The 58113-nt window shown below is 34.6% G+C and overlaps 2 protein-coding genes across 2 annotated transcripts; one reads left to right on the forward strand and one right to left on the reverse strand.

The window, feature by feature from the left end:
• Nucleotides 1-33683: 33683 nt before the first annotated feature.
• Nucleotides 33684-39454, forward strand: LOC133303757 (subtilisin-like protease Glyma18g48580). The gene is made up of 11 exons (XM_061503728.1): nt 33684-33767; nt 33922-34031; nt 34119-34216; nt 34332-34487; nt 36254-36377; nt 37186-37732; nt 37832-37926; nt 38006-38263; nt 38376-38508; nt 38600-38816; nt 38913-39454. The coding sequence occupies exons 1-11, from the start codon at nt 33684-33686 to the stop codon at nt 39452-39454; spliced, it is 2364 nt and encodes a 787-aa protein (XP_061359712.1).
• A 5665-nt stretch (nt 39455-45119) lies between these two features.
• LOC133303750 (MDIS1-interacting receptor like kinase 2-like) lies at nt 45120-48568 on the reverse strand. The gene is made up of 2 exons (XM_061503718.1): nt 45679-48568; nt 45120-45475 (listed from the first exon to the last, which is right to left on the reverse strand). Exons 1-2 carry the CDS (start codon nt 48566-48568, stop codon nt 45120-45122), a joined length of 3246 nt encoding a protein of 1081 aa, XP_061359702.1.
• Between the last annotated feature and the right edge of the window lie 9545 nt (nt 48569-58113).

Genomic DNA, 58113 nt, shown 5'->3' on the forward strand with positions numbered 1-58113 from the left:
CCTCCAACGACAAAGGAAGTGGAGCTGGAATCATACTCGAAAATCCAGAAGGTGTGACAATAGAACACTCTTTGAACTTGGGTTTCCCAACTTCGAACAATCAAGTTGGGTTTCCCAACTTCAAACAATCAAGCAGAGTATGAAGCTTTGATAGTCGGATTGGTGCAGGCTAAAGAACACGGAGCTAAGAAGGTAAAAATCTTCAGTGACTCACAATTGGTGACTTCGCAGATAGAAGGAATGTATCAGGCCAAAGGTCCTCTATTGGTGAAATACCTGATAAAGGTTCAAGAGATGATGGCCGACTTCAACGAAGTGCAAGTTACACATATTCCTCGAGGGGGAAACTGTCGAGCTGATATCTTGTCTAAGTTGGCAAGTACCAAAAATCCAGGTAATCACAGAACCGTGGTACAACAAAGCATAACTATGCCGAGTTGCGTGATGATCATCACCTCGACAAATGACTGGAGGCAACCCATAGTGGTATACCTTGAGAAAGGAACATTGCCAGAGGATCGATTGGAATCCAGGAAGCTGGTCTGAGATGCGGCACAATACACAATTGTGAATGATCATCTGTTTAGAAAGGGGTTGCATATCCCCATACTGAAATGTTTGAACTAGGAAGAAGCAGAATATGTTCTGGCCGAGATACATGAAGGAATCAATGGTCATCACATGGGAGGCAAAGCTTTGGCTAGAAAGGCCCTCCGAGCTGGTTATTATTGGCAGATTATAGAGGCAGACTCTAAAGATCATGTCAAGAGATGCGACAGTTTCCAGAAGCATGCTAAGCTAATTCTTTCACCACTTGAAGAACTGAAATATATCTCAGCAACATGGCCCTTTTTCAAATGGGGAATGGATTTGCTGGGACCGTTCAAAGCTGCTGAAGGACAATTAAAGTGGTTGATTGTAGCTGATGATTACTTCACAAAGTGGATAAAAGCAGAACTAGTCACCACAATCATGTCGGCTAGAGTACAAAGGTTCTTTGAACGGAATATTGTATCCAGATTTAGAATACCAGTCGAGGTGGTAACGGATAATGGAACACAGTTTGCTGATAAAAGGTTTCAACCATTGATGAAAGACTTACAAGTCAAACATCGCTTTGCATCTGTGGAGCACCCACAATCGACTGGGCAAGCTGAAGCAGCAAACAAGGTAATTGTGGACGGTCTCAAAAAATGGTTGTTCGATGCCGAAGAAAGCTGGGTTCAGCAGCTATACTTTGTCCATTGGGGATACAGAACAAGTACCCAAACTACAACAGGGGAAACCCTTTTCCGACTGACATATGGTTGCGAAGCCATGATCCCGGTGGAAATTGGAGAACCCTCTTGGAGGAGGCTGAATAGTGTCAAACAAGGCGAGCAACAAAATAGCAAACTGTTCAATGTTGAGTTAGATCTTGCTGACGAAGCCAGAGTTACAGCTCACTACCGGGATATGATGGCCAAACAACAATTAGATATAACAAAAAAGTGAGGCCAAAAGTTTTTGAAAAAAAACGACTTGGTACTCAGGAAGACAGACATTGGCAATAAAAACGTCAGGGACGGAAAGTTAGCTGCAAACTGGGAAGGCCCATACCGAGTTAAAGAGAAGCTCGGAAAAGGAGCTTACATCCTAGAGATAGTAGAAGGCAAATGAATTAAGAGAACCTAGAATGCGGATAAGGTGAAGATATATTACAGCTAAATCCGGGATCCATCTTCTGAGTTTTGCAATATTTCAATTCAGTTGAAGTCTTATTAGATGAGGTATTTTCCTTTTTTAGGAATTTAACTAAAGCCGAATATGCCGGCAAATTCATGTAGTTAACAATTTGATATCAATAAATGATGAATTTTTCTTTTTAAGATTTATCCTTGTCTATTTTTGATGCATCAATACTAAATTCGAGGTACAAATGCAATTGTCATGGTGACTCTGATCAAGTCGAAATGCTCCTTATTTTGGTCTAAGCACCAAGGGGGACAGGTGATAGTATTGTCTTTACCTTAGACAAAATTGGATTAAAAATTCAAGTTATAACACACGGTTAAGTCAGTAAAGACAAGACCATTATTAATACAGACTGACCAAAACGGTTAAGTCAAAATAAACATGTGTCATGGAAAATGGCAGAAAGCGGAATCCGTACAATGCTTTGACCTTGTCCAGGTCAAGAACATAAATCTCGTAAGATGCACAGGTTTAGAAAATAAAATTTATCTGAGTTGTAAAAATTGCCATTGACAATTGGATAGAACTCGGATAAAACTTTACGTGGAACCCGTAAAAGGCACGGGTTAAGAAAGTAAAATCTACCTAAGTTGTACAACTCGGACAAGGTTTGAAATACGTACAAAATGCCTAAGTTATGAACTTAGATGACAAAGGCACAAGCTCTTTTGTCAAAAACAAAGATGTACTAAATCTTTAAAAGAAATCAATGTATGCTGCAGGTGAACACGGCAGTTCATGAAAATCAAATACCTAGATAAATGCATCTATGGTAAATTCGAAAAGTATGAAATGCAAGACGTAAAATCATAAAACGGAAGGGGAGAATGCGAAAAAAGCTCAAAGAGCAAATTAAAACCGGAGTAAAACCGGCAATATTCATTACAAATCAAAAAGGGACTTCAAAAGCCCCAGATAGAAGTGAAAATTACAAAGGTAATCGGCATTCCGGACCTTCATTGAGTTTTGTCAGCAGGACATTCTTTGGACACCGCGATCACCTTAACAGGTTGGTTACCTGCCTCATCCCCATCTTCAACAGCAGCACCCACTCTCTCAGATTGAGTAACCGAGTCACCAGCGGGAGAGGCAGCAAGAGGTGGAATGATTTGGCCGTTGCTGACATATGCACGAGCATTTAAACCAATTATATTTAGAGGCACATCCGGATTAAGTACTTGGAGTTGGTTAAGGGCATTATAGAAGGAGCTGGTGACCGACTTCTCAAGTTCATCCCGGTAAAGTTAGGCGTTACCCTCGGCTTCCTTCAATCTCTCCTCCATTCTCTCATACATAATTCGGAAGTCCTTCATCCTCACGGCTTCGGCAACTTGCTCGTCTCAAAACTTTCCCAGATTTTCCTTGGCCTTGACCAGCTCGGCAGCGGTTTGGTCATACTTCTCCTTCAGAGAGGACAAATCGTCCTTCACCTTCAGAAGCTCAGCATAGGTCTTGGCCCTCTCCTCCCGGGATGCGGATGCCTCATTCAAAGAGCGAAGGTACTTTTTCTTGAGAGTCAGCAAATGCCTCGCCAGCCCAGCCATCTTCGTACAACAAAGTTCTAACTCTTCCACCTCCCTAATCTGAGTAGCGGTAAGAGCAGAGGAGTTGTAGAAGGACTTAGGAGCACAGATCGCATCTCGGAGGACGTTGTTCATTCTGCCCTGCCACACCACGTGTTTCACAAGCTCGGGTGGTGGAGGAGGAGCTTTCATTGCTTGCTGAGCAGAAGCAGAAGCACTGGCATCAGCAGCGCCCACCTTATCTTTGGCACTACCCGCAGTAGCAGTACCTTTAACAGCCGACATGCCTTTTGGTTTGCCAGGGTCATCATTCGAAAGCTCAGAAACTTTCCTTTTCTTTGGCAACCCGGCAGAGGTAGCCTTGGATTGATTCAAAACCAACAACCAGCTAGGGGGCTCATTTTGTTGGTTCTCCATGCTGGGTACTAAAAGAAGAAACAGTAAAATATAATCATCAAAGGCAATATAACAAATATGCATGTATGAGTTGGGAAAAAATGATCCTTACTTAGTTCAGCATCAAGATCCTCTTGGGTCTTGAAAAGAAGGGATGCGACACTAGCATGCTTATCCGATTAAAGGTATGTACCAATGGCAATGGCACTGTCGACATCAGAAGGGATCAACTGGGTCTCTTTGAAGCGGTAGCTCGAAGGGGGAAGTTAATAATGGTCAAATGACCAATACAAGGGAAATTTTTCCTCTACATCCTCGGCATTACAGTTATCAACAAACCATACACTCTTACCGGGATGTGCAAAAACTTTAAAGAACTTGTCTTTAAAGTTCTTGAAAGAATCAGTGTAAACTCGAAAAAGTTTACGACTAGGGATACCTCTAATGGTAACCCAACCTTTTTGTGTTGCCGGTTCACGACCGGTTCGAGGAGTAAGCACTTAAAAAAAAACACAAACAGAAGCTGGAAGAGTAAGGTATGCGCAAAAACCTCAAAAGCCTTAATAAAACCCCAACCATTGGGATAAAGTTGGGTAGGGGCTATCTGAAAGTGGTTCAAAAGATCAATTTGAAACTCGGTCAAAGGAAACCGGATACCCAGCTGAGTTACGACATCTCGGTAAAAGAAAAAGAAAGGGGGCTCTCCTGAGCTCCCACTAGAGCAAACCAATTCGTCTTCCCGCGGGGGGACTATATCGTAATTCTCTAACTTCCCAAAAGGAAGACCCGCCACGTCGTCCCGACCCATCTCGGAAGCAGTGTTTAAAATCTCATAAGTCACCCAGGAAAACTGGGACACTAAAGAGGTGGGAGGACGTGGGGGTATGATTCAGTAGAACTCGACTCTTCTACTACCTCTGGAGGAGGAGATGTTATAATACCTAAAACAAAGAAAAGAACTCGATCAGAAGAAGAGAACGGGCATACATGAATCATCAATGCTATCAGAAGATGAATCCTAGAAGATAAGGAAGTCGGCATATCGAAAATCATGATTGGGTCATCTGCCCCACCAGATGCAGAGGTAGATCCCGAAATATCTCCATGTCGGCAACTAGCCAGAGTAGACTCGGCACGAGAGTCACGTCCTTGCTCGATAAGCTTGGAACTCAGGTAGACACAAGAATAACAAGGAACACTCTTCTGGAGAGGGGAAGAATGACGGAAGCCACAGACGATGGACAAAGAACCAAGTGGAATCATAGGTCTGTGAGAAGACTCAGATCCGAGTTGGAGAAATTGATGGGAAGCATGTATGTTCAAAGTAAGACGACCCCTACCCTGGCTTGATGAACCTCTGCCTCGGGGAGGCCCTAACTCTCTATTAGACAACCCGGGCCTCCTCCGAGATCTACCACCACGGCAACCGCGAAGCATGACTTCACGTTCTTCCTCTTCGGTCCTTGGGATCCCCCAAAACCAGAAGCGGGCACCAGGGGGAATCTTTTTAAAAAAATCAGAATCTTCCTTCTTCTCCCCCTTACAACACAAAGCCGAAGAAGGAGGGTTTCCCCCCTCATTTGGTTAAAAAATTAAATGACACTAAGATTTGAAATAACAAAGAAGGACGATGAAGGCAAGGTGATGAACACCAAAATGCCAGAAAAGGAAACAATACGCGACCCCCTAAAAGTGCAGATTGTGGGTTTAACGAGAAAACAAAGGAAATCAACACAATGGCAGATACTGGGCAAAGAATTCAAGCTTGAAAAGGCATGCTCAAGGACAGATGATCGTACGCAAGCATCTCAAAACAGAAACAACAAAAAACAAAGGATGAGTGAAGTACCTGTTGAAAGGGATGAACTTGCAAGAATGTGGAGAAATGCGTTTGAGACGCTGACTCTCAAAGGAACTCAATTTCTGCACAATGCTTAGAAGGAAAACTAAAGCATGTAATATTAGACAGAGGCTTATATAGGCATGAGTAGTGACCATTGGGGTTACAAAGGGCAAAGGTCAGGGCTACTAAAGTCACGACACTCGTAAGTGATAACCGCAACAATCATAGGTGGTAACCGCAGTCGTCATGAATGGTAACCGCAGTAATCATGGGTGGTAACCGCAGCAGTCGGGAATGGCAAAGGTCAGGGTCAGCAGTGCCATTTCACTTCAAATAGCAATGATTAGACAACTGAAACGATGTTGCTAATAAATGCGGACGAAACGCGAAAACGGCTGCAGCACGCTAAAGCACGCGGCCAGTAGCACGTGTCAGAATGGAATGAGTACCACCCATAAACCAACAGATAAGAAAAAATACGTACATATACAACTCTCAACTAGGTTAAACGCCTGATGCTTGGGGAAAACTCGCCAGTTGGATCCCAACTACTCAAGCACATCCATTACCCGGTTGCTTATGCGAAAGTATCTCGCCGGGTTCATGCACAACCCGACCACAACTCCTAGGGAAGTCACCCCTGGTTTCAAAAGAAGGCGACAAATCCACAGCATGGGTTAGGAATAGTGCTTGGGGGCAACTCGCCAGTCGGATCCTAATAACTCAAGCACATTCCGAACCCGCCGGTGGGCATACGTGAAACGTCTTCCCAGGGTTAAGCTCAACCCGCCGAGATAGGGGAAATAAGGACCCCGGTGGAAAAATCTCGAATCAAGGAATACGCATACAAAGAATTACAAAAATGCAAACACAGCCTAGCAAAAAACTAGAAGAGATGCACATGCAAATTCACCCCGGCAACCCGGATGCCCAGATAGCCGGGCTGAGGGGAAACCGTTATGGACCCATATAAGAGGCCCATTAAGTGGCAGACCCAATAAAGGGCTACCTGAGATATAAATATAATATAATCATGGATAGATATCAATCAAGGATACTAATCCTAATACGACAGCATAGCGAGCAGGCCTGGGACCCTATCTGAGGCACCAAAGGCCCATCCACACTACCCACAGGTAACCTCTATGAATACAAGGTAAACTCTAAAGGTACGTTACGCTCTCTCTCTCTTACTGTTATGCTGTCACTGTGCACACACACACCCCCCATTGGCTAACGCCGTAATAGTATTCTGTGCACAGTGATCTGCTTGACTCAAGGGTATCTCTTCCATAGATATCTTGAAGAGGACACTAGATCCAAGAGTAACATACCAATCTATTAGGCTGGACATCTCTGTTACAAGGACAAACAATTGTCAAAGTATTAATTTGATAGATGTAACATTGGATAATTTGCAAAATGCTAGTCATATATCTAACCTTGGTAGAGTCTAAACTAAGTCAAAGTCGAATATTGTACATCAGATAAAAATTGATAGCAAGGTAAATCCAAAAACCAAATAACCAATCAGACTAATGATATCAAGGTACTATAACTTTTTGCATCCACTGCTAAACTAAAGCGTTGAATGTAACTAATAAATTAATAATTATTGTCAAAATATTAATTTGATAGTTGTAACATTGAATAATTTGTAAAATACTAGTCATATTGAAGGATATCTTAGATTTATGCGGAAGCGGTTTAGGACCTAGTACATTGGTATGCTTACCGAATCATCCTTGTTTCACAATTACCTCTCGGTGTGCAGGTCTCGTGTAGAATCTTCCCTTGTAGGATTCCTCTTCACGAACAGCTCACCTCAGCGCCGCAGCACGAACAACCTCCTTGAAGCTGGACTGTGGCAGATCTTCCAAACTATCTCTCGAGGAGGAAGGGGAAGTGTGTGGGCACTGATCAGATTCTAAGCTTGCCTCTTTCTCACAAAAAGGACCTAGGAGGCTGATGACTTAAGAGGTACTATTTATATGGGTTCCAAGAAACCCTAGCTCATTGGGCTCTAGGTTCCTTGGGCTCTTCTCATACTAATAACCCATTTGGGCTTTAGTAAAAGAGCAAACCCAACAATCTCCCACTTGCTCTTTTGGATACAAACTTGAGTCGTAAAATCCAAGATCATGTAACCCATAAGTCATCATCTATCCGAAAAATACCCCATCCCTTGTCTCAAGCTAGCTTGGGGATCTACCATCTGTTATTAATCAAGGCTCCTGATAATCAACGAATGATTATCTAATTCGGTGCTACTCCACTAAAAGCCCGAACTTGAACTCCAAGATTAAAACCACTTATAACATGAATATGCATCGCCCCTTTGTAAAATGTCTATAATTGATTGACAAGTTTTCTGTAACTCAATCAATTATTTATTCCCTTGACTATAATAGTTTCTCTGATGGATTACATGCACTGGCCAGTGTCTTTAATATCCAAGTACCGAAACATATCAAGGGGACATATCCTACAAATTCCATGTTGTTTATCTCATAAATACCGATAATCAAATAAACTCACTCCCAAAATACCGAGTTATTGGCCGTCAATAGATCGAACCTCACCCGTTGGTAAATCAAAGAATGAAAACTATTTGATTACCTATTTATAATAAACTCAGGATTAAGAGCAATCACATAACTATAGTTAACTGGAGATTTGATACCTTATGACAGAAAAACAACCTTAATCAAATCTCTCCTTGATCCTTTCAATGTGAATGTTAATTCACACCAATATTTTACAATGATTCGGACAAAATCATTTCATAAAATATTGCAGCCTGAATAAAGTGCCCAACTTTATTTAACGGCTGTGACTTCATTCATCAATTGTGAGAACCTATGATCATGTCCTCCATGAACGTATCCATATGATCATATACTTCACAATTTGATCCGGACCTTTATGTCTGTAAATAGTGCGCAAAATAAATAAATAAAACCTTATTTATGAAATTCAGAAAATTATTTTATTGTTTCATCGTCTTACTCCAAGAGCGCAATGAAACCAATAACTCCCACTTGCTTAATGCAAGTCTGGGATCCTCCTAAGACCCAAAGAAGTAACATGCCTCTCGAACACAAGTTCAGGCAAACTCTTAGTAACTGGGTCTGCAAGATCTACCTCTAATGCTATCTGAGTTTAGTGAAAAACTCATAGCTCGAGGTTGATTTTCTTGAGTCAATATCCACTTGAAATAACTGAATTTTTGAAAACTCAGCTTTTCAAGACTCCCACTAGAATATACCAGCATATAATCTCTCGTTCTCCAAAGATACTTGAGTACATGCTTAACAATAATCTAGTATTCCTCTAGGTTCAAAATGGTACTATCTCACTACTCCCACTACGTGACAGATGTCTGGTTTAACGCCCAACATGATATGCGTGAGTCTACCTTTGCCAAAGCATAAGATATCTTACTCATGCATTCTTCCTTCTTAGAAGTCTTTGGTCACTCCTTAGGAAGATGAATTCCACATCTGAGAATTATAATTCTTCTCTTAGAATTCTCATGTTGAATTTTGGCAAGAGTTTTGTCAATGTAAGTAGCCTGAGGTGATGCCAACAACTTATTCTTCCGGTCTCATAAGAGTTTTATACCAAGAATATAATTGGCTTCCCCAGTACTTTCATACCAAAACACTAACTTAGCCAACTCTATGTGCTTGATAGTACCTCCATATTGTTTCTAATAAGGAGCATATCATCTACATAAAGTACCAGAAAAGCTACTGTCTTCCATTGTATCCTTTACATACAAATACACATCATTCATCAAGGTTCTCTCAAAATCAAAATTTTGATAACCTGATCAAAATTGATGTTTCAAGACCTGGATGCTTGCTTAAGTCTATGTAATAGACTTTCACAACTTGCATACCGTGTGTTCCTACCCATTTGCTATAAACCCTTTTGGGTTGTAGTATGCAGATATCCTGACATCCAACTCCCAAAATTAAATCTCATAATTGAGACTTATAGCAACCAAGAGAATCTGGATAGACTCAAGCATGGCGTCTGGCAAAAAATGCCTCCAAGCTACCTTTGAAGGTTTTCACCTTTCTGTCCATCCTCTCTTTGCCTTTTATGTCCACATGCACCTTGTGGATTTTACCCATCTTGGTGTCTTTACTAGGACCAAACAGAGTTGAAATACAAGTATTTCATCTCATTGTTCATAGCCTGCCAACACTTGATCAACAACATCTTCTAGTGCATTATCGTAACTAGTAGGATCAATATCACTCAACAAGAGACAACTTGAGAGTTAACCAGGTTTTCTCCCACTACGAATGTACTGCACTAGACCTTGTGTATTTATAGGTAAAACAAAGAGTTGGTCAAATGATGGATCTTCAATTTCTTGAGGATCCGCTTATCCATGATATTGTTCCTTTACATGTGATACTAATATTTCTACTAGTTTCACTTATATATTATCATGTTGAATTTCCAATCATGGTTATCTTGTTTGTTCACTTAGAGATATATATATCCCCTCTTGAACAATCAAGGGAACAGTAGATGAAGCTTCTAGAGATTCTGGAAATTCTTGATCTGAGATAAATCTCATCAAGAATAACCTAACTTAAGAGCTTATAATTTCTCATCTAGTCTTCCTTTAAGAAAATCATGTGAGTGCTCACTTAGATTATCTTGTCCTTAAGACTAAATAAGAAATCATCCCTAGTTCTATTAGGGTAGCCAAAAGATATGCACTCTTCCATACAAGATTCCATCTCATTTGACTGCTGTTGTAGGACGTGTGCTGTAGCACCCTAAATCCGAATATGGTTTGATCTGGGCTTGCACCCTTTCCATAATTCTTTAGGTGTCTTTACAACAAACTTTGATGGAACCAAGTTAAGAAGATAGATTTTCTTCTCTTAGGCATCTCCCTTGAACAACATTGGCAAAGATGAATAACTGAACATGATCTTCACCAAGTCTAGAAATGTTTGAGTTTTGCATACTGCAACTTCATTCAACTAATGCGTTCTTAGAGTTGACAGTTACAAAAACTATCCCCTCTTAAATCAGTAAGACCTGAAATTACCAGACAGGTAGCCAAACACTTTAGTAGACCAAAGTGTTTTGATTTGAACACCTACATGCTTTTCTGCCTCAGACTAAACCTCTTGAAAATTTCCAAAAGCTTTAGACTTATGGCGCACTTGGTTCATCTGTCCAAATCCAAAGTAAACATTCATATAATGAAGTACTCATCACCTCTTCTGGTCTGAACGCTAATTGGTCCACATACTTTAGTATGTACCAGTTCCAGTTGAATAGTTGCGCAAACCTTTTTGGCCCTTGTAGGATTGCTTGGCCACTTTACCTTCCAAATAGGACTAACATGTAGCTGTTAGTTAAAAGATTCTTGAACTTTCAGTCTATCTTTTAACTAAAACATATTCTCTACTTGAGATAAGGTGACTCAATCACAAAGGCCAAAGTTATGTTTCATTTGAAACTTTTATTTCTTTGGTGAAAGTTCTTGTTCATCATCCTTTCCATTCAACATAACAAATTTAAAAAGGGTATAGGACATAGGTAATAAAGACTATTTAAACAATGTACCAGAACAAAACAAGACGAAGATGAACTTCGAAATGTAACTGAGGAATCAATTGCATTGTCAAACCATGTTTTAACCAAAACAACTAACAAAAATTGAATTCCTCTTGAAATCCGGAACAAATAAACAGTCACTCAAAACCATAGTCGTATAAATAACTTGTCATACTGCAAATGCAGACACAAGTTTCCATTTTCAAGCTTAAGATATCTATGTCCATTGCTGACAGGTATGCCATGTTTGAACTACTACAAAGAGTAACAAACATAATCAGTGATTCCTGAATCAATAATTCATTCACTGATCAGGCCTTGATATGCCCATGTCTGGTTCTTTTCATCACCTCTGGGCAATTTTTCTTTCAGTATCCCTTCAGTCTGCACTTGAAGAACTTGTCTTGCGGCTTCTTCATAGCAACTGGTTTGACAACTGATAACCAAGTCATTTTGTTCTTGTTACCACCCTTGGGTTTTCCTTTGGATTTAACAAGACTCTTAGCAAAATCTGCATCGACTGCATTCTGTCTAGCAGAACTGCTAGACTCAGCAAACATGTCATTAAGAGTCTGAAGCATTTCTACTCCACTCTTAATCATGTACACTTGCTTCTGCAAGTATTTGGAAAGACTGACAATAATATAGCAGCGAACTACCATATCTGCCCTTTCCTAATCTGAGAAATGCATCTTAGTTTCCTTAGACGCATTCTCTGCAGGTTGCTATGGCCCTCGCATTGTCAGGACAAATTTTAGCTTCCATGTTTTAGAACAATATCAAAAAATTTGCTTTTCACTTATTCATAGTTGGTACCATCTAGAGGTTTTCGACTCAAAATCATTTCTAAGATATTTTCTGAAAAACATATAAAGCACACAATTACAAACAAATAATGCAATAAACAAACGAAGTGCGAGTAGATCCTCATAACTACTCTTGTTTATTGTTACAAGGCTTACGATGGGCAAGTCACTTGTAAAAACCAAAATTGTTATTTGGGCCTTCAGTGCCATTGCCAGAGCCTCGATGGGAGGGTTAACAATTTTACCAAAGTTGAATGTAATTAACCATTGTTTAATTTCAAAATTATCCTTAGTGTCTAAGCATTGCCGACGATGGGCCGTACAATACTTTACTAAAATTTTGAAATTATTAAGATTTAATCTAGTGAAATCTGATTATCCTTATCCGATGGGGCTTCAGCGATAACCATTTCACTAATAAACCCACAAATGGAGCCCACAGGTTTTAAAATTAATTAATTTTTAAAACCTTCACCCATTCAACATTTTTGTTTGAGAATTTTCATAAGCCCTGTCGAATTCATTGTTTAATTTCAAAATTATCTTTAATAACTTAGTATTATTGACGATGGGCCGTACAATACTTTATTAAAATTTTGAAATTATTAGGCCCAATAAAATCCAATCATGCTAATCCGTTGGGGCCTCACATGATTACTTTATTGATAGGCCCACAATGCGCCTGGTGGTTAAATTAATTTCTTAATTTAAATCTCCTCCCATAGATATTTAATTCCAATCATGCTTATTCGATGGGACTTCACATGATTATTTTATTAATGGTCCTATAATGCGCTTGAAGGTTAAATTAATCTCTTAATTTAAATCTCCTTCCATTCAACATAAGCAACATTTTCTAATTTTCAAGAATTATTTAATTGAGAGTATCCTTTGTTTGATTTCAAAAACTATATAAGTAAGAGCGCCGATAAACGTGCACTAAGCTTAACATAATTTTGAAAGCATTAAGGTCCTGAAATCTGGTCACTTTACGTCAGCGTGTGCTCCAAACAATCATGATACATGAAGGTTGGATGCAGCGTGTGTTATTCCATGACCATTTCAGAAAACCCACAAATTACTCGCAAAATAAAAGAATTCTCTCAGGAAATTTTCTCTAATTATTTTTCTAGATTTAAATCATCCAAATAGCTGACTTAATTATTAATCTAGATTGCAACAATCATAATAATTATCATTTATGAGGATAATTTGAAATCAAAATAATTTCATAACGATTATTTGTCTTGATGTTAATTATCCAAAATTAATTAATTCAATTATTAATCTAGATTTTTAATAAAAATCATAATAATTATTAATTAATTTCTTAGGATGATTTAAAATCAAAATAATCCCGTAATAACTATCATACTAGTCGCTGAAGACATAATAGCTATTATGCTCATGCAATCATACAAGTTATGCAACAATATGGCACCACCTATTCTATATGGCATGTCATCGCAATAAAGCATGTTATCAATCATATAATTTATACCAATCAATAAAAGCATTAAATAATAAATCATAATTACTTTAATCCATGGCCTTCCTATTTTAAAGAAAATAAAATAAAATAAAATTAAATAATACAACTTTGGAATTCGACTTTCGCCTAGCCCATAGTATCTGTCTCAAGCCCCTTTAGGGTTTCATGGGCCCAAAAGCCCAAAGACCCAATCCTTTGGCGAGAAACCCTAGGACGCGAAAGAGGAACCCTAGCCGTCAGGTCTGCCACGCCGTCACCCGAAGTCAAATCAGGCTGAAACTCCAGGAGAAGGACCGCCACGTAGAGACGAGTGCACCGCCGCCGGAACCACCCGAAAAAGTGGCCGGACGCTCCCTCACTCTCCCATTCTTTGCCGGAGAGTGGCGACCACTCTCATCCGCTTGTGGAGGCGCGTGGGCGAGCGTGAAGGATCCTATGGCGGCGATCCACCCACCGTTGCGTTCGTATTTCCGTCCTCTTTCCAACCATATATAGATAGCCCCATTCCGAGACCGGTAAGTCCTCGAAAAGTCTCCGACAGTGCTGACTGCGCATCTTCCTCGCGATTTCTCGATCTTGAACTTTTACAAAATATTGAAAAAATACACAGAAATTCCAAAAATAAACAAAAACAGCAAGGAGGAAACCTAATCATATGGGATTAGCCTCCTTGTTACAAATCGAGAAATACACGAGAGATCCTAACCATGGATTAAAGCATTTTTACCGATTAAAATTTAAACTTTTATGAAAATGAATTATAAAATACACATGCTAGATTCATACCATAATCCTAGAACCCTAGGTGCCACATTTCAAGAAGCAAAACTAATTACATGAATAGTGAAACTAGATTCACATACCAATGTACAGCCAAGGCTCTGATACCAATTGATGGATATCTTAGATTTATGCGGAAGCGGTTTAGGACCTAGTACATTGGTATGCTTACCGAATCATCCTTGTTTCACAATTACCTCTCGGTGTGCAGGTCTCGTGTAGAATCTTCCCTTGTAGGATTCCTCTTCACGAACAGCTCACCTCAGCGCCGCAGCACGAACAACCTCCTTGAAGCTGGACTGTGGCAGATCTTCCAAACTATCTCTCGAGGAGGAAGGGGAAGTGTGTGGGCACTGATCAGATTCTAAGCTTGCCTCTTTCTCACAAAAAGGACCTAGGAGGCTGATGACTTAAGAGGTACTATTTATATGGGTTCCAAGAAACCCTAGCTCATTGGGCTCTAGGTTCCTTGGGCTCTTCTCATACTAATAACCCATTTGGGCTTTAGTAAAAGAGCAAACCCAACACATATATCTGACCTTGGTAGAGTCTGAACCGATAGTAATTAAAATCGGTCCGGTCGAAGTACTGGGTCACTGGTTCAACCAGTGGGTTACTGGTTCAACCACATGACCCGGTAATTATATGCAATTTTATAATTTATATTAAAAAATTATAAACATACTTAAACATCTAAAAAAATAAAAAAATTCAAATATTTTAATATAAAATTTAATAAATTACATATTATTATCCAATAAAAGATCAAACAAAAATATAATGATCGTGATGCGGGGCTTTAAGTTCAGAAAACGACATCTCTAACTATAAATTAATTTAAAATTTTCTGCATAGTACATAATTGAGATAATATTAGTGTTGTAGGTACATAACTTATGTAAGTCAATAAGCAAAAAAGTATTCAAATATGTCTATTATGATTTTTTTTGAAATAAAAAAATTTGGAATTTTTTTTTGGGCCGAGCCAGGTCACCGGTTAACTGACCGGGTCATCGGTTTTTATGAAAACCAGCCGGGTCGTACCATTTCTGATGCATAGCCGATCCATTGCTTCAACCGAACCGATTATATAACTGATTTACCGGTTTCTGGGTCTACCCGACCGGATCGGTCTGATTTTAATAACACTATTATCAACTTGTCAAAATTTTGACAGAAAGGATTCCCTGGATAATTTCAACGGAATGTAGTTTCTTTAAAAAAATTTGACAACAATGATTTCTCCAAAAAAATTTACGGAATATTCATCACTTTTTTTCTGTTAATTAAATATGTATTACTGTGTAGGAAAGGAAAAATAAAAAATATTGTTAATGGACTGAACTTTCATGTGAAATGAAAGGGACGTTTTTTTACCTTTGGTTGGCTAAACAGTAAGCGACCAATAAAAAATGAAGAACCAACTGCAAATATAGAAAATACAAAAAAAAGGGGGAAATCATTTTATGACCGATTGATCTAACTACTATTGTTTCTTTATTGATTTTATGGTTTTGATTTCCTCATGATTTAATTAATGGTGGGCTCCATATCTATAAAAAAAATTACATACAAATTGAAGATCACAACATAAGAAAACACTTATATGAGAAATGTTTTTCCCTTGATGTTATTCTTGTTTGTTCCTCGTATTTGACTCAAAGCCATAACAACCACTTATTAATTTAATAGACAAGCCAAATAATAATAATATTTTATTATTAAAGATATTTGCCATTTGGTTATAAAAAAATCTTTTACATTTTTAATGATATGGTTAGTTTGTTCAAAATTGACGCGCAGTAGTTAGCTTGGTATTTTAGTTTTATTTTATTTTTTAAGAGATAATTTGGCGAGTTTCTGCTTGTCTTCTTGCCGATTCCTTTACGATCCCTCTAATATTATTAGCATATTTACTGCTAGTCTTTAAATAGTATATATCTATTTCCACTGGTTAAATTATTATTATTTTGACTTCAAGCGAATGAAAGTTTATTTATATATTATATAAAAAGCAAGTCTACTGACGAAGTCATAAAAATATATGTTATCATGCCACAAGTTCAAATGGTAGTATTTACGAGTTTTTATTGAATAATGCGAATGTAGTATGAAAATAAATTTTACGCTTAAGCTATTAGGATTGATCTAGTGATATTGGCAGACCTATTTGGTTACCGATATGTATAAATGTACACATAAATTTGGTCATATATTTTTTAATAAAAAAGAGATATTTTTTAATTAATTAAGAATGTCACTTAAGGAGCAATTTTAGTTGCTGCATTACAAGCACATGTACTAAGAAAAAAAACACATCTTGTTTACTATTTATGTTTTAGTGGATTTATATTATTAAGTTAATTACTATTTTTTTTATATTAAGTTGAAGTTTTCTTTTCTTTTGTTGTTTGAGGACTATATCCTCATATTATATGAATGAAATTTTTTGTCATGTTAAGAAAAAGACAAGTTATATATTATTAAAGAAAGTGAGATGACACATTATTCAATGAATTGATCTTGTCTTTTTCTTAACATAACAAAAAATTTGATTCGTGTAACATGAAGGATATAAATCTCTTTTTGTTTATACTCTTTTATTTTTTAATGCATTTAAGAACTTTGTTTAAAAAAAAAAATTCTGAGACACTGCCCCCAAACCCCCTCCACTAAATATTTAGACTAAATATGCACATATAAATAAAATTTTCTGATTCGTCACTATCTAGTGATAAGGGATTTTATTACGTTCCATTATGTTGTGTGTTCCATTCTCATTTATATATATATAAAAAATTACGCTTAGTTAATTACGAAATAATTAATATGAATAGAATCAACCTGTTAGCAGTTAGCACATCTTTTATATAATATAAAAAAATCTAGTTATGAAATCTCAAGAAAAATGTACTATCATACAAGAAGCTCAAATGACAATATTTGTAAGTTTTTAACTGTTAATGAAAAGATATTTTTGGTTTTTATTACAAATTTTGTTCCTGTCACATTTATATAAGTCAGCGTTATTGTAAGCAGAAGAGAAAAAAATCTACCAGATTGACATTTGGATCAAATACTAAAGAGACGTTTGGTGGAGGAGAAATTTTTTTTACCAGGTAAATACAATTATCGGGGAAATGATGGAAAAGTAAGTTTGATGGTAAAGTTGAAAAAAAGTTGTTTGGTAGGGCGAAATATTACCAGGAAAATTGTTTAAAGTTTTCTAAGTCTATGTTTGGATGAAGGTAAAATATTGATGGAAAAATGGGTTAAAATTACAAAAATAACCACTTTACTTTTTGAATCTCCATAGAAGAAAGAGACTGAGCAAACGTACTCGACTAGTCAAACGTACTCGACTAGTCACTCAACAGAGTACATGAGGTCGGTAAATAAAAAGCCAGTGAAAATAAAAAGCTATGAACAACAGTGATAAGGGTCAATTTCGTCTCAAATTCAACCTCCTTTTTTTCTTTTCCCAGTAAACCTCAAAATACCATCTCTCATGTGGGTTTTTGGAATAGTATTTTTCATGAAATTTTACAAACAAATCAAAATGGCTGGGAAAAGGATTTTCCTAGTTAAATTTTTTTGAGTCTTATATCAAACATGGTCAAGCTGAAATACCAATGGAAGTTGCATGGATATCTACAACAAAAACCCCTACCAAACACCCTAAGTATAAGAATTGAATGACAAAATTAGATTCTGAATATAGATGTTGCTTCCTGTCAAAACAATTGTGCCATATTATGAATATTTCTGTGTGTTTATTCTTCCTCTACTGGGGTAATTATATACATAAATGAGGACTCTAGGTCCATTACAAATTAGATGTCAATCAGCTATGAATACGGAAATGAAATAACCTGTTACGAGGATACGAGCATGGATTTAGAGTGCAGCAGCTCCCAGAGTGCAGCTAAGTGATTCACTTTGTGTTATCACTGTGCTCACCTCCCAGAGTGCAGCAGCTCGTGAGAGTCAGTTGATTTATCGGATACGAGCATGGATTCAGAAAGATTGGTCGGTTAGTTTCAATCACACGTTCAGGGAAGGAAATGCTTGTGAGGATTGGATGGCAAATTTTATCTTAGTGCGTGATGAGGCTGTGCAATATCTTTTTTGTGAAGAACCACCACTTGGCATTCACGTTATTTATCTGGCTGATCTTACTGGAGTGAGAAGACCGCGAGCTCTGGTAATCCAGTAGCTTCTGTTTCTATTTTGGTGTTCTGTCTTTATTTTGTTTGTTTTTGTTTTTGGAGCTCTGACCCTGTTGGCTATAAAAAAAAAGATTAAAATCATATCATATGTCTCTATTTTCTGATTTTCTTGTGATTTTTTTATTTGAATTTTACCAATTCTATAATAAATTACACTGTAATTTATTATGAAAATTGATAATGACTAACCTTCTTAAAAGTAAAACTAGTCTTATCCTAAGCCACTAGATTTAATCCAGTGGTGAAGGATGTTGGTAGTTTATATTAGGTTATGTGTTCAATTTTCACAATTAAATTAAAAAGAAAAGTCTTATACTATTTATTTTCTTTCCTCTGATCGATATCTTATCCCATGAAAGGACAAAAATGTCATGGCTGTCACAACTCGCAACCTGTAAAGCAACGAATTTTAAGGTATGACTATTAGAATTTTTATAATTATGCGCTTCAATCAATTGTAGTTTTTCTTATTTTTTATAAAAATGGGTTAAGTTATGATCCATATAGGGTACAGTATAAAGCCCATTTAATTAAGTGATCCTTTTGTTTGGGCTTGGATATTTGTAAACTGATTAGTGTGAGTAAAAGTGTAGGCCTAACTCGTAGGCCCATGATGGGAAGGGGACTAGGGTTAATAATTTTGGCTAGGTCCCTCTGCATTCACAATGTTAGAAAACCGTTACTCCACAACTTGCCCCATTGACGATTGTGATCAGGGTGTGGTGTGAATTGTAGAGGAAGATCTCGTCTTTCCATTGCAAGAGCCTAAGAGGAAACAAGAAGCCTTCAAGAAATCAAGAATCATGTATTCAACAAGTTAGCCTAAATCTTTTGTTGTTCTAATGTCCTATAATCCTATTTTATGAAATATCTTACATTTGGTATTAGAGCCTAAATTATATGATTTAGGACCCAATCATCTATTATTGGACGTGATTGCATATTTTGGGATTTTGCTACCCTCAATGGTTCTTGAATATATAACTTTTAAATTAATTTTTATTTTATTTTGAAGAAATTAAATTCATTAATTTTGGGGGATTTTACAATTTTTAAATCCCTAAGTTTTTGTACATTATAAAAATAGAATTTTGATATTTGTTGTCATGGTTGTGAGGTATTTGGAATGGAATGGATGATATTGGTTTCAGAGAAGTCCGAAACTTATTTTCATGGTATTGTGGTATTTGGTAATTTAGATAATGCTATTAAAAAAAATAAAAATTATTTAAAAATATCAAAACACAATTGATTTTTAAATGTGATCTTCCAAATCCTCACTTATTTGTGCACGATTTTCAACGTGTGACCTGCAATACAAAAAATGATGAGGAGATCCAATATAACCACGATAAAAATCGAGACCTTGGGAGCTTTTAGATTCAAGAAGAATTTTGGATGAGATATGTGGAAGAAAAATAAATAAATAATATTTTGATAAAATATTAATTTTATAAAAAAAATTGGAATATATTTCGATTTTTCATTTGTTGATGGTGGTGTTATATATGGTTGATATGATTTTACACAGTATTCCACATTGCTTATGCCACCACAATCGATTTGCAAAAAATAATATGCTCCATAACTTCAACATTTCTTATGTTTTGTTTGGGATATAAATGTTGATGTAACATGCTTCATACTTGATGGAGAAGAAGACTTATTTGAACCTAATATTGTGAAGTTTATTTACAGATTATGATGCACGAGGCGTTTGTGAACCTAATATTGACCTAACCTTTACTAAATATTATTTGTGTGGTGCTATAATTAAATGTGATTTTATGGTACATTATAATATTATATTTGTAGGCACCTTATTAATATAATATTATGTTGAATTATTTACAATTGCTCCCTTTTAATTATTATGATTCATTTGTATTTTCAATTGGTGTGTAAAAAATTAAAATTGAATAAGAAAGTATTTATCATATACCCTTTTATTTGTATTGGAAGCCTTATTAGTTAAGTAGATGTTTACATCAAAGGTCATTCATTAAAGGTTAGTTAAAAATTTGATGAATAATGTGTATGTTATTTATGTGTTTATATTTAGACATATTTCGTTATTATCATTTTTTTGATTTGAGATTTTGGTAGCAAGAGGAATGGTCAACTTTATGTTATATTTTATTATTTTTCTGAATATATTATAGCGAGAGGTATATGACTTCGATGTGGTTATGATGTAGTGTTGATTGCTTCGAGATTTTAATGCTTGCTCTAATATTTTTGAGTATTGAGGTTAATGCTTCCACTTGAAATGTTTAAGTTCAAGACTTGAATGGGATTGCTATTGTTTTGAATTCATGATCGGTAGGGGTGTTTTACCTTTTTATTGATTGTATTATGATTTTGGGCAAGAAAAAATTAATTTCGGTGCTAGAGTTTTCATGAATTACTATGGGTAATTGCCAATTTGCCACCAAAGTGGGATTACTTATATTGGTTTGTGATGAAAATTTCTTTGTAAAATTTAAGAAATAATTTTAGTTATTTCATGCAATTCCCTACTCAAAGGGGGTAATTGTGTGTTATAACTGTGAGCTTATTTGGGATGAAGTTAATGGAGGTGCATTGATCTAGGTGATTTGTCTGTCCAAAAGAGGACAAATCTCTGAAGTTGGTGTATGCTCATTGAGCAATTTTTCTTTGAGGTTGTAGATGAAGTTATTGGAGGCTTATTGGTCTAGGGATCTGTCTTCCCAAAGGGGATGAATTTTCGAACTCAATGTTGTGCTCATTGATTAACTCATCTGAGGTTCTGACCTTGGTTTAAACCTTGGTTTGTGTATTCTGTCCAAAGGAGAATCTACTATTATGTTGGCCTTGTTATAATAACTTCTTGTGCTCAATGATTAACTCATCATGAGCAACTTCTTCTTGAGATTGTAGATGAAGTTATTGGAGGCTCATTGGTTTAGGAATCTATCTGCCCAAAGGGGATAAATTTCTAAACCCAGTGTAGTGCTCATTGATTAACTCATATGAGGTTTTGACCTTGGTGACAACCTTGGTTAGTGCATTCTGCCTAAAGGGGAATGTATTATTATGTTGGCCTCATTATAATATCATAATCTAATTGAAGTTGTATCTTGTCCTATAGTTTCTTCAAATGCATTCTTTTTTGGCCTTTATATTGTATTTTTTTATTTGAATCCATTTGTAAGTATGTTTAAATGATTTCTTATTCAGTGTTCTTGAAATATTTATTTTTGTTTGTGACATATATAAATATTTATGTTCCTTTTTTGAATTTTAATTAATGAAAAAATTATTATAAATTAGGATGATTATAATGTTAATACTTACTCTTTAATTTAGTGTAGATTTTGTGTACTCTGCAATTTGTGTTTGATTAATGAGCTAAGATGTATAATTGTTGATATTGGAGATTAGAATTTGTATATAAGTTATAATTTATTTAATGCAATATAAATTTTGAAAACACATGTTATAAGGTTTTTTATATTATTTGGACACGATTATTCAGAACATTATTTGTGAATTGTTAGAGTTCTTTATTGACAAAAATTATTGTTTGCAATTATCTGCCCAATGGGGGTTATTGTAGCAGTAATTTGTGAAACATACATGGAGATTGAATTTTTAATCATGTAAAATAATTGTGATTATATACTCTGTCAAAAGGACTGTTTATAATATGTTAATTATTTTGTTAAAATTTCTTGATTACCCATAATTAATATAATTGCATTTAATGTAATAAATATACTTTTGATATGAATGATAACAATGTCATAATAGAATTGTTGATTGGATTAAATTATAATGAATAGATATGAGATCTAGATTTTTTATTATGAATTTTGATCTTGATAAGGTATTGTGTTAAAGTTAGCCTATAGTTAATGTGGAGAGTATACTTGATATTTTCTTTAGGGGAAGGGATATAATTGATTTTGGGTGATCTTGAAGTTACTATGGAGTCAGTGGAAGATATTTGCTTAGTTTTTTATATCAGGACATGAGTTTATTTTGAAATGAACTTTCTATAATGAAGAATTTTGTATCCTGTTTTGGATTTTACTGTATTTTTAAGTGATATAAAAATAATGTTGAATTCTCAGGTTATTAATTAGTTGTGGATCTTATTTATTTATTTTTGTTGATGACTTAATTATTAAGCATATGGTTCAACTCTTTAACTAAAGGACTTAGGCCCATGGTATTTAAAATGTAAGTGAAGAATATGGGCATAGTAAGTTCCTTTGATTTAGTTTATTAGTGGGAGTTTGAATTATTTATTATTTTCTTGTTGTGTTGAACCATTCATTTTTTTTTTTTGGTATAACCTGGAGGGTATCCCCATTCAACCTCCTCCGGTCACCTTGTCCTTGGAGTACGGTCCGAAGGCTAGCTCCTCATTGGAACAACGGGTGCATTGAGCTTCGCTACCGGAGGAAGGATGAGACTAATCCCCCCTTCGAGGACAGAGGCACGTCCTCTGGCCCCCAAAGATTTTCCAAGAATTTGCTTGAGACAGGTTTGAACCCCTGACCCAAGCAAATCCTTGGAAGCTCAGTTGCCAACTGAGCTACCCTTAGGGGTTTGAACCATTCATTTTGGATTCAATTAATGTTTGGTTGACAGAAAAATTTTATTTTGAACAAACTAATAAGGATTTGAGTTTTATTATTGCATATATTCAATTGTGAAAGATTTTGGAAGTCAGTATCGTTGGGACCGCCATGCCTATGGTTGACATTATATTGGAATTTGAGGCATAATTTTGGAACTTAGTGTCATTGGAATCATCATCATGTCTGTGGTTGACACTATATGAGAGTTTGAGACATAATGGCGTTGTTAGGACTACAGGGCCCGCAGTCGACATGATATTTGATTACATGATGGGTTTTTGATAGACCATGAATTGTCTCTGGCTTTAAGGGATTCAAGAGAAATTTGAGGAATGACAAAGAAAATAGCAGTTTGGCTATTTTTAGATCACATTGTCATGTTATTTTCTTGCTACACTCCACACTACTGACTAGTCGACGAAGTCAAATGATACTGTGACCATGGAAGGTCTTATATCAATAAAGGATGTAATCACCACCTGATTCATTGTTGTTTGACTTTAGTTGGATGAAGTCATATTCAAATATCGCACATTGGATCATGTTTTTTTTTTAAATGTGGCCATATTATAAAATTAGTCTTTAGCGTGAGAGTCATTTTCAAATAACTTGTTTTCTTTTTAAAATTAAAATTATACAATTGATTTTGCCCAAGTGGGAGAATGTTAGAATTTTTATAATTGTGGGCTTCAATCAATTGTAGTTTTTCTTATTTGTTTATAAAAATGAGCTAAGTCATGATCCATATGGGGTGCAGTATAAAATCCATTTAATTAAGTGATTTTTTTTGTTTGAGATTGGATATCTGTAAACTGATTTCTGTGGGTAAAAGTGTAGGCCTAATTAACCTATAGGTCCATGATAAAAAGGGAACTATGGCTAATAAGTTTGGCTAGGTCCCCTCTGCATTCAAAGTGTGTTAGAAAACTGTTACTCCACAACTTGCCCCATCGACGGTTGTGATCAGGGAGTGATGTGAATTGCAGAGGAAGATCCTGATCTTTCCATTGCAGGAATCTCAAGAAAAACAAGAAGCCTTCAAGAAATCAAAAATAATGTCTTCAAGAAGTAAACCTAAATTTTTTGTGTGTTCTAATCTCATACAATCCTATTTTATGAAATATCTTACAATGACTCGATACTAAACAAAGACTTGGTGCTGATCTAATTTAGTTGTCTTTCATTATTTTTATTTTTTATTTTTGGTATATAGTTGTCTTTCATTATTGATTAAAGCTTCTAATGGCCCTGGAGCATCCTATTTTTGAATTATGGTCTTCTACCATTATATTATTATAATGGTAAAGGACTCACAATGCGTCCAAAGTTGTAGACAATCAATCTGGTGAAGATCGAATCGGAAAGGTTCGGGCTCGGTTGAACCGATTTTTAAAATTCTATGTAAAATATCATTATACTTGTGAGGAGTCAAATTCTTAACCAAACATTAAAATTATATTAACTTTTATCATTAAGCCATCAAAGATAGTTAGACCATTCCATCAGTGACTCATTGATAATGATTCCATATCGCCAATTTGAGCTTAATAAAATTGATAATAGAAACTATTATTACAAGGATCGTCAAAGATGCGCAGTGGATCCTCTGGGCTCCTCTATTTTTATTTTGCTGAGATCAAGTTTATAGTTGTTATAACTAATATTATTTTTTAAAATCTTGATCCAATAATTTTTTAACTGTCCATATATTTTCATCAAATATGTTATTGTCATTTTATCAATTTTTCTCATGAAATAGTAGTTTGAATATGAGTTTTTTTATATAATTCTTTTTTTAAATATCTATATTTTTTTCATCATGTACATTATATATTGTCTTTTCATCAATTTCTCTCATGACATAGAAATTTGAATGCTTTTTTCTTTCTTTTTTAATTCATCGTTGCATATTATTCGGGACGGCCGTCACATGCCCAATACATTTGGGCAAACTCACGAAAGCCCATGAAAAGGTTATATTCTTGTCTCCCCATAGTAAACATATGGACCGCAAAACAGAGGAACATTCACCACGTATAGTTCAGTACATCTAAGTAATGGAGCACTCCTCACATACATAATGAGGTACAGGGCAAAATTGTTATGCCTCTCTTTCTCAAAATTAAAAAATATTTCCCACATATATATTATCTAGGAAAATATCTGAAATCACTTACTTGTATGAATTGTTATTCTACGAAAATATAAAATCATCGTACCCATTCACATTCTTCCTGTTTCAATCTTGCATGAGATAGCACTTACGATATCTCTTTTGAATTTTAGTTCATATCATTACTACTTTAAGAATTCTTACATTGATTTACTTCACCCATTGTGAGATATAGATATAGTTCTAACTCCGCTACAACTCACATATTAACTAAAGAAGTAAATTAGCTCAAGTGGTTTTCATTTTAGACATTGCCAATCCTTTAATAATAGGTTACTATTACCAATATTATAAATCTTCCATAAGACTTGGTATTTTTTACCTTGGATCGAAACAAATTTCCCTTCATTTCTCATAAAATAAGATTTATATTTGCGAAGGTTAAGATTTATTAAGTATGATGTTAAAACAAATATTTATTTCACTATTTTATATTGAATATATATATATATATATATATATATATATATATATATATATATATATATAGGGGCAAGATATTCTTACACCAGTGTAAGAGTTAGAAGTCTTACACTCAATCTTGATCATTGATTCACTTGTATCCAATGACTCACATTACTAAAAAATTAGAGCCCATAGATATAAGTGGGATCAATGGTCAAGATTGAGAGTGTAACTTACACTGGTGTAAAATGATCTTGACCCATATATATATATATATATATATATATATATATATATAGTAGTTTATAGAAAAATTTAAAAGCTTTTACAGTCAATTAAAGTAATTTTTTAAAGATGAGTATAATAACTATTTTCTATACTAAATAGTGTTTTAAGAGTGAAAAATTGTACACTTTCTTAAAAGTTAAAATTATATGTAAATTGTTATCAAAAAAAAAAAAAAATTATATGTAAATTAAAATTGTATTAGTCTTGTATATATTTGAGAAAAAATTTATTACGTTCTTTAATTTTTAACTTAAAATTTCATCATATTCACATAAGTTGATAACTACTTCATATCTTTAATCAATTGTACAATGCCAATACTAGACTCTGTGGTCATCTTGTTATTTGTCTTTGCATATTTTGCTTAAACTTTGTTATCTATTTGAATTTCTTTCTATTTATTTTGGACGAAAGAAAGTTAAAGATGGGTTTTACTATAAATAAATGTTAGGTGGCAGTCTATGACAGGAAAAAGAAATCCTTAAAATAACGAAGTCTTCCTTTTATTTTATTTAAATCTCTTTCGAGTTCCCCTCCACTTGTATAAATAAAGGGGAAAAAGTCGTTATTTAACATCATCTTATTCGTTTCTCCTTCCTTAATTCCTAAAATAAAAACCTCCCTTTGACTCATTCGTTACCTAACATCCACAAATTGCATATTAATAAAGGACTTCTCCACAATTTTGCCATCTGATTATAAAAAAAAATCTTTTACAATTTTAATGATATGGTTAGTTTTTTCAAAATTGACGCGCAGTAGTTAGCTGGGTATATGTTTTAGTTTTATTTTATTTTAAGATATCATTTGGCGAGTTTCTTCATGTCTTCTTGGTTTTTTTTACCATTGTGCTCCTTATTAATTAAAAAATAATCAATTTGTCTCTGGTCCAAACATTTTCACCCATCTATGACATATTCCACATCATTACAAATATTGTTACTAATGTAGTATATAACATCCTTACAAACTGTAGTCTCTATCCTGGCTATCAACCGATGAATGCATTGACTCTGCCTTGTAGCCCCAATTTTTGGTGGATTCTCCCCTTGAACTCGTTGTATGTAGTATCCCGTTTGATTTTCATTATTTTTGTTTCTCCTTCAAATTGGTCACCATTGAGACCTTCAAAATGCCTCCCATTTTGGTAGATAAGTGTAACATAGGTGTTTGAACTTAAGCTCATCTTTCGTACGAAATTTGGAGTAGGATTTGGTTTGGGTTCGGATTTTACCAAAAAAATTAGAATACGTAAGGATAATGACAATGATTTCACAAGATTAAAGCTTTGGAGATCGTTGACTGAAATAGCCTCTTGATGGGTTGAATAAGAAATAAGAAACGAGAGAGATTTTAGTGTAAAAAATATGTATAAGTGAAAGAGACCAAGATATTTGCATATAGGGTTTTTGGTTGTGATGTAATCAATTATATCACATGGTTAACGATCAAATTTTTGGTTTTGTAATCGACTACAACCCGTAACGTAATCGATTACATCACAAGGTCAACAGTCAAAGTTATTTTTGAACATATAATTGATTATGTACGTGTTGTAATCGATTAAAGAGGGACAGATCAGTAAAAAAGTTTGGACTAAGGGTAAATTAATTATTTTTAAATTAACAAGGAGCACAATGATAAAAAAAAACATGTCTTCTTGCCTATACCTTTACTGTCCCTCTAATATTATTAGCATATTTAATGTTAGTCTTTAAATAGTATATATTTACTTCCACTGCATGCATAGAATTTTGACTTCAAGCGAACGAAAGTATATTTATATAAGTGATTAATCTTTCTCAGAGATATCCTATACATATATAAACATAGGTTCCTCATTTCTGCTGTCACTGCTGATGAAAAAACTTACATAAGATACGGAGCCGAATCCTGAAGTTAAAAAAAAAAAAAATTCAAGATACGGAACCGGATCCTGATGAAAGTAAGTGTTGTTGCAAATTTTGTAATCTACAGCAACATGAGAGCTATTAAAGCCATAAACATATGTGGTGCTCATATGAAATCATGTTAAGAGAAGATAAAGAAAAATAAAATATAGTCTCACACTTTTATATATAAGTATGAGATAAAATTATCTCATAAAATATAAAAATCATTAATCATTTTATATTATATAAAAAGAAAGTCAACTGACGAAGTCTTAAAATATATTATCATGCCACGAGTTCAAATAGTAGTTATTACGAGTCTTTAATGAATAATGCGAATGTAGTCTGAAAATAAATTTTACGTTTAGTTAATTTCTAAATAATTAATATGAATAAAAGTAATTTTAAAAATTAGCCAATCAAATACTAAATATAAGAATTGAACGACAAATTTTATTTAAATTTCTTTGGAGTGCCCCTCCACTCGTATATATAAAGGAATGTAAAGAACTAATTTAACTCAATATGTTGGGTGAGGGTTTTGTAAATGATTTATATTATTTTCTAACACACCCCCTCACGCAAGAGTCATTTAGGTTTGAAACGTGGATATTGCATAGGCTCGAAAAAAATTTCTTTTGGTTTACCTTATGCTTATTTAATTCCGCAAATGGGGGACGATGAGGATCGAACTCGTGGACCTCGTGGTCAAGGAAGCTTTGATACCATGTAAAAAACAAATTCAACCCGAAACATTAAGATGTTGGGTGAGGATCATTTTAATGATTTATATTATTCTCTAACAAGGGAAAAAATCATTATTAATCTGCATGGGTTGCTCAGTTGGCAACTGAGTGTACAAGAGTTTACTTTGGTTTAGGGCTCAAACCTTTGCTAAAATAAATTTTGGAATTCTTTGGGGGTTAGAGAGAAACTGTCTCCCCTTTGAAGGGAGATTAGTCTCACTATTCCTCTTTTACGGTGATCAAACGCACCCTCTGTTTCAATGAGGAGCTAACCTTGGGGTTGTGCGTTCTATAGCAGCAGAGGAACAAGAAGAAGAAGCGAGCAACATAATTAATTCCAGAAGATTATGTCGTCATCGAAAAATGAATATGTCATATTATGACATGATGATTTACAAGGATTTACTTGATTTTGGCATGATGCATACTCGTTCACAAAGTCTGTGTATAATTAGATACATTAAATTATATTTCAAAATTTGCGATAGAAGTAAATTCCGTCACAAATTGTACTTGGAATTACCGTTGCAGAATCCATCGTAAACTGCGATAGGATGACTCTAACTTCCGTCGCAATTTTCCCTCCCCCTGATTTATGACCAATGTACCCGTCGTAAAAATATTCGTTGCACTAACCCGTAGCAAATTATCCATCTTTGCTACGGCCTTGCGAAAAAAATGAGACGACATTTATGACTGTTTTTTGGCGACGGGTATTTGGCCCCATTTTCATCACAAATTTTCATTCAGCCGCAAATTTTGTTGCAAATTGCTACGATTAATTTACCGTAGCAAAAGCTCGTCGTTGTTTATGCATTTTCTAGCAGTGAGTAGTCCAATACACCCTCTGTTTCAATGAGAAGCTAGCCTTATAGCCGTACTCCGAGGACAAAATGGCTGGAAAAAGTTGATTAGGGATACTTCAAGGTTATATATATATATGTGTGTGGGAAAAATGTTTGTCCTTTTAAATAACACAACTTGTGTCATTTTACTTTCACAAAGAGGTGGGGTCCACACCTTTATATTTTTTTCCACTTTTCTCTCTTCCTTTATCTATCTCTTTCTCTCACTTAAAATGACACAACTTTACATCCTTTAAAATAATACACATTTTCCCTCTATATATATCATCATTTAACATTAATCTTATTCGTTTCTCCTTCCCTAATTCCTAAAATAAAATCCTCCCTTTGACTCGTTCGTTCCCTTACATCCACAAATTGCATATTGATAAAGGACTTCTCTATAATGCTAGCTTGAAGAAGGAGTGATTCTTTCAATGAAGAAAAAAAATTCTGAAATTCCCTCCTGTGGTTAATTATTTGATGGAGTGGTTGTTTTACGAAAAAATAAAATAAATACACGCAAGGAACATGCATTAAAAAAAATAAAATCGAGAATAAAGAAAGACAGAAGGGTTGGAAATTTTTTTCAAAAGGAATTAAAAACTATTATTTACTCTTTGCCTAATAAAGTTTCATTAAACAAGAAAACGTTGAGCTGGATTAAAAAAAACTCATTTAAAGTGAATTTGTTTGTAAGGGGGTGTATTGGATTGAGATTTCAAAGGATTTTAATGGATTATTATTTTTGGAAAAAAAAAATCCGTTGGTATTCGATTAGGATTTTAATGGATTGAAAAAAAGTTATGTGGTATTCGATTAGGATTTTAAAGGATTATTTTAGAATCAGTTGGTATTCAATCAAGATTTTAAACAATGGAATCACAATCTCGTGGTATTCAAAAATCTGACGATTTTAATGGATTTTCTATTGGTGTGGATTTACTTTTTAGTGAAAAAATATAAATAGGATGCCTCTCACACAATCTCACCCCAACCCCTAGAATTTCTTGAGATTCTTCTATTGCAGTGTTTTCTTCTTCCTTTGGCAGGTTGACTGCTCGAAATTGGGTTCTGTCATGAGAGCTTCGTCAAAACTAAAAAGAAAGCATATTTTTTAGCGCTTTTCATCACAAAACAACCCAGTAACAACAAACCAACGAGATTTTAATATAATCTATCTCAAAAATAATATATTTTTGAGCCATTTTTTGAAAAATTTGGAAGTTTAAAGAGTGATTTTTCAAGCTAGGGGTCGCAATTTTTCTTGGCACAAAACGTGTGATTTTTGTATTAAAAACAACATAAGACGGTGAAAAAATAACAGGTGAACTAAAACCCTCAAACTAATTTTCGTTTTACATCAATGAAACAATATCAATTTAAAAAAAGATTGAAACTTTCATAATATGAACCTTATATTTCGTAACAATACATTCATGAACAAATTCCTTCACTATAGGAAACGATTTCAAACAATTTTTGTGTCAATAGATAACTAAAAGCTTATTTTTCAAAAGCCCCAAAGCAATTTAAGGTTTCAATGTATCGATTGAAAAAAATTGAGAAATTTTCTAAACTTTCATGTAATTAAACCCAAAATTTCAGATTCATATGGTTAGAAAATTCCAAAAATTTCAAGATTTCCAGATCGATTGCAAAAATTCCAAATGAAATTTTATCATGAACTTTAGGTTCTATATGCAATATTAGAATTATTTTTATAATTAAAAAATTGGGTCTTATAATCATATGTGCATAGCTTTGTTACCAAATGAAGAAAATAATTTTCAACCCATTAGATATGTAAAAAGCTATTGTTTAGAAATTTTGAATATTTGTTAAAAATTGTATTATGTTTTACTGATTGAGAAAAATATATTATGTTTTACTTTTTTTATTAATTTCATTGCATTTCTTTGTTATTTTTTATGGGAAAGATTACACTTACAATCTATTTTTGTTTACAATATTTTACAACTATATCTTAACCGTTGATTTCTGTCAATCAATGGTTATTATTTTCTCAAATCAAACTCATTAATTAATATTTAATTTGCAATGAATGATAATCGTTGATTGACGGAAATCAACGGTTAAGATATGATTGTAAAATGTTGTAAACAAAAATAGGTTGTAAGTATAACCTTTCTTTTTTGTATTGACTCTTGTAATTTTGAATGTTTGTTAAAAATTCATATGATTTTTTAAAATCTTATAAATCCATAATGTCCTTTCAAATTTTATAAATTCTATTAAAATCCTTTAAAATCCAATCTTATGAAATCTTGATTGTAAAAAAAGTCTTTTAAAAAAGTGTTTAAAGTCTCTTCAATTCTAAAATGTCTTTTAAAATCTGTAGAATTTTTATCTCAAAAAAGTCTTTTAAATTTCTAATCTAATACACCCCCTAAAATTTAATAAGTAACAATGTATTCCTTTTTAAATAATTATTTAGAGTATTGAAATTATGAGTAGGGATCTTTTGACTTGAATATATGATTAACAAGTTTTATTTCTCATATTAGTTATTGATTTCGTTCATTTATGGCTATAATATACTTGCAATTAATAATTAATTAATTGATATAATTTAATAAATTATAACTGTTATGACGAAAATCAAAATAATATTTATTAGTTGTACATCAGACTCAAAATATCCTTCCTCTGAAATCATAGTATATTTCAGATTAAATTAAAAAGTAGAAATGCTAGACTACCCAAAAAAAAAAAAGTAGAAATGCTTTTGTTTACTCACTTCATGATTAAGATCTCTAATGAAGACCTCCACTACAATTATGTGCCTTTATTTATCTTCTTTCCGGGGGGGGTGATTGGACCGAGGAAGAGGCTAGTATTAGGGGTGAAAGTGGGTTGGATTGGGTTTAGTTTTGCCTGAAAAGTCCAAGCCTATGCCAAAAAAATTTATTTAGGCCTAACCCGAGCCTAATACGAGTCTAACTATTAGCCTGACTTGGCTCGTTTATAAAAAAACAAATGGCCTGACTTGACCTGTTAGCCTGTTAATTTTTAACTTCTAAGCATAACCATAAATAAACTTCACAAAATACTCAAATTATGTTGCTAAAACAAAAATCACAATTTCAACGTCCAAACAGAACCATGAATCACAACAAAACTCATCACAATCTGCATTTAATTCACTTTCAGAAGTAAAATGTTGGAACTAAATAACATATATTTCATCATATCCTACAAACAAATCTATACTATGTAAATTAAAATAACTACATAAATCTAACAAACACATCATAATGCTTGTAGTAGCCAAAAACTTCTCTTCATTTTCTCTCCCCTATAAATACAATTCTAAGATTACATAAGTTGACAAACAATTTGTAAATGTAGAAAATAAAAATAAGAATAAAGAATAGAAACAAAAAAAAAGATTGAGAAACAAAAAATCTTTTAATAGATTTGTATAGGCAATTTCACATACAGAGATGTTGGTTCCTCCTATATAAAAAATATAACCAAATTTCTATTAAAATTTAATCGAATATAATTAAATTATAAAATATTTTCAAATGATTAAATTTATACCTTTTATTTTTTCTTCAAGCCATACATATTACGTAGCCAATCTCCGTCATATATTAACGCTTAGATAGTATCATCAACAAAGCTAGAACTATAGGCATCAATAATATTGATTTTTATGATATTGTAGAGATTGGTACATATCTTATGCGACTCTTAAAGATAGTATTGATGATGGAACGAACCTAGATCATTCCACCACCTACTTAGCTCACATGCACCAATTGAACTATCACCATTTAGTACTACTATGAATAATATTATTTAATTTAATTTAAAATAAATAATATGATATAGGCCGGCTTCTAGGCTTATAGGCCCGACATGTAAAAAAAAATATATCACCTACTTTCTAAATAGGCTTCTTTAAAAGCTCGAGTCTGTTCTGTTTGACTATATGTAATAAGCCAAGTCCGGTCCGATATAGGCTAGGTCGTAGGCCCCTGTAGACCGGCTCGACCCACTTGCACCCCTAGCTAGCATTAACGGTCACTCCTCCTTAAATTTTGATTTTTTGTGTGTAAAGTAATAATTTTTTAATAACAATAGACTATTGGTACTAATAATTAGTCCGTCCCTAAAAAATATTTATAATAGTTAATATCTTTATTAGTCTTAATAAAATTTATAATTTTAAAATTTTATTTTTTCCCCTGTTATAAAAAATCATGCTCCGCCACAGGTCCTTTCATTATATAAGAGAGGAATCAGCATAGAGCCCCTATGCTATGCCAAACAATTTCCCAAGTCTAATTGAAAAGAATGGGTCACTCCATTTTATACCTTCTTGTTTTATCTTTTCTTGTTTTCACTTTGTTGCTGAGTACTGGTCATGCCAGCAAACAGGTAGGCCAGTTTTTACTTGTTAGTTGCTCGTTTGCATATTGTTTTGAAGTTACTACTTTGAAATTGAGATGATTATGCAATTGGATGATGGTGATGGATTACATTATTTTGATTACACTTCACTAATTGCTGGTTTTTGATTCGCTGTTTACAGTGCTACATTGTTTACTTGGGAGCACATTCTCATGGTCCAACCCCTTCATCTGTTGACCTTGAAACTGCAACATATTCTCATTATGATTTACTGGGTTCAATCTTGGGAAGGTATAAAATGATAAAACCACATTAAATTCTACCTAAGCTCTGGTTTAGAAGAAAATGATTGATTAACTTTATATTCATCATTCATAGCCATGAGAAGGCCAAAGAAGCAATTATTTATTCATACAATAGACACATCAATGGCTTTGCAGCTGTTCTTGAAGAGGAAGAAGCAGCACATATTATAAGTGAGAAAATCAATACCATACTTCCACTGTCATAAACATCTTCATTATAAATTTATGATTCATTCTAAATTTAGTTTCAAATTAGCTTGTTGACACAATGTTTCCCCTGATGCAGAAAAGCCAAACGTTATATCTGTGTTCTTGAGCAAAGAGTATAAACTGCACACTACCCGTTCATATGAGTTTCTTGGACTGCAAAGAAATGGTATGAACTCAGCATGGCAAAAGGGAAGATTTGGTGAAAATACAATTATCGCTAACATTGATACAGGTAAACTTTATAATTTTACCACACTTGATGCTTCTTAATCCAATCAGAATCAGTTAGTTATCTACTAACAATTCTGAGAACAACATTGTGCGTACTAATGATGATCATTGCCAACATCAATTTAGTCTATATAGTTTGTGAGCTGTTTTGTTGGGAGTGAGATTAGATCTGATCATTTGATAGGGTGAAGTATCTCCATGTAATAGTGCTATTAGAGTTAATAGTATAAAGAATTAATTCATCCAAAAGTTTAAGACGGCGGGTGAGACTACATTAATAATTTTTATATATCTCTAATATGCCCCCTAATACGAGAGTCTACTGGACTTAAATGATGGACAATATACATGCACATACATGTATTAAGAAATTCCACACGAAAAAGTGGGAGACGGCGTGAATCCCTGCGCCACCAAAGCTCTGATGTCATGTAAAGAACCAACCCAAAAGCTTACACTAGTGGATGAGGCTATATTAATGATTTTTATATATCTCTAACGCATCACCCTTCTGTAAGAGCTCACTAGGCTTAAAGGGTGGGCAATGCACATACCCAACCTACTTGTGCTAAAAATTTCCACAATAGAAAGTGGGGGCTGAGGATTAAATCCAGAACACGAGGCTCTGATACCATGTATAAAACTATTTCAACCCAAAAGCTCAACCTAATGGGTAAGACTACATTAATAACTTTTATATATCTCTGACAAATAGTATCGATTATAGTTCTGTGAGTGAGTCATCGTGAGTATCTCTTGATGGAGACTAACAGAGGGAAAGATGTAAAAGGCACAATATTTCTATATTTTAGCAAAGTAACAACTCATAAATTATTAGATATTTATTTGTGAAAAATATTTTCTAATTATAAGATTTTGTTTTGCTCAGTGGCCCCCACTGTATGCTTTAGGGAGGCGTACCTTTTGAATGTGAGATCAATTGGTGCAGGGGATAAAAGACCCCTTATTATGAAAGTATAAAAATCTCACTGGAATCTCTTAAATGGGCGTTGCGGCCGAACCATTAGATTGAGCCTAGGTTGCCAATCCAAAACAATTTGGAAACTATCCGTTTATAAAAATTTATCAAATTTTTGTAAACTATACTATATACTTTCAAAATATATAATGTAACTTAATGTACTTCCAAAGTATATAATGTAATTTGTAAATAAAAAATTTATAAATATAACCCTCCTTATATAACTATTGCCTTATTTTATTTGGAATTGATAGAAGGTTGATGTTGCCATTATGTTGTTATATAACTAATCAGATGCTTTCTACTTTTTTAAATTTAATTAAACTACTTGGAGACAAGCAACACATGCTTTCTTGAGCTGGCAGGATGCTTTCTTGAGTTCATATATTAAAACCAAGAAAGTTTGGAAATTCATTAGTTAAGGTGTTATATTTGATGGGATAAGATATTATGTTTATCTTTTTTCATGTCTACTATATCTATTTTTCTCTAATACTATTATATCATAATCCCACGATAAATAGAATGGGTGAAGGTTAATTGAGTTTTGATCTAACAATGTTGAAATAGAGTAGGTATGAAAAAATATAAGCACAATATTTTATCCCATATTTTAATTGTGCATAGTGTAAGAATGTTTTATTTGAGATCTGAGTATGAAATAAAGAAATTATGTAAAAATCTAAAATGAAAGATCTGTTTCCTTTTTTAATTGCTTATATCTAGAACCAGAAATGTAACAAATTCTTTAAATAAATAATCTCCTGACTTCACCCCTTGCGTAGGAGTTTGGCCAGAATCCAAAAGTTTTAGGGACGATGGAATAGGCCCTGTCCCAGCAAAATGGCGTGGGGGTAATGTCTGTCAAATTGACAAACTCCGGGATTCAAAGAATGTTCCATGTAACAGGTTCTCTTTCTTACTTTTATTGCTTCTCTTATGAAATGAATTGAATTTTGCTAGTATCTTATGCATTGCATTTGCATGTGTTAATATTTTAAATTTAAATAAAATTTTAAAATATTTAAAATTATAAGGATTCATACATAATATTCAGATTAAATCTAATTAAAATGTATAAATTAATATCTTTTCTTGAAATTATAAAAACAATATATGTATAATTAATCACAAAAAATTTGTTTTAAGATAAGAGAAATTAAAAATGACTTTTGATATTCTATATGAAAGAGTAAACTTAATTTAGAATGTACTCAGATTAAAAGTAATGGTATGTACGTAAATGAATCAACTTAATTGCAATTTTTTTATTTACTACTCAAATAATTAAGCAACAATAACTAAACCAAAGTGAAAAATTGAAAACATCATGACATCTCAATCATTATGACCCAGTACATCTACCCTTAACCTTTTGCAAAATATAAAAACTTATGAAACTGACTGATACAATGATCCATCCACCATTTTGGTAGTTTGAATAGACTTACTCTCATACCATGTCTGCTGACAATATTTTACAATAGCTTCTGTCAATCATGCAACCACTACTTAAGGGATTTTATGAAAAGTCCACTAAGCTGATAACATATATATTTATTCACAATTTGCTAAGCAAACTTTGAATTAGAAGAGCGATATAAACACAGTAACTTAAGAAACATGATGGAAATATAAATTACCTTGTTTATATATATGCCTATATAAACTTCAACAATGTTCTTTTATTCATCTATTTGTGCTCTATAATAAACAGGAAGCTAATTGGAGCAAGATTCTTCAGCAAAGCTTATGAGGCATTTAACGGCAAACTTCCCACATCACAACAAACAGCACGTGACTTTGTAGGACATGGTACACATACTCTATCAACCGCAGGTGGCAATTTTGTTCCTGGTGCAAGTGTCTTTGGTAATGCTAATGGCACTGCAAAGGGTGGATCCCCAAGAGCAAGAGTTGCAACCTACAAAGTGTGTTGGTCTCTAACCGATGCTGCAAGCTGCTATGGTGCGGATGTGTTAGCGGCTATTGACCAAGCCATAAGTGATGGTGTTGATTTGATATCCATTTCTGCTGGAGGCCGAACAAGTCTTAGTCCCGAAGATATATTTACAGATGAAATTTCCATAGGGGGATTCCATGCACTTGCTAGAAATATATTATTAGTTGCATCTGCAGGGAATGATGGACCAACACCTGGAACTGTTTTGAATGTTGCTCCATGGCTATTCACAGTTGCTGCTAGCACAATAGATAGGGACATCAGCAGTACTTTAACTTTTGGTAACAATCAACAAATCACGGTATCACCCTTCTTCTTCTTATTATTATTATTATTAGTCCTTTTTATTATAAATATTATTAGTGTTGAAATATAATTGTTTTATTTTTTCTATTACCAGGGAGCCAGTCTTTTTGTAAACATACCACCTAACCAGTCCTTTACTCTGATCCTTGCTGCTGATGCTAAACTTGCCAATGCGACAAAACGTGATGCGTAAGTACAAATCTCTCACAAGCTTTGATTCAGAATACCCTGTTTATTAATTAAATGATTGTTCCTCATATTGTTGTAGTCAACTTTGTAAGGCTGGAACACTTGATCCTGCAAAAGTAAATGGCAAAATAGTGAGATGCCTTCGAGAAGGAAAAATAAAATCAGTTGCTGAGGGTCAGGAAGCTTTATCTGCAGGCGCAAAGGGAATGATTTTGGAAAATCAAAAGCAAAATGGGAATACACTTCTTTCTGAGCCTCATGTTTTATCTACTGTGGCCTATGCAGACAGTCGAGGTCGAATAACAAATCCTCCGAGAAGTTTTGACTTAACTGCCACGTAATTATATCCTTCTCTGTACACCACCTTCTAAAATTGTTACATTTTTGTAAATGACATTTTACAAATGAAGATGGAGCTCTATTTACACGCTATATTTATATTAATGCAGGGACTCTACAATAAGCTCGTTTACTACAATAAGGATGTCCCCAGCAAAAACTTTCAATAGAAGAAAGCCAGCTCCAGTTATGGCTTCATTCTCATCTAGAGGACCCAATACGATTCAGCCATCAATACTCAAGGTCTCTACACTTGGATTTTCTTATCTTCAACTATATATAACTTGTTATTTGTCTCTTTATTTTAAATGACTGCTTTTGTTTTCTGTTTTAGCCTGATATAACTGCACCAGGTGTGAACATACTTGCTGCCTATTCACCTGCCGCAAGTGCATCTGACCTACCATCAGACACTCGCCGAGGATTTCCGTTCAATGTACTCCAAGGAACTTCTATGTCTTGTCCTCATATTACTGGCATTGCTGGACTTCTCAAAACACTTCATCCTAGTTGGAGTCCTGCAGCTATTAAATCAGCAATCATGACCTCAGGTCCTTATATTTATATGTATATATATATATATTAGAAAATGTTTAACATTATGATATATAATATATGCATGTCTATATATATATATATGGTTGCAGCAACCACACTGGATAACACCAATAGACCAATTAGGGATGCATTTGAGAACACATCAGCAACTCCATTCGCTTATGGTTCAGGACATGTTCAACCTGACCTTGCTATAGATCCTGGACTTGTTTATGATCTAGGCCTTACTGATTACTTGAACTTCTTATGTGCTTCTGGATATGACCGGCAACTCATTTCCGCACTTAATTTCAATAGGGCCTTTGTTTGTTCAAGATCTCAGAGCATAACAAACTTGAACTACCCTTCAATCACATTGCCAAATCTTGGGTTAAATGCAGTAAATGTTACTCGTACGGTCACCAATGTTGGGACACCAAGTACATATTTTGCAAATGCCCAATTGCCTGGATATAACATTGTTGTTGTACCGAATACCTTGAGTTTCAAGAAAATTGGTGAAAAGAAGACATTCCAGGTGATTGTGCAAGCAAGGAGTGTGACTAAGAGGGGAACTTATCAATTTGGGGAACTAAGATGGACAAATGGAAAGCACATAGTCAGAAGTCCTATAACAATTCGGCGCATATGAAAAATATCCTTGGAGTTAGTAATGTGTGTTTTGTAATAATTGATGCGTATCATGCTTGTATGTTGTAACATTGTCTTTGTCTCTAGTGATTTCCAAGTATATATCAATAAAATGACGTCAAAATGCTTTTAAAAATGTAAATGTCTGATTTTAGATGACAAATGACAAGAAGTGTGTGTAAATTGTAAACGATAAGATTTGCAATTCACAATAATTTAAATTCGAAGATTAATTAACGGATGGGGAATGTAAATTGACAATAATATTATGAACTTGACTAAAAATGTGAATAAATTGATTAGTAATAATTTTGGTCTTGCACCAATATTATGAGGTGTGGTGCGATATCTGCAAAGAAATTCCAAAAATTTAAATCAGTCCAGAAGCCGAAAAGGTGCTAAGAGAATAGGGGGAGGCCCCCAGAGGTAAAGGCCACGAATGTCAAATTATGTTTCAGCGGATTCTTTCATTGTTAAAATTTTGTTGGTCTTCAACTTTGAATGTTTGCTATCCTTGTTGAATGTTTGCCATCTTTTTTGCTATGCCAGCTTGGTTGGTTCTGATATGTAAGCATTGCGGTAGAAAAATAATAGAAAAATCTTTAGGATTTTTGTTTACATATCTGATACACATTTGGATTAATAGACTTCGCTTAGGAATCTATGCGGGCTTTCAATTTTCTCATCTTTGCCTATGCTTACTTACAGACTAGCTCAAAGACTATATGGATTTATTAGCATTAATTTGCTTTTCTAGACCTTCTTAGCGACTCAGGTACTTGCTTTTGAACTAACCTGGGCAATTTAAATCTGCATTTCAAGTTGTTGTGAAAGTCTTCACACTATTAAAAAAGTATGAATTGGGATGGGTTTTAGAGACGGAAAATATTCCTGTTTGGGACGAAATTAACGACGAAATAAATTTTGTTTCTAATGGGACAAATTTTGAGATGGAAAAATATTTCGTCTCTATTAGGGATGAAAAATTTTCAATTTCTCTAATCCATCTCTAATTCTGCCCCTAATAGGATTGAAGTTGATGCTACAATTTCAAAAGTTCGGTTTCATCAGCTACCTTGTGAGTTTAATAACTCCGGCTATACTTAACCAAATGGTTATTGTAATATCTTTATGGAAAGTCTCATATATCTATTTAAACATAGTTAAAGATTATAATTTATGGTGAGGAAATACAGTCCCAGTTTAAGAAAACGTAGGGGCTGTTCAATGTCAGTAAAACTTAAAAGAGTGTAATACATCGTGTTAGCCTACGGAGGCTTCATGGCGAATGACGTAAAGTTTGAATTACGCCCTTGGGTTCGTGGTATTAACTAATAAGAGATTGTAAAAATAAATATTAGCGCTTTTGAGTCATATATTTGTTATAATTACTGTAATTGAATTAATTGTATTCGGATTTAATTATTGACAGTAAACGAAAAGGAAAAAAAGTATCCATGAATTGATTTAACTATTGTGATTGTAACTTGACTTAATACTATATGTGATGTTAACAAACCAATCACAAACGGGGTGTTACACGGGGTAAGATATACGAATACATCTCAGTAAACCAGGAGTCCTTGGAGCATCTCTCCACCCCAAAGTTCATTCATAGTATAATAGCAATAACAGTAAATAATGTAATAAATACATATCCATGCATTGTGTAAAACATCTCCAGGAGACATCCTTCGAGCTCTCATGCCGCCCTAAGGATACTCAAATGCAAATAGTTCTACTGGCCAGCTAAACATACAAAATATACGTATAAGAAAGTATTAAACTACTTTATTGCATTTACATACACTATCAATAATCACTACCCATTATGGGTTTGTTGGAACAATAAAGAGATAAATTCCCAAGGTTCAAAGGCTTACCTCAATGCGCTTCCAAGCTTAACCTTTATTCACCACAAATGAGCAATCAACCAAGCTTTGTATTCAATCTACACTCTTACAATATACACACATACATCAAGGTGTTAGGCAATCTATCAATGCAATCCAAAGAATACCAAGATCCTCATCAATCAAACAAAACATATTCACACCACCATAGGTATGAATTTACCAAGCTCAATGAGCTAATCAAGCTCCATTGCTTTCTCCAAAGGTTGGTCACCCAAGGATGGTCCACTTGGCTCAATCCTAGCATCATAAGGGACCCAATCAAACATCAACCAACCAATGGCTCAACAATGCAAGAAACTCAACATTTCAAGCATTAATTTTTTCAAAATATTAAACATAAATGAATATCTAAATCCATTTCTACCGATTATTTATCATTTATAACAACATTTATAAATGGATTTAACTTCAATCACCCTCTAACATACCCCCCTATTCATGTATTTTTCCTAAATCAAACCCGAACACATCCAATCTCATAAAACCATGGAAAAACTTATATTTTTGTGGAAACTCACCTAGAATCAAGCAAAGAAAGATTGCAAGCCTCACTTCTTGAAATGAGCCACTCCAAGTTCCTCCAAGCCAAGTGGATCGCCACTTTCAAAGGGAGATGTCTCACTCTACCATGGTTTCCACTCAAAACTAAGTTAAGATTAAGGATGAGGGAAAAATTTGAAGTGATTTAGGCTTTGGAATGGAAGGAGATTTGAGTAAGAAATAGAGAAGTTATGGTTAAGGGCTCAACAATGGCTTCTCCTCTCCTCTCTACGAGGAAGAAGAAGAAGAAAATTAGGTTCTTTTCTTTGTTTCTTCACTTAACATATGATAGGTTATTTTCACTGGATAAAAGTTTATCTATCTACTCACCTCCATTACTACCAAACTTTTTACCTAATGAACTAGAATGTTTTTTCAGTCATATTTTTAGCTTTAACTTTTGGGTAATTTTGCATACATATATTTTTATCCCAAAAATCTCAATGACTGTACTTTTTACCACAAATTGATTTAAATTTGTTAATTAAGTCTTTTACTTAATTAAATTCAATAATACATGATTAATTATCTAATCACATGAAATTTTCTAATTAAACAAGTTAAGGATATTATACTCATTTCCTTCTAGCTCCATAAAAAGTTTTGAACCTATAATACCCCTAACTTAAATAATTTAATTAATTACTTCAAATTAAGTAATTAAGCATGTATTAGTGAGTAAAATTAAGTATAGGGCCTAATTAAGTGAATTGGGGTCACTTTTGAGGTAAAAAGTGTACTCAGTGAAAATTAAGGGGTATAAATGGGTGCAGGCAAAAGTACCCAAAATATAAAAATAAAAGTGGATATATTTCTAGAAAAATATTCCAGACCTTTGGATAAAGTTTGGTGGTAAATGAAGTTGAATAGATAGATGAGCTAATACCCGCTTAAAGCCACTTAACAAATGTTAAGTGACCAAGCAACTAAAAAAAAAAAAGAACCCAAATCCCTCCCCCAACCCGTCGTGGACCAGAAAGGAAGAAAGAAAGAAAGGAAGAGAAGGAGAAGAAGAGAAGGAGAAGAGGGAAGAAGGGGGAAACCCTAGGTTATGCTATTCTTAACCAAATTCATTCATTCCAAAGCCTAAACCACTCCAAATCTTCCCCTCTTTCATAATTCAAGCTTGGTTTTGAGTGGGAGTCTTTGTGGAGTGGGATATCATCCTCCAAAAAATCCGACCCATAGGAGAAAGTGAGGGATTTGTTAGCTTTTACCTCCATGGGAGCTTGAGGAACAACCATTCCATTGTTAAGTGATCATTGGTGGTAAGTTTTCACTCTTTTTCACTTGATTCCTTGAGATTTTCATGAGTTTAGGTTTTGATGAATAGTGTTGTAGGGTTTTATGTTAATGTGAGTAGATTGGCTATGTTCAAGGAGGATTGAGACTTAGTGTATGTTATGAAAAATGCTAGGAATGACATTTAATCGGTAGAAATGAGTTTAAAGTGTTATTTTAGTATGCTTTGAGATTTGGAGAAATCTAGGCTTGGAACTATGGATTTCCTTGCATTGTTAGCATTGTTTGATTGTATTCCTTGTGTTGATAGGATTGAGGCAAGAGGACCAAGTGGTATCAGAGCAGGGCCTCTCATCCAGTACGGTGTGGTTCGAGGACGAACCAGGCGGAAGCTGGTGGGCATGTAACATCCCGAGCGCTGACGAGGGCGGGGAATGATCGCTGGTGCAAAGAGGCACGGACAAGGAGCGACTCCTGACAGGCTTCCAGCGGGGGTTACATGCATGAATGAATTGAATCGACACCCGAAAGAGAGAGATTCCAAAGGTTGTGCAGGTATAAGACTGCACAGTTTGGGATAGCTTATAAGAATTAATTGGTACTACCTATGCTAACAAGATGCATTTGCTTTTCGGTAGTCCGGATCGGAAGAACTATACAGTTAAGCGTGCTTGACTTGGAGCAATTCTGAGATAGGTGACCTCCTAGGAAGTTTTTCCGAGAAGTGTGCGAGTGAGAAAAAAACACACTGAAAAGTCTCATAATAATATGTGAAGATAGTCATTAATTCTTGAAGCGGTCGGACGTTACAGAACCATTTAATTTTGTATAAGCTAAAGTTACTGTGAATGTCTTTTTCTAGTTCTTCTAGATATCCTCGGGGCAGTCCCCTATAGTTGTATATCTGCCATCATAGTTGCGCATTACAATAGCATATACTTCGCGTTATATACTTCGCGTTAGTTCAAACCTAAAAATACTGTGGAATATTATTGTGACCAGTGACCGAATAATCAACTAAAAACATATACTCATTTTGTATTACAATAAGATTACAATTACAAAGAAATGAGAATACTTCCGCTTTTCCATCACTATTAGATTTATTTATGAAAGTGTCATTGATGAATACTCGTAATTATAAAATCGTCATCCTATAACCAAGAAAACCAAAAATTAATTTTTGGGAAAATCGCTAGACTGTTCTCCATTTTTTAGTTTTTTAAACTAAAAAGTAATTATTATTTTGAGAGTCACTTTTTTAAACCAATCCTTTCCAAATGATTTTATTATAAAAACTAATGGTTTGGCTTTTCTGGTGAAAAAAACAAACACACTTACGGACGGGGTGAGATGTGGGCTGTTTAACTGGGTTTTGTTTTTGCAACCAGTGCGTTTAAGTTCTTAATGCGATCCAAGTGGGTGTAAGTTTTATGCAATTGTTATCCTTTTAGTTCAATTATTTTTTTCTACATATTAAATTAGACTTTATTCTTTTAAAGAGTGATTGAATATCTTAGTCTGCTTTTCTTAAAAAATAACATCTTAACATGTCCTTTAAATTTTAAAATTTATTTTTTTCAAATTAATTATACATATCTTTTTTATAATTTTAAATATTTTTCTCTTCTAATTTGTACTTTTTAGATTTTGTTTAAATTAATTATGCATATTTCCTTCATAATTGTAAACATTTTTTATTCTAATTCAATTTTAATGTTTTACCTAAATTTAAAAATAAATGTGCAATTGAAGGAATACTTGTTACTTACTTCTAATTTTATCATTATTTTTTAAATTGTTATTCTCTCTTCATTTTTTTTTTTTTTTTGACTTGAACAAAATAGGATTTTCACCATATACGTGATACATATAACGAACAAAGCAAACCAGCTTGCTTACAATATATAAACGGGGTGGAACAGAGAAGAATAAAAAGGAAGCAAAATACAAGACTAGTTCAATGATTCAGTGAAGTAGTCCTAGTCTGATAATGGGAAACTGGTCATCTAAAGGTGATTTTCCAATTACAAGCGCCTTAGATACTTGCTCCATGGTTGGTCGAGAACTTGGGGTTTCACTCAAGCAAGCAAATGCCAACCTTGCAATCAACACCACCTCACCATCAATTGGTTTCGTAGGTTCAGTAGTTCTTTGATCTATAACATCAATCAATAACATATCATTAGCCATTGGTGTTGTAGATGGTGACAAAAATAAAGAGATGAGATCTCCCGGATGCTTTCCCATTATGATTTCCAAAGCAAGTACTCCAAAACTGAAAACATCACATTTCTCATTCACTTCCATTGTCTGAGCAACCTCTGCAAAAATAAGTATATATATTTTGAAAAGTTATATTATGCAAAAAAGAAATGTGGGTTTCAATATTACATATTCGAGTACAGTGGCTTGTATTTTTAAATGGATTCTGATATATGCACATAAATTGCTTATATTCAAAACTGGTGTAAATTAAAAAGATGTGATCATTTTCATTTTTTATAACGTGGGAAAGGGGACTAACCTGGAGCAGCATAACCAAAGGTGCCTGCAAATGTGGTCCAATTATGTGAATCAGGCTTTAGAAACTTAGCAGTACCAAAGTCAGAGACGTGAGCTTCATATTGAGGATCTAGGAGAACATTCTTGCTTGATATGTCACGATGAACTATAGGAGGTGTGCAGTCATGATGTAGATAGGATAAAGCATTGGCCACACCTTTAACAACATTCACCCTCTTTTCCCAATCAAATGCAATTGCTTGTGTGTCATTGTTCAGTATCTGATCCAAGCTACCACCTTCCAAGAACTTATAAACCAAAAATGAGAACCGTGAATGTGAGCAAAATCCATGAAGTTTTACAATGTTCCTGTGTTTGATTTCTGTCAAGGTTTGAATCTCACTAGTAAAAGCCTTTGAACTGTAATCAGACATATCCTCATCTATTACTGAATGGAGTTTCTTTACAGCAACAACAAGGCCTGCGGGCAACACAGCCTTGTAAACATATCCTTGACCTCCCACTCCAATTAGATATTTGTCATGAAAATTCTCTGTAGCTTCAATGATATTTTCAAACATCATTTTCCCATCATAACTCCATATGGAAAAGACTACTTCCCTTTGTGCTTCTTTGGACTGGCTTTCTTCCTTTCTCTTACTTCGACAGAGAATATACAATAAAAGCCCCATTACACAGAACACTAGAGTTCCCAAAATTGGGAATACTATAAGGATGACTTTGTTGTTCTTTCGTTTGTGGTTGGTTGGACAAAGAACCAAGCCTGTTATGTTACCACATAAGCCTTTGTTATTTTTCAATGATTCAATTGGAGCATTAAGAAAGGCTTGATTTTTTGGAAGCGGCCCATCTAACAGGTTGTATGATATGTTGACAGAAATCAAGCTTGACATTTGGTCAAAACTTGGAGGAATGGTGCCTGAAAGATTATTGTGTGAGAGATTCAACCATTTCAAGAGGATCAACTGTCCAAGCACGGGTGGTATTATTCCACTCAACAAATTCCCGCTAAGATCAAGAGATTCAAGAGACTGTGATTTGCCAAACTCAACAGGAATGCTTCCGTCTATTTTGTTGTTGCTCAAATTCAGTCCCATTAATTTGCGAAAACTTGCAACTTCCTTTGGTATTGTGCCACTCAACTCGTTTCCTGCTAGATCTAACTGTTGAAGATTCTGCAGTGATCCTACTTCTGTGGGAATGCTTCCTGAAAAATGATTGTTGCTGATGTTGAGTTCAACTAATTTTTTCAAATTTCCAAGTTCCTTTGGAATCTCTCCCACCAAGTGATTGGAAGAAAGGTGAAGACTGCCAAGGTTGGTTGCCTCAACAAGTTGTACAGGTATACCACCAGAAATATTGTTGTTGGATATCTTGAAGGTATTAAGATTAGGGCACTTCCCCCAGTTTGGCGAAATGTGGCCATAAAATTTATTGTCACTCAGATCAATATATTCCAAATTCGGATATACACCAAAATCTTGCTCTATATCTCCTTCCAGTTGGTTTCCATCAAGCCCGAGTCTTCGAATACTGGAGCATTTCTTCAAGCTTCTTGGTACTGGACCCGTTAAGCGATTGAATTGAGCACTGAAGAACGCCAATGACCCTCCAGAGCAAATTTGAGGTGGCAAGTGGCCAGTGAAATCATTATCAGATATTAACAAGGAATACCAGTTAGTAATGTTATTCATGACCTCTGGAATGCTACCACTAAGTTTGTTGAAGGACAATTCTAGGATGGTGAGCCTTACCAAATTTCCAATTGTTGAAGGAATAGATCCAGAGAGATTGTTTCCTTGGAGACTGAGGATTTCCAAATTGATCAGATTCCCTATAGAGGGAGGAATTGATCCAGAAAAATTATTAAAGCCCAAGTATAATGCACTGAGCTTTGTCAAGTTTCCAACTGTGTAAGGAATGGATCCAGAGAGGTGGTTGTCTGAAAGTTCAAGGTCTTCCAAATTGGCCAAATTTTCTATGGAATCAGGGATTGATCCAGAAAGACTATTGTTATAAAGTTGTAGAATGGTCAAATTAGACATGTTCCATAAGGAGGATGGGATTGGCCCGGACAACATAGTGTTGTTAGCAAGGAAAAGTCTATTTAAACTGCTCATGTTACCAATTGTTTTGGGGATGGTACCAGAGAAAGAGTTCGTTGACAAATCAATATACCGAAGCTTTGTCAACAATCCAATTTCTTGGGGAATGGAACCGAAAAGGTTACTATATGCAATACCTAGAAACTCCAAGTTGTTTAATTTTCCAATCTCCGGAGGAATGGAGCCAGAAATATTGTTGCTTCCTAAATCTAGAAATAATAGGTTGGACAAGTTTGCAATGGAATTAGGAATTGGTCCACTTAGTTGGCATACGGAAAGATCAAGCCTACGCAAACTCCTCAATGTCCATATTTCTTTAGGGATGGAACCATGGAAAGAATTTGTAGAAAAGTTCAAAACATTTACTTTAGACAAGTTAGCAATTTGTGGGGGAATGGTTCCATAAAAGGAGTTGTTGCAGATATTAAGGCTGAGGAGGTTTGGCAATGAGGAGAAGCTGAGAGTTTGGAGTGTACCTTTCAGTCCATAATTTGCAAGATTTATGCTGGAGACTGACTTGGATTTGTCACACTGAATTCCCTCCCATTTGCATGGAGTAGTAGTAGCTGCCCAAGTTGACAAGTGTGTTTGGCTGTGGTTGTCAAGGCTGTCTTTCCACTTCAACAGAGCATTTGCTTCCCTGTCTTCAGCATAAACATTAGCTTTGGTGGCTAAAGAAGCAATTTTGGAAAAACCAGCAACTTGGGGTAACCAGAGTGTTAGAAGGACACAAAGGATTATGAAGAGAATCTTGGTGGACATTCTCCTTTCAAACATGGGTACCATGGTTCAAGTATAACGGAATTCCTTGTTGGAGATGACAGAAGTTTGAACCGGGAGATACTTATAAAAGAAATAACCAAGTACCTTGTGTCAGAAATGATGTCCTTTCAAGTCTGCCTCGAAGGCAATAAACATTTATCGGTGGACCTTACCTAAGTGAACGTTCTCCTATGGTTGGATTTTTAAATTCCTTAATGTGGCAAGCGTGGCCAATGTTTCTCACTATTCATGTAACCTTGTTAAAAAAATATGCATCACTTTTTTTTTCGGGTAATTAAATATGTATTACTGTGGGAAAGGAAAAAAAAAAAAAATATATATATATATATATATATATATATATATATATTGTAAATGGACCGAGCTTGCATCTCAAATGAAAGGGACGTTTTTTTCTTTAGTTGGCAAACAAGTCAAAAAGAATAGACCAACAGAAAAGGAAGACTCAAATACAAATATAGAAAATATCAAAAAAAGAAAGAAAAATGACATATTGATCTAACTACTTTTCTTTCTTACTTTTTTATTCGTGTCTGTTCCCTCGTATTTGACTCATCCATAACAACTCCTTAATAATTCAATAGACATGCCAAATAATATAAAAAATTATCATTAATTAAATATATCTGCCATGTGATTATGAAAAAATCTTTCACCTTTTTAATGATATGGTTTGTTGTCCGAAATTGACGTGCAGTAGTAAGGTTGATTCGGATGAGCTTTTAAGAAAATAATTCTTTATGTATTATTTTATGGGATTTAATATTTTTATTTTACTGACAGATAATTTTTTCTGTCCTACTTACATAAGAGTGAATTGAGCCCACTAATTTTTTTTCTTTTTTTTTATAATGGATTTCATTTACTTTTATGTGAGTGTAAAAAAAAAATATGCATATATGTGGACATGTTAATTAATAGAATTTCCTCTTCAAAATATTCACAAGATATACACCAAATATTAACAATTTCATTAGATATTGATAAAATACATCTACACTTTCATGAGATATATTTTTATTAAAATATCTTTTTAACTGTAACAATGGTTTTTATGGACTCATACATAAGGCTCGTCTATTGATAAACCCAACAAGAGGCAATGCAAATATAAATCAGATATAGTTAAGGAAAGATATTCATCAAGGATATCAATCCTAGTACCACAGCATAATATATTGGCTTGGGCCGTCATCAGAAACACTGAAGGTCCAGAATCCAATACCCACAGGTAAACTCTATAAATAAGAGGTAAAACCTGCAGGTACATCACGCTCTCTCTCCCTCTCCCTCTTACTGTTATGTTGTCACTGCGCATACACATACCCCTTTGGCAAAATCATTTATTGTTCTTCTGTGCATAGTGATCTGCTTGACTCAATGGCATCTAACTCATATATACCTTAGAGAGGGCACCTATATCCAAAAGCAACAAACTAGTCCATTGGGCTAGACATCTCTGTCTCTAAGATAGAACAATGGCGCCGTCTGCGGGAAACGTTAAATTCGTTATTCCCACGATCACGATCAACAATGGTGGTTCATACAAGGAGTAGTGGTCAACAGCCACCACATCCAAATCTTCCATTGGATCCTGTGGTGGAAGAAGAAGACCAACCTCAGAATCAGTATCAACCTGAAAATGAGGTTGATTATGATGCTCTTCACGTAAGTGAAGACGTCTTGGACACAGCCTCAACACCATCTCCCCAAAATCGAGTTGCGGATCCTCCCCTAAATCCTGCAAATGCGACTTCCCACATTGCACTTGCTGCATATCTAGATACCCGCCTTGCCCAGAACGCATTTGCTGCGATAATAAGGCGGATGGAGGATATGGAGAATCGTAACAACCTCCAGTAACATGAGGATTTTAGGAGAATTCAAGATAAAAATATGAGAAGAGTGCAAAAGATGGAGGAACGTTTAATGCGGGCAAATATATTACCCTTTAATATGAGAAACCAGGAACTGTTAAAAAGTTCAAATTCCCGGAGGCTCCTTAAAGGGAAGTCCAAAGAATTTTACTTAACCTGGATGTATACACAAAGATCATGATAACCGGGATTGGTTTCCCAATAATCAGGAAAACCTTCAAAGGAACCCGGACAAATGCAAAACTTACAGAGACTCAGAATATTTTCACCCCGGCAGCTCGGACACCGAAACTGCCTGGCTGAGGGGCAACTGTTATGGACTCAAATACGAGGCCCATCTATTGATAAGCCCAATACGGGGCAATCCAAATATAACTCATATATAGTTAAGGAAGGATATCCATTAAGGATATCAATCCTAGTATGACAACATAATATAGGCTTGGGCCGTCATCAGAAGCACTGAAGGTCCAGAATCCAATACCCACAGGTAAACTCTATAAATAAGATGTAAAGCCTACAAGTACGTCACACACTCTCTCTCTCTCTTATTGTTATGTTGTCACTGTGCACACACACCCCTTTAGCAAAGTCGTTTATTGTTCTTATGTGCACAGTAATCTACTTGACTCAATGGCATCTAACTTATACATACCTTAGAGAGGGCACCTAGATCCAAAAGTAACAAACTAGTCCATTGGGTTAGACATATCTGTCCCTAAGATAGAACAATGGTATAGATGTACGAAGCACAATGGAAAGGCGAGCCATCTAATTAGTTTTCAAGATTCTAAAAGAAATTATTGTGCCCTTCGAAGTAAACAATAGTTATTAACTTATTATAATAAGCAATGATCAGTGGAAGAAAATTTTGGAAAACTAGCAACCATTTGGTTTGAGTTAGTGATATATATAGGAGTTTGTTCTCCTTGATTATAAGATCCGACAATTATTCGAATTGGATAAATGGAAAAATTATTTTAAAAAAATTATTGGAAATTCCTGGCAAAAAGATTAAAATATTGTAATTTAAATAAAAAATTAGAAATATATAGTTATTTTTATATTATTTACGGATTTATTGCTAGATATCACATCCGGATTGGGCGTGACCACTCACGCCTCAATTACACATGAATGCCACGTACTAGGCGTATTCTCTTTCCTAATAATTCCCAAAATGGGTATGACCTTATGCATTTCATCAGAGGGGTCTGATATTGAGAGGGATCTGAGTTCTTTCTCATTTAAGAACATGGGGATCTGGGTTCCTCAAGCACCTCCTCCTCTATATTCTTCACAAATGGATTGGAGAATTGGGCACAATAAGACAAAGGAGGCTACCAACATCAAAAGAAGCATATCAAGATTAAAGGATGATAATTTTACAGTTCCACAGATTAATCCTGATTCGAATTCGAAAAGACCCATATTTCTTTGTTAGAAAAAAGCCTGAAAATTCGAATCTTGTCAAGGATAAATCACAATAATTAAGGGTTTTTACCCTGCCTTTATCTGGCTTTAATCTCACTCTACCATTTGTTTTAAATTTGTTTCCTTTTTCAATTTTCTGAACTCATACTTGCTTCCCCAATGGGCTATGTTTTGATAAATTTGTGTATCTTTCTCTCTATGAGCGTAAATATAATAGAGTAAATACTCATTTTGGTCCTTTACAAAAAACACGGTACCCATTTCGGCTCCTAACAAAAATAAATTAGCTTGAAAGTCCCCAACAAAGACAAAGAGGTCTCACGTTAGTCCTTCTGTTACTCACAATCAGACAGCGTCACTCACCGAGCTGATGTGTAACGTTAGTAAGACTACTCACCTGCCACGTTGGAAGGCAAACATCGTCGTATGGAGGACAACCTCCACGTTGCTGCAGAAATAAATAGAAACACAAATGTGCCCTTCACCTAACCGTTGTTCACTTTACCATTTCCCACTCTTGAAAGTTCAACATCCATTGTTTAGAAGGAACTGTGAATGACGTTTTGGGTACTAAACTTAACACATTTTTCGTTTTGATTCTACAGCGCTTCAACACTCGCAGGGAATTCGTGCTTTGTGCACTTGGGTGTAGTACGAGGCTCATCGTTCTATTTAAGGTAAGTGTAATGTATTTTGTAGAGTTTTTTTTATTCTAGTTGTTATTTGTTGTCTGTGGTCCCCATGGAATTTTTGTTGTGTAATGTGTGTTTTATTGGTGCATGTTCCCTGGACAATGTGGTTCATGTTTCACTTTAGGGTTTAAAATAACCAAATGTGTACCATGTGTGGCCCCTGTGTGAGTAAAGTGATCGAAGGTTGACGGAAGCAATAGTAAAAACCACATGAAAGTGGGCAAAAATGCATGTTCCTTTGTCTATTTGTTTAGCATTTTTTATTATTCCTGAGGTATTGTTAATGATTTACATTACGATGTGTTGGGAGTTTTTGGAATTCATCGGATTAAAGAATGTTATGTTATTTTTTGTTTTGTACAGATTGCTGAATATATAGTCATTGTTTATCATCATGGTGGTGTTTTAGTTAGAGATGATGATAGAGTGCTTACTTATGTAAATGGTAGAGTTGACTCATTGCCTGAGATGGATATTGACTATGTTAATTTGCGTGACCTTGACACTCTGTTTAAGGAATTTGGGTATGAAAAATGTAAAAAGATGATGTGACTAAAGCCTGGTGAACCTAATTTAGAGCAAGGTATCAAACCTCTTTGTAAGGATTCCAATGTATGTGCCATGTGTGAGGCTGCCTTAGGTAATGGCAATGAGATACATATCTATTTCAAAGACTGCATATCAATTCCTCAATTTGGTTCACCTGAACATGACAGTGCAGAGGATGATGTGGTTAATTCTACCTATAATAACCATGCATAGGATAATGGGGTGTTTTCTTGTCAAAATGTGAGTGCATGTGATGATGGGGTGAATTTGGATCATGAGAGTTCAGATGATGATGTGGAGAATCCTGAGCATGAGAGTGCAGGGGATGGTGACCATTCTTCGGAACATGACAGTGCAGATGATGATATTGCTTCTTCGAATTCATATGAAAGTGCAGAGGATGAGGCATATAAGCCTCCCCCCAGGTGTTGAGGACCAATCAGATGATGAAACAGATCAGATTGCACCATGTGGGGAAAAAAAGGCCTGCAAAAAACCCCCAAAGAAGAAGGCATGTAAAAAGGATGGCAACAATGAAGACTCTGATTAAATTGTTGATGGAGAGGAAGAGCAAATGTCATTTGAAAAAGATGGATATACTTATCTTTCTGGGGAATTAAGGACTCCTCCTTCAAGTGATGACGATGAACATGTGAGACTTGTATTGCCAAAGTTTAATGAACATGCTGCCATGATTAGTACTTGTAATTAGTCCAGTTTTTTTGGAACACTTTGGTATTGGCCCTGTGGATATATGTCATTAGGCTTTTTTGTAAACCTTTGGTAATGGCCATGGTTAGTACTTGTAATTAGTGTAGGTTTTGGAACACTTTTGTATTGACCCTGTGGAAATATGTCATTATGCTATTTTGTAAACCTTTGGTAATGGCTATGGTTAGTACTTTTAATTAGTGCAAGTTTTGGAACACTTTTGTAGTGGTCCAGTGGAAATATGTCATTAGGCTTTTTTGTATAATTGAAGGATATTGGTCATGGTTAGTACTTGTAATTAGGCCCTATGGAAATGAATGAAAATTGTTTGTTTATCATTTCATCATCTTCCCTTCTGTCTGCAATGTGCATTTCTTGAATATTGATCCACACTATCAGTCATGCGCACTTCTTCTGATATATGCTTTGTGTCTGTCATCTATGGTATATATATTGTCTTTGTTGTGTCATATGTGTGGCATCAGGAGCATCATTGCAGTTCTTATCTCTCAGCAATGTATTTCCCTTATAAATCCTCTACAATTTGTGTTGGGGACCATTTAAGTCCCTGGTTATGCATACATAAATCCAGTTTGGTCCTTAACAAATTTATCAGGGTCCTTTTTAATCCCTACTTAGCTTTCCACACACCAGTGCCACCATAAGTTGTTAATACACCAGCAATCCCAGTACTCATTTAGATACTTAGTTAACTAATCAGTTAGATACTTAACTTCTGCATAATTCACACCATTAGCTTTCCACACACCAGTGCCACCATAAGTTGTTAATACACCAACAATCTCAGTACTCATTTAGATACTTAACTTCTGCATAATTCACACCATTAAATTTCCATATATTAGAACTATCCATCGCAGTCTCAGATTAATGTTGATACAATGTTTCCATTTGTCTTCCTTACTTCGAGTTTATAGTGAACTTTGTGCCAATAAACATAAGTTCAAGTACATCAGCCATGTTATATACATTTCATGAACAACATTTCATTACATTTCAACACTAGTCCTTCCATTATAAATCTTTACATTTCAAATTCAATACAACATGTAATGGTACATACACCAGCAGTCTCAACAGTACTATAATTTTTTTTCATTCTAGCCTACTTCTGCAGTTGTTGTACGTGCAGCAATTAAATACTTGCCATATATATACTTGAAAGCATTAAATGCGGGGAATCGTAACCATACAAAGGATGAAAGCATTAACCATACATCTTTCTTTGTTGTACATAAAGTAGCTGCAAAAATGATTTTACCTATATATATATATTACGAACACAACAATAACGGATCCAGCAAACACCCTGGCACACCTACCCACATGCTTAATTTATTTCTCCACCCCATCAAGCTCTGCAAGCATCTTATTGATAGTTCATTAATCTTAATGTGGTGCTCATTAATCTTCTTTTGCTGGTCATTCACCTCCAGCTGTAGTTCATCATTCAGCTTCATGTCCACATAGTTCGACTTGAATTCCATTTCAGCTACATTCTACTCCAGCTTATTAATTATCCAATATTCCAGCTCCATCGTATCATTTGTAGCATCATTCACCCATCTAAAAAAATTGCAATGTGGCTTCTTTTCCTAACACCAAATGAAACCAAACTCTTAATAACATTCAACTCAAACAAAGAACGCATGCACCTAACTCAAAACAACATTGTGTAAACAACACTCCTTCTTTGGCTTCTAATCCTGATTGAACTACAAGGGCTTGAGCTCCCCATCCCAAAAGAAACATTCATCCCCTAAACCCTAAGTTACAAAGAGCACACAAAATATTCAGTAATCCCTAAATCAGTAAACCCCAAATTGCAACGTTCAAACGTCGAATGAATCCCCACCTGATGTGTTTCTGTAAACCCTACACTATACCACGACGTTCATGTGGAGAAATTGAGAGGGAAGACATACTTCACATTCAATTGGTTTCTACTTGTTTCTGCACCAACGTGGAGGTTGTCCTCTATACGATGACATTTGCCTTCCAGCGTGGCAGGTGAGTAGCCTAACTAACGTTACACATCAACTCCGTTAGTGACGACGTCGATCTAATCATGAGCAACATAAGGACTAATGTGAGACCTCTTTGTCTTTGTTGGAACTTCCAGGCTAATTTAGTTTTGTTAAGGACTGAAAGGGTACCGTATTTTTTGTCAGGGACCCAAATGAGCATTTACTCAATATAATGTAAACCTTTCGAAGTTTTATAAATTCATATTGTTTTAGATACACTTTTCAAAGAGAAAGATAGTATTTTTATGCGAACAAAGTTGAGGGTTTTTTTATTTGAAATCAATCGTAAGTAAGCAAGAGAACTTCACCATTTGAAGCAGGAAAATTGATTTAACTCGCATTTGATCCTTTTGGTGAATAAGGGGCATGGGGAACATAGGATGGATTGTTGGGAGTGGGACAAAAAGAAATTAATGAGAGAAAAGGGCGATGAAGAGGATGATTGCACATATGAATATGATGATAGCGATGAGATTAGCCAAAAGATAGGGACAGAGATGAAGTGAGAAACACACAATTGGGCGTGACTAGGAGAGATAATACGTCTAAATTAGGTGTGAGTGGTCACTCCCAATTGATCGTCATGATCGACGTGGCACTCACTCCTAATTGGGGCGTGGGTGATCACACCCAATCCGGACGTAATATTATGCAATAGATCCGTAAATAATTAAATATAATTATATATTTGTAATCATTTATTTAAATTACAAATATTTTAATTTTTTTTACCGGAAACTCCTATTATCTTCCAAAGATCAAGAATATGAATAATATCATTTGTTTGAAAACATTAAATAATGAATTCTTGTTGGGTAAGAGATCAAATTTCATTGAAAACACCTCGTCCCCATGTCAAAAGCTAACGCCTAAACTTAAATGGTGCAAAGAATATTTCGTGGTTTCAACTCCTATATAAAATAAATATTTTTTTTTTGTCTCTGTCTATAAACTTTAGAAATACATATATAAATTTTAGTGTTTTTAAGTCATAAATAAAAAAAAATTACGATATTTATTAAAATTACATTAAATTATTAAATAAATATATATTTTATTCTCTTTCTTTGCTTTTTTTAATTAAAATACTATTATAATGAGATTTTGATTATAATTTATTTTGTACACAATATATACCTCTTTCTAAGCATTTACTGCCTTTTTTTTTTGTTCTTTTTGTCTTTGGCCTTCCCTATAAAGTTCGAGGAGAGGTATCGCATTAAAGGAAAAAAATCACATACAGTTTTCATTCACTTAGAAAATATTATTGATCTCAAGTTGAGTTCTAATATGTAACTTGTATTTGCTTTTATGACTTCTGTAAATACTTGTCATAATCAAAAATTGAGATTTAACCCAATTTAATACCATAGGTGTAACGAATGAAAGACATCCTTTTTTTTTTTTTTTTGGTAAGGAAAAGACATCCTTTTTAAATTATTTGGAACTGCATTACTTTTTTCTAATTATCAGCAAATTGCCATCATGGTTGTGGGATTCAAGGTTCCACCACTGATCTGAATTCTGAAGTGAACATAAATTTGATTTATTTATTGTTTTTGCTAAATGTTGCTCAATAAGTACTCAGTTCGAGGTTGATTAATCCCATGCTTTTTGTCCAACATGTAGCTCTCAAGATCATTAAATAGATTAAAATCCTATCACATGTCCCTATTTTCTGATTTCTTTGTGATTTTTTATTTAAGTTTTACCAACTCTATAGTAAATTACACTATCATTTATTATAAAAATCGTTAACGTCTAACGTTCTTAAAAACCAGTCTTATCCTATTTTTTTTCTTTCCTCTGATCGATATCCCATCCCAAGAGGATAAAAATGGCGTGGCTGTCACAACCTGTAAAGCAACGAATTTTAAGGTATGGCTCGATAGTCCATACTAAAAAAAGACTTGGTGCTGATCTAATTTAGTTGTCTTTCATTATTGATTAAGCTTTTAATGGCCCTGGAGCATACTATTTTTGAATTATGGTCTTCTACCATTATATAGGGGTGTTCATCAACCGATTCAAACTGCGGTGACCGAACCGAAAAACCGATAACCGAATAAATCGAAAATCGAAAAATCGAAAACCGATTAAAAACCACAAATTTTAATTGGATTGGATCGGTTTTTAGATGGGTTGATGAAAACCGATCCAATCCAAATCGATCCAATATATTAATTTCTCTCTACCTACTTGGTTATTTCCCTAATTATAGCCTAAAAATTTCTAAA

Source organism: Gastrolobium bilobum, unplaced genomic scaffold (assembly GCF_033153095.1).
Source record: "Gastrolobium bilobum isolate Gb01-03AN ecotype WA unplaced genomic scaffold, APGP_CSIRO_Gbil_v1 utg17830, whole genome shotgun sequence".
NCBI classification, from domain to species: Eukaryota; Viridiplantae; Streptophyta; class Magnoliopsida; order Fabales; family Fabaceae; genus Gastrolobium; species Gastrolobium bilobum.

Excerpts from the sequence above, each read along its gene's own strand:
- LOC133303750 (XM_061503718.1), bottom strand. The coding sequence starts at position 48,568 with ATGGTACCCATGTTTGAAAGGAGAATGTCCACCAAGATTCTCTTCATA. Across the intron at positions 45,476-45,678 it reads CTTTGGTTATGCTGCTCCAG|AGGTTGCTCAGACAATGGAA; the intron begins GTTAGTCCCCTT and ends TTATTTTTGCAG.
- LOC133303757 (XM_061503728.1), top strand. The coding sequence starts at position 33,684 with ATGGGTCACTCCATTTTATACCTTCTTGTTTTATCTTTTCTTGTTTTC. Across the intron at positions 33,768-33,921 it reads CTGGTCATGCCAGCAAACAG|TGCTACATTGTTTACTTGGG; the intron begins GTAGGCCAGTTT and ends CGCTGTTTACAG. Across the intron at positions 38,509-38,599 it reads TTCAGCCATCAATACTCAAG|CCTGATATAACTGCACCAGG; the intron begins GTCTCTACACTT and ends TTTCTGTTTTAG.